This window comes from Phascolarctos cinereus, unplaced genomic scaffold (genome assembly GCF_003287225.1).
Source record: "Phascolarctos cinereus isolate Bilbo 61053 unplaced genomic scaffold, phaCin_HiC Scaffold_3;HRSCAF=262, whole genome shotgun sequence".
Lineage (NCBI taxonomy): Eukaryota > Metazoa > Chordata > Mammalia > Diprotodontia > Phascolarctidae > Phascolarctos > Phascolarctos cinereus.
In genome coordinates this window covers 151063507-151135595 of record NW_027555736.1, presented here as the reverse complement: position 1 = coordinate 151135595, position 72089 = coordinate 151063507, and the positions used below count along the sequence as shown (strand labels likewise).

At 41.6% G+C, this 72089-nt stretch overlaps 1 long non-coding RNA gene across 1 annotated transcript; it reads right to left on the bottom strand.

The window, feature by feature from the left end:
* Positions 1-34502: 34502 nt before the first annotated feature.
* Positions 34503-54864, bottom strand: LOC110208522 (uncharacterized). The gene is made up of 4 exons (XR_002324546.2): positions 54749-54864; positions 36766-36901; positions 36338-36423; positions 34503-36013 (listed from the first exon to the last, which is right to left on the bottom strand). It is a non-coding gene; the product is annotated as an uncharacterized LOC110208522 (long non-coding RNA).
* Positions 54865-72089: the final 17225 nt, after the last annotated feature.

Below are 72089 nucleotides of genomic sequence, written 5' to 3'. Positions count from 1 at the left end.
TCCCTGCCCTCCAGGAGCTTACGTTCTATTAGAAAAAAAATTACTCTGAGGTTTCTTTCCATTATGAATCTATAATCCTGTGATGCTCTAACTGTTGCTATTGCCCCAGGATTGGATGCAAAGAGTACTGGAACAATGAGGGGGGACTCTCCTAAAGTGAGGACAGAAAGGCAGCGAAGACAGTCCCTAAGGCTTGTTATTATACATATGATTGTATGTGGGAGACTGTGAGAGTATGTGTGTGTATGTGTGTGGTGGGAGAAGGGGGAGGAATGATGAATATGAATAGTTCTCATTTACAGAATACAATTTTTTACAAATTATTTCCCTTACTTCAGCCCTTTAAGATAAGCAGCATTTTATTATCCTCATTTTATAGATGGAGAAATTGAAACACAGAGAAACAATGAGGTTAAGTGACTTGTCTATATTTCTACAGCTAATAAGTGTCAAGTCAAAGATTCGAACTAGGGATCCACACTGTAAAATGGAGATAATTTGCACCTACCTCTCAGGGTTATTGTGTGGCTAAAAAGTAAGATAACATTTGTAAAGTGCTTAGCCCAGCCCCTGGCACAAAGCGAGTGCTGTGTAAATGCCAACTCTTATTATTATTGGTTTGGGCATGTCTCATGCTGTACTTGGAGTCTATCACTTCTCAGTCATGAGGTGGTTGGCATGCTTCATCATTAGCCCTCTGAAACCACAGCTGGTCATTGCCTCGATCAGCTTTCTTAAGTCATTCAAAATTTTCTTTACAACATTGCTGTTATTGTACAAGTTGTTCTCTTGGTTCTGCTCGCTTCAATCTGTATTGATTCATACAAATTTTCCCATATTTCTCTGAACCCACCCTTTTCATCATTTCTTACAACACAATAGTATTCCATCACATTCACATAACATAATTTATTCAGCCATTTCCCAATTAATGGACACTCTATTAATTTCCAGATCTTTGCCACCACAAAAAAAAAGAGCTGCTATAAATATTTTTCGTACATATGGATCATTTTCCTTTTTTGATCTCTTTGAGATATAGGTCTAGAAGTGATACCACTGATCCAAAAAATATGCACAATTTGGTAACTTTTGGGTCTTGAATCCAAATTATTTTTCAGAATAAGTGAAGCAATTCATAACTCCATCAAAAATTCATGGGTGTTCCAGACTCCCTATTACCTGTCTAACATTTGTCCTTTCCCTTTTTTGGTCAACCTTGCCAATTTCATAGATATGAGGTAAAACTTCAGAGTTGCTTTAATTTGCATTTCTCTAATTATTAGTGACTTAAGGCATCTTTTCATATGGCAACTGATAGTTCAGATTTCTTCCTTAAAAAAACTGCCTGTTCCCATCTTTTGACATTTTATCATTTGAGGAATAGCTCCTAGTCTTATAAATTTGAATTAGTTTCTTATACATCTTGGAAATAAGATCCTTATCAGAGAAACTTGCTGCAAAGATTTTTTTTAACTCATTAATTGTTTCCCTCCTAATATTAGCTGCATTGGTTTTGTTTGTGTATTTTTTTTTTATTTTATGTAATCGCAAGCATCCAGTTTATCTTCTGTGATTCTCTCTATACCTTGTTTGGTTGTGAACTATTCCCCATCTATAAATCTTACTCTTACCTTTCCAATTTGTTTACGATGCCACCCTTTATATCTAATTCATATTGGACAACCAATTGTTGGAGAGGTTGTAGAGGAAATTATTGGTTTTTTTCTATGACAAATTGAGCTAGATGGCTGGCCTATGCAATCCCCTCCTGCTATGAGACTCTGTGATTCCAAGAAGGCAGTGCTTCTTAGAGAGATTGTTAGGGGCAGACCTGACATTGGAACCCTGTTGATTCAGGTTTGATATCAGGATGAAATGAGGCTCTTGGAGGTGTTTCACCAGTTAACAAAAGGAAGCTTTACTTAGCCCTAACATAGCAAGGATATTCAAAAAGGATACAACAGCATCACTTAGCCTTTGCAGAGGACATTCCTCCCCACCCTTTGTCTCCATACAGAAATTCACTTGGACAAGTCAGAAAATGGTGACTAGTGTGGTCTTAAGACATCTACCAAGTCTAATAGGCTTAACTGGGCCTTTTTATGACTTTAGGTGAGGAGGAAACCACATCAGTATGGCCAGAGGCTACCAGGAAGCCCTACCCCTGTACCAATCAGCCAATCAAGACCCAGCTAGGTTGTCTTTTAGGGAAAATCTAGTCTAAGTCACGTAGGAGGTTGAGAGGAGAGACTCTGGTATGCATTAGTCCTATCTCAGGGACCAAAGAAAGTTCAACAGTACTAAGAAAAAATTTGAAAAGCAGAATCCACTATCTCCCTCCTACAAAGAAATATAACTTCTTTGCATTGAATTACATTTTTTACTGAGTTTGAAGAAGAGAGTTGTTGGGCCTTTAGATTAGAAAGAATAAAAGGGAGTAGTTAAGGAATAGCACTAACACATTATAGTCTGAATTAGGAGGAAGGGCCCCACACTCTAGCCCAAGTGTTCATAAACTGTGGTCCATGAATTTGGTTTTTAAATTTTGTTTTTATAATCATATCACAATATAATTGATTTTCTTTGTAATCCTTTATGATTTATTTTATTCATTAAAAAAATTATTCTGAAAAGGAGCCCACAGGCCTCACCAGACTCCCTAAAGGGTCTATGGCAAAGGAAGAAACATTAAGAATTCTTTCTCCACATCAGGTGGGCTCTCCTTTTTCACCTCCTGAGAAGACAGGGGAAAAAAATCCGATTGTTGGAGAAAGGGCAGAGAACTGGATTCAGTCCACGTGAGTGTGCAGAGGATAGGAAAGGAGTCTAGGAATGTGGGCTCATTCACTGGATCTTAACAAGCACGAAAATTGTCCCTGAGGTCCTCCTCTCTGCTTGTCTTGTGACCAGACCACCAGGTCCTGATCTCCTCCACCAACTGTCCATCTCTGAGGAATCCTTCCTACCCCAAAGATGTGATGTGAATGGTGGAGTCCTTCCCAACTTGTGCCTGTTTCAATGCAGTTCAGACAAGGCCTCAAGGGCCAGAGCAATTGCTCCAGCAGCTCTTGTTCCAAGAAAGTCTGGAAAGGGAGTAAATGAACCTGGAGAGATCCCCAGGTTTGCTAACTTCAGTCCAGCGTTTTCCCTCTCCTACCTTCTTCTAAGCCACCCGGCCAAGCACAGTGCCTTTCTAAAGATTTTAAGGGACTAAGGAGAGATGTCTTGAAAATGCCATAAAGGGGCAGAAGAAAGAAAAGAAAAAAAGAAAATGTCATGAAAATTATAAGGGAACATGGATCTCCTTAGGGTCAGTCTGTGAAGAAGAAAATATCCTTCTGTCTAGGCAGCATGATATTCTAGAAAGGATGTTGGATTTGTTATAAGAAGACACAGATTCTGATTCAGACTCTATTACTTAATACCTATGTTACCTTGGATAAGTCACTTAACCTTGTTAGTCCTCGACTTCCTTATCTTTAAAAGAGGTGGTTGGACTAGATAAATCCTGAGTTCCCTTCCAGATCTGTCTATGATCCCAAGCATGAAACCAAGGTCTTTCTAAAACTCTTAAGATTTCAACTCCCTCATTTTACAGGTGAGAAAGCGGAGACTCATAGAAGTAAAGTGACCTCCCCAAGGTCACATAGGTAGGTAAATATTAGAGCTTGGAGTAGGACCTCACCATTCCTCTCAAAGAGTTCATTGCATCTTTTTTCTTGGTTAACCTTGGAGGCTGGGTCCTCTTCAGATGGAGAGAGTTCCTCACTTTATAATATTGCTACTCATTTAAAATGCAATATACGTACCTTATTTCTTGGTCTGGTTTGGTTTTGGTTTGGAGGCAATGGCAGAAGGGTGGGGGAAAATTCTCTTTTAATAACTTTCCAGAGCTATTTCGAGGAAACCAAGTATATTTTATGTGCTTTAAAAATAAAGGGACAAACAAAAAGCCAAGCCCGCCCAGAAACAATAACAAACAAATTTTCTGGGCCAGCAACACATGCAAGCGCGGTACCTTGAGGCCATCATTTTCCTGGCGTAGGAAGAGAAAAGCTGATTTTCTTCTATTACCCTTATTGCCAATGGGAAGACTCATTACCGGAGTCTATGGCCTCACTCATGTGTCCTTCACCTTGTTAAAGGTGGAAAGCAGATGAGAAAGAAGGATTGTCTTTTTGATAACTACTCTGGCCCCACGAGAGGGAGATGGGGAAGGGGGAGAGGAGGTGAAAGTGGCAGCTTCCTATGGAGAATTTTGCTCAGTGCTGCCTGGCAAGCTCTCTGCTCCTTCATCCCACAATATTACTCTTTACCTAGGAGGAGGTGTCTGTAATCGGCCTCCTGAAAAGCAATAAAACCTTTTCAACACTTCATTGGCTTTGACATTTAAGCCCTGACCCAACTGCAGGCTCAGGTCTAAAAAAAAAATTAGAAAAAAAAATACAGGTTCTCAGGCTTGGATGCTTGCCACAGCTTTTTAATTCAGGAGGGCAACCTCTAAGAGTGGTGGGCAGGTCCCTCCATTTTTCACTAGCTGATTCCCAGCTAGGTCCTTGATGACGAAGGAAAAGATTTGGGGGCAGGTTATCCTTCCACGGTTTTCCACCTTAGGAAAATCACTTAACCTGTCTGGGTCTCAGTTTTCTCAACTAGTGAATGACTAGGTACCTTCTAAAGATCTTTCTAAATCCTGAGATTTTAGGGGATCTATCATCCTAAGAGCATCATGGCACCCAGAATAAGAGCTTCAGTAAGAGGGGCAGGAAGATTATTATCCCTATATCCTTCCTCCCAGCAGGGCCTCTAATACCAATTCCTGGGCTCTTTTCTCCTCCCGTTTCTCCCTGAAAAGGGTCCTCCCCATGGACTTACCCTGAAGAAACCCATCCTCCCTTTTCCCACCGAATAGCTCAGTAACCACTGGAAACCATTTTGTGTGTGTAGAAGAAAGGGGCTAGACTCTCCAGGTGCCAGCAGCTTGTCAAAATCATTTCACAAATCAAATAAAAAGCCTGCCCGAGATCCATTAGCATAAACACAATACAGACTTTTTTTAAAAAAGAGTCCAATCTGGCATTTGAGAATTTTAAGGCTAGTCTCTGCTCATTTGCATGGCCCCTCTCCTCCTCCCACCACCCCTGCCACTCCTGTGCTCTAATACAAATATCATTAATGGTGGGTAAACATCAGCTCCTCCAACTAACACATCCCATCCAAACAGGAAAACACTCAGCATCAGCCCATAAATTATAGAATCACAGAATGTTAGGGTTGGAAGGGACCTTCAGATACATCTAGTCCAACACCTTTTCTTTGCTCATGAGCAAATCTCGGCTATGAAAGGTAATGTTACCAGCCCAGCATAACATCATTAATGGCCAAACCAAGACTTGGCAAGTTCATATCTCCTAAAATCCCAATCAAATGTTGCTTTTCCCCCACTAATCTACCCTACCTAGTACTCTCTAGAGATATTAAGCAGCTGGGGCACCATCATGTCCTGAAAAATGACAAAAAAAGATGTTGTAGAATAGAAATTATATAAATCTAAAGGCCTAGAGTTGGAAATAACCTTAGAGGTCATCTAGTCCTTACTTTTTTTTTTTTGGACCAGATCTGTGATTTATATGACACTCCCAAGATATGAACTCCCTCAGAGGTAGCCTTTCAGCTCCCTACTTTGAAAAAAAATTTTAAGTGTTTTCTATGTGTGAAGCAAATATGTGCCTGCCTCATCCTTCCATTGTTATGCTGCATGGCCTCTCATATCTAGTCACACTTCTGTAGCATCCTTAACAGGCAATCATCCAGCCTTGTCTGACTCTTTCTTCATCAAAGATTGAGGAATGGAGCTCAGTACTTTATAAGGCTTCCCATTCCCTTGTTCGATAGCTCTAGGAGCTTAAAAGTGTTTCATTAGAGTCCTATGATATCATTTTATGGATGGGAAAATGGAGACCCAGTAAGGTTTAATGACTTACTTTAGCAACTCCCACTAGTCAATGGAAAAGCTGGTGCCTGAACCTGTGTCCCATGCCTCTCATTCTTCCTGTCCTGGGACAAAACCCTACCCAGACCATCTTCAAAAAGTCTACCATGCTTCCCTCTCCAACAATGTCTGCATGGTCCTAATAGGAGGAGAATTGAGCAAGGCTCCCTACCCCTTAAAACTCCTATTTGTGATACATACTCAACATTCCCTTTCCTCTGCCATTGGCTATCCTGTCCAGATTTGAAATTGCAAGATTCTCTGATTATAGAAGGAAATGGTAACCTATTACTTGGGGAGCCCTGTACCTAGGGGTTGCTGGGAATTTGCCTTGCCTGGACTGCTGGCAGTGTGGGATCTGGTTCAGTTCCTATACCAGACAGAAATGAGATCGACTTGTTCTGTCCTTACCTGACAATAATGGAAAACCTCTCTTTCAATTGAGCTGTTTCCTTCTTTTTGCCCTAAGCTATGAGAAGTAGATTGGATGAAAATTATCAAGCCTCCCTGTCTAGAATAAATATTCTTGAAATGGAGCAAGTTATAAATAAGCAAGCAGCAATATCCTGTGTTATGAATATATAATTTCCATCTTTAATAGCTGACTAGGCCCCAGGGACTGTCTGAAAATGGCCCTGTCTGGCCCTGATATTTATGTATTTTTTTTAATCTCCCCCCCAAACTTTTGTTTCTTAACCCTCAAATTATAAAGCCTCTGGGGAAATAATGAGAGCTGGAGTGAGCTTTTGTGCTGAGAACAGAAGCTATTCCTTTAAGAAATCTTATCTCCCTTAGAATGAAATGGACCTTCGTATAGAGAACAAGAAAATGTTAGACTCAGAGGGAGCTTAGTGGTCATGTAGTAGTTAATCCAACCCCCTCATTTTACAGATGAGGAAATAGAGGCCCAGAGAGAAAAGTGTTGTCTAAGGGCAAGAACATTGCTTTTGGAGTCAGTGGGTTCTCAGTTTGAAAGTGGGCTCTGCTCCTTCCTACCTGCCATGACGCTTAACCTCTCTGGGCTTCAGTTTACTCACCAATAAAATGGGGAGGTTAGACCAGAGGATCTCTAGGTTCTTGGGCAAATTGTTTAACCTGTCCGGTTCCCTTATCGGTAACAATGAAGAGATTGGGAGGACAATTTCTGGGGTTCCCCCCAGCTCTATGTCTATGATCTGTCTTGCTCTGAAATCTCATAATCCTTGACCAAAGTCATAAGTTTAGTGGAAGAGCCAAAGCTAGAACATAGGCATTCTGTTTCCCTGACCAATGTCCTTTCCACTATAATAATAACCCACTTTCACATGGCACTGTAATGTCTACGAAACATCTTACCTTAATTAGGTGTTATTATCCCCATTTCACAACTCAGGAAACTGAATCCATGAGAGATTATGACTTGTCCAGGGTCACAGTCGCTATCAAGTATCTGAGGCAGAATTAGAACTCAAGCCTTCTTAGCCCCAAATCCAGAATTTAATCCATAGTATCTGCTGTCCCTCCTCCTACCAGGCTAACTCTAGAACCTTCTTACTGTGTAGCCATCAAAAAAGTCAAAGGATTCTTGTCTCTGGAGTTGGTATGGCCCCACTGGGCTGGATATGGTGCAATCTGAAACTGACCACTAAGCCATCTGAAGTAGTGTAATGAAGACTTGGAGTTTCCATTCAACTGGGAGACCAAGTACAGGATTAAGAAACCTTGTTCCTGTCTTCCTATAGTTAATAAGAAACTCTCTGAGAGTCTATTAGCTCACTAAGAGCTACTTTTACTATCAAAGACCATTCAGAATTTAGTCCGAATTCTTTAGCCTGTTATTCAAGGCTCTCCATAATTTGGCCTTAGCCTCTTGAATGTTATGTTCCATTGTTCCTCTTCTCAGACTCTCCAGTCTAGCCAGACTACCCCACTACTCACTGTCCTTTGACAAGAACGGATCCATTTCCCACCTCAACACCTTTGCTCATGCCATCATCCCTGCTTGTAATGACATCCCTTCCTTCACTGCCTATTCAAAGCCTACCTATCCAGGAAGCCCAGCTCAGGTCCCCACTCCTAACCTCTTCCATGTCTTTCCCAACCATCCCCAGTCTCCAACTTTTCCTTCTCTGAATTCCTATAGTCCTTATTTTCTGTATAGACTTGCGTGTTCTGTTAGTCATTTTTTTCATGTATATGTGTGTGTGTGTCTTGTCTTCCTAATTAGACTTCAGGTATTCAGTAAATATTCATTGATTCATTGATAATGAAGACTGCCCTACCTTAAAAACAAATGCTCATTTGGAATTATTTTTTAAATGTAGCTGTCAATCCCTATTTTCCAATGATCAGATTTTATGAGAATAAATATTTTGCCTGAGGCATGATGTAAAATTTAAGGTTCATATCATTGCTGTAAATAGTCCAATTGTATCAGAAAAGTCCAAGTGATGTTACAAATAGGGAGAAGCCAGCCCTCTTGCATAAATCCATTTATTCATCCTTCAAGGCCTGATTCAAGTATGCCTACCTCTGTGAACTCACCCAACTGAGCCTAGGATTCCAGTAATGGGCATTTAGACGTTAGGTTATGCCAAGATCTCTTCCTTTCCTCTGCTATTGCCCTTAGAGCTTGCACTACCCACTTGAACATGATTACATAGGACTTTTTGTCATTTTTCAGCTTTTTCATTTGTGAAACAACTAGATTGTAAGTTCCTTGAGGGAAGGCCTGGCATCTTCTTCTCTGTGTCTCCCACAGGGTCTAGCACAGGGTTGGGTATACAAGTGCATGCTAAGGATATGCTGGTTGATTGATGAGACATTCTTTCTGAAATGACCAGTCTTTCCTAGACTTTAAAACACATGAATGAATAAATGAATGAAATGGGTCCTTTAATGAGAGGGGGAAAGGTGGAATTCTGATGCCTGTGTAGTATGTGTTAAAATGTAAATGGCCTCTCTCCAGCGAATCTCAAGGTATATTCATAATTATGAACTGGAGTCTGAAGTTCTGATTTTGATGGCATTAGCTTTAATGGCGTTATTTTTTTAAGCCCTTTAATTACTAATCAGCTCTTCCTTGCAAGTGAATATGAGATGGTTCAATTTGCATCTGTCAGTGACAGGGGACTCCTCCAATGGGCAGTAGGAATGAGCCTTCAGAGACAAAACTCCCCCTTAGCTCTCTAGCTTTATAACCTCTCTTTCCACCCCACCCCCCATTGCACCCCAGCTTTGTCCAATGTCTGAACTTCCATTCCTAGAATCCTAGGCTCACAGGATCCTAGAACATTCGACCTGGAAGAAGCCTGAGAGACCATCTAGTCCAGCCCCCTCTTTTCCCACATGAGAACACCAATGGCCAGAAAAGGGAAGTTCCTTGTTCAGCTAAGTTAACAGTTCGATTGCATCTCATTTCTTTCAGGTTGCCTGACTTTTCCTGCACGTGTATTGATTTGCATTGCCAATTTAGCTAGTCAGAAAGGTCTCGATGCAAAAGCCTCATTTTAGGAAGTCAAATTTAGCACTAATTTCACTGATATGTTTTCATTAATATCTTAGCATAAAAGGTCAATGGAATGAACTATGATACTAAATACAAGAGACAACTCCCTATCACATCCCCTTCTTACACACCCTTGGAGCAAAATCTTCTTTGGGATGATATTATATTTTTTGCTATTTACCCCAATTCCCCCACTGCCTACCTATCCACACTATTTCTCTGCTGGAAAACTTATTGCCTGCCACATGAAGGCTAAATTTTACTGCTTGCCTTTGGAGACCCTCTACAATGTAACCCTCATTCATTCTTACTTATCTCCTGATGGTCTCCTTACTGCCTCCTGTACTTGCTATGCTCAATCTTGGCTCCAGGCCTTTGATAGTGTTACCCACCCTGTCTAGAAGGCCATCTTTACTACCAATATAAAACCCATCCTTCCTTCAGGGACCAGCCTTTCATTCACATTTCATTTCCTCAATTCAAATTATTTCCTCAAATAATTCAGCCTACACTGATCTTTCCCTCTTAGGGACTCCTATAACATTTATAATCCATACCACATAATTTTGGAACACAGATACAGAGATAGACAGATATGACAATAGATGCAGAAGATATGGATGGCATAGGTTTATAGATAATAAAGTTCAACTCCTTGGGACCACAGTGACTTTGGAGGACCAAAGGTCAAAATCTTGGTGGACTAGTATGCGGGTATATAGGTTCATAAAAATTATCCAGCATTGCTCAGATTTCTGGAGCCTTGAGGCTTGAGGATACACTTCTGCCAAGAAGCTGTCTGGAGAATGGAGGAAAGGAGGAGAACTATGAACCTTTCTGGGTCTTCATGCTTCTTCTGAATGGACACAGAAAGAGAATTGGGTGCTGCTTCCTGTGACTGAAAACAAGGAAATCACGGGGAACTGTGACCTTCCGGAATAGCATGGATAGAAGCTTGGAGAGTGAGGGATGAGAATGGATGTGTGCCTGGGAGTGGCCTGGGGCCAGCTACAGGAGCACCGAGCAGAGTGGGTTCATCCTCATCTGCTGGGGTTGGTGAGGGTGAAGAAGAGTCCATAACTCCTTTCTCACCACTGCTTTGCTGGGACACAGAGCTGGGAAAATTTGTCAGCAGAGTTTAATTCCCAATCCCTTTATTTCCCCTCTCATACAAGGCCATGAATGGTAATTATAACAGTATATGGTTAAGGTCTGAAATCGAGAAGAAAGAAGTCAATCCATGGGAGAAGAGATTTTCCCATTTTCATCCAGGATGGGTTTAGTCACTTAGAGAATTTCAGCACTTGTTTTTCTTTTTTGGTCATATCTAAGTATGTATCAGAATACCCTTGCTAGATTACCTTTGAATGTAGAGAGTAAATGAGGAGATGACCCTTTTAGTATCGCTGCTGGCACCTAGATTTTCCTAGAATTAGATGAGGCCACTGCACACACCCATACCTATTTTATATATGCATATATATATATATATATATATATATATATATATATGTATATATATATATATATATATATAAACATAATATTTAACATACAGATAGAGGGAGAAGTATCAGACTCCTTTGACCTCTGATATAAGCGCGCACACACACACACACACACACACACACACACCCCAAACTGAAATTGGCTCAGGAGTGTTTTCAAGGACACAGCTCATTGCTGACCTTATGACACAGATTCATTATCTATGCTTATGACCTCAGCCAATTTAGCAGTATAGCCTGGCGCACAAGACTTCCCTGGGGAAGCCAAAGACACACAAACTAAACCACTCAGGAAGATTGGACCCCCCAGAGCTCCAGGCTTCACCACAAAGAGGTCTCCATCCCCTGGCTCATTGTCTCTTACTCTTTCCTTGACAAACAGCACAACATCAGTAAAAAGGATTGACCTAATAAACACCATCCTGGAGGTTTTGTCACTTCTGCTACTTACAAACAGCTTCAAAGTAGGACAAAGACTGATACAGTCTGCCTGGCTTCCTTGCTTTTGTAATACATATAATCTTACACTGTATTCTAAGATTTTCCTAAGTCTAATTTCCCAAACTAGATTGTAAGTAACTTGCGACCAGAGTTCCTGATTTTTTTTTGTTTTATACCCCCTATTGCTCCTAGCAAAATACTATATTCTTGTATGCATTCAATAAGGACTTGTAGATTGGTTGCAAGTCACAAACAGAGCTAAGTGTTTGGTTCTTGGTACCCCCAAAATCCCATGTTGTCATGTGTTTAAATTCAGAGCGTGGGAGGTGAGGGTAACATGGGTTTCATTTAAGACGGGGGAAAGCTGCATCCTCTTGCACCTCCTGGTAGATGTTAAGCAAGACATTTTCAGTCTCTAGGTCTTAGTTTATTCAGATATAAAGTGAGGGGTTTGAACTGGGTGATTTCTAAGATCTCTTCCAATTCTAACTCCTTTAATTTCAAATCCTATTGGATTTGGGTCTTTGGAGAGGAAGTGTCAGGGCTTCCAGGGATAGTTTCAATGAGAAATATATTCTGGTTCTTCTATCTCTATGCCCATTGGTCACCTAAATATGAAATTCAATTTTTTGGCTCCCATGAGGCTGAGTGAAGAAAAAACCAAAAGTGTTAATTTTACTAGCCCTATCTGCCCCACCTTACCTTACCTCATAACCCCTCAAAACCCCAAGCAAGGGAATCTAGCCCTGCTATCCAAAAACAACAACCCGAGGCTTTCCACTTCAGGAAGCCTATAGGATCCTTCTGGTCATTCTGGTGAAGATTAAAATTGCACACAATATGGGAAGAGCTATTGAAAATTTCAAAACAGAAAAATTAAATTCATAACACTACAGATTCCGGCTTGCAGCAAATTGGCTTTTCACTGGAGCTAACTGGCAGGGTTTCATTCCTATATGATCTCTGCTTCAGGGACCATGCTGGTGCATCCTCACACTTTTATACCACCTTGTACTTTTAATAAAGATCTTTCTCATACACTGTCTCAATAGATCCTCACAATCCTCATGAGGCAGGCAAGACAAGGACTATTACCCTTATTTTATAATTAATTGAATAAACTGAAATTCAGAGAAGTGAAACCCCTCATCCAGAGCCACACAGCCCTGTGGCAGACCCGAAACTAGAACCCAGGCATCTTGAAGTCCAGCTTAGTGTTATTTCCACTGTACAATACTGAATCCTTCCTCTAGATTAATGACTCCTAAGCAGTTTCTAGGGCAGCTAAGTGGGCCTGAAGTCAGGAAGACCTGAATTCAAATTTGTCCTCACACACTAGCTGTGTGACCCTGATTAAGTCACTTAATCCTGCTTGCCTCAATTTCCTCATTTGTAAAATGAGTTAGAGAAGAAAATGGCAGACCAGTCCAGTATCTTTGCCAAAAAAACCCTAAAAGGGGTCACAAAGAGGAGGATGTGACCAAAATGACCAAACAACAACAAGGAGTTTCTAAGCATCTCACCCTACTTAGGTATCAGCCCTTCCTTGCCACCTTAAAGAAAGGTCATTGCTGCCAGATGACAATAACTGTTTCTTCTCATGCAAAATCAGGCGGTTACATAGGACAGATATTGAGTTCCCTTCTAGGTCTAGATCTGTAACCCTATGAACTTTAATAAAAGAGATGATATGTCCCTTAATCTACCTGTTCTTTTCTGTACCTATCAGTCAATTAATTAATCAACAGTGCCTACCAAGTGCCAGGCATTACCTTGTGCTAGGCAAACAAGATACAAAGACAAAGACAAAGCAGTTCCTGCCTGGAAGGGACTTACAGTTTATCTACAGAGACAACATTTAGACATGTAAGTAAATATAAAATACATATTAAAGGTGGGGTTCCGTTCCCCTACTCCACAGAAAATCTAAATCCTTTGATCGGATTAATCCATCAACAGAATAGGCTAGATAGGAATGAGTCTTTAATCAATTTCAAAGGATTGAAGTGTTTTGATCATTGATGCCACATGGGAAACATCTTGTAATTGGCTGAATGAATCAGACATACCTCTGGGCTTATGCATAAAAATAATAGTCAGCCTAATGGTTAGTGCAATCTGGTGGTGGCCCAGGCTAGTGATGGAAGAGTTCCAGTTTGAAAGGATTCCAGTTCCTGAAAAGGAATCGCTCTTAGGCATTAGAAGAATTTCTCTTTACCTCTCTTATCCCTCTCTCTACTGACCATCTGTATCATTAGGAGAATATAGCACATGAAGTTTGGAGAAATGAGAGCCACACTGATTACAAATATAGATGCAGAAAGATAGCCACCTGAGAAAGCACAACCTTTGTACTGGAGAGCAATGACAATTATGTACTCGTGAATAGACTTGCAGACCATAAAACACCAGAAGTTGTGAGCTATTCCTTTGCCACACATATACTACACATGTGCCTCACACTATTTTAGGGTACTGATTGTACTCTGAGTTTGAGCCCACTTTCCCTACGGACCCGTATGAATTTATGAGAAGCTGAGTTTCAGGATTTTTTTTGAAGGGGAGGGGAGAAGAGTTGTTTTATATATCAATTATTCTCACCAAATCATCTCAGTAAATACCCTTTTCTAAAGGCTAATTAAAGTCTAGACAACCAAACACTAGGGAAACACTAGTAGGGGCTCATAAGCAATATTATTGGAAACTCAGCCCTTCAGGATTACCTCTAAAACCCCAAAGAGAATAGAAGTCAGTCACTCTGAGTACCCATGCCACAAATTTGGGTTTGAATTGAGTGAATGACCTCAACAGGGATGCTACAGATACTAAACAGAGAAAAACGTCATTTCAGAGTGAGGCCAGGGAGGCACCAACAGCAGAGGGAATAGGAAATATTTGAGCTATGCTTTGAATAGAGCTAGGAATTCTAGGAATCAGCAGCAAGGAAGGAGTTGATTACAGGGATCTTTATACAAAAGCATTGAGATGAGCCACAGATACAGAATATCATGGATGAAGAACAGTGAGTAGGTGGAATTGGCTGGAGTTTAGAGAGCGTGAAGGTGAGGAGTAAGGTGTAATAAGCCTGGAAAGGTAGGCTAGAGCCCAATTATTAAGGGCTTTTTGTGTCAAGAGAGGAGTTAGTATTTTATCATATAGGTCTTTGCTAACTTCCCTGCTTGTGTGAATTTGGACAAATCACTTAGCCTCTTGAGCCACTAGAACTTTTGAGCAGGAAACTAACACAGCAGATCTAATTGGAGAGGGAAGAGATTTGAGGCACCTGTGCTAATCCTAGTCATCCTTCAAGACCCAGCTCAAATTCTTCGTCTCTCTCCATCCAGGAAGTCATAGCATTTATTTTCTGTTTAATTCATTTTAATTATAGGCCGCCTTATGACATTTTCTGTACATATTCAACTTTTCATGAATTCATGTCATAAATCCCCAGAGAGACTATAAGCTCTATGATAGTAAGGGATCTGGGATAGGACTGAACCTGAGATTTCATTGGCATAGGGAACATTTCGATAGAGAAAATTCACTCTATATTAATGCCAGTTGCCAGTGTTTCTGTAACGTATAGTCTTAGAGAACTGCATATGAAGTTCAGAAACAAAGTCTTCTTCCTTACATGTATCATAGTCCATCTCCTTGGCTCTTGAATATAATGGGCATTCAAAAAGACTGATTTCATATTCAACTTAATGTTTGATTTTTCTTATTTTTCTCCCCTAAAATCGTTATTTCATTGTGTCTAATTGAATTCTAATTGGTTGATTAAAAAAAAAATCAAAGCAGTATCTTCCCAGCCTGACTCCATAGATACTAACACTGAGCTCTTTCTTGAAAAATTGTATCACTGAATATAATACGAAAAAAAATTCTTCTTGGTCACTTTTCCTGAGAATTGGCACATTGCTTGGAATATAAGTTATGTTATTGTCTTTTCATGTCAACAAATAGCATTTTTTATTTTGAAGCCTACATGGTGATTTACTTTCCCTATCCTCTGTCAGCTCAGTTTGTCAGGAGTCAACTTTATTTCTTATAATAATTATTTGGTTCCCTTCTTCTTTGTACTCTGCCCCATCCCTCCCTCCCCTCCCCCAACCCCAAGCTAATAAGGCCGAAAAGCCCTGAGAGGTTGGACAGGAACAAAGAGAGGTAGAGCTATCTCAATTAAGCCAATTTGGCAGCCATTCTGGAAGGAAGGAAGGAAGGAAGGAAGGAAGGAAGGAAGGAAGGAAGGAAGGAAGGAAGGAAGGAAGGAAGGAAGGAAGGAAGGAAGGAAGGAAGGAAGGAAGGAAGGAAGGAAGGAAGGAAGGAAGGAAGGAAGGAAGGAAGGAAGGAAGGAAGGAGGAAGGAAGGAAGGAAGGAAGGAAGGAAGGAAGGAAGGAAGGAAGGAAGGAAGGAAGCTTTTTCAGGTAAAAAGAAATTTGGGCATTATCTATGGATTTCAAAAAATTGCAGTCATTCTATTCAATTAGCTATCCCTCATTGAGAGTTTCTTCTAGGAAAAAACAATAAAATAATAAATAAGAAGAATTCAGAGAGACTTGGGAAGACTTGTATGAATTAATGCATAGTGAAGTAAACAGAACTCAGGAAATCACGTACATGATGATAGCACAAAGGAAAACAACAATAAAAGGCTTTGGAACTGTGATCCATGCAGTTTCCAATCAGACAACTGACAGAGAGGTAATAGAACATGGGTGCAGAATAAGAACACATTTTCCAACATGACCAATCTGTTAATTTGTTTTTGTTTGACTATGTTATTCACTATAAGGAAAAATTCAGTGTTGGGATGGTTTGGAGAGTGGGAGTCATTGGAAAGTGACAGTGATGGCTAAAAAGAAAAGGATATCAAAGAGAAAAAAGAGGAAACAATGAGATCTGATAGTAATGATAATTAGTATTTATGCAGTATTTTCCCCATAACCATAGGATGAGAATGGCTTTGTAAGTATTATTATCATACCTATTTTACTGATGAAGAAACTGAGGCTTACAATGGTTAAATAATTTGTCACTGTTCACATCACCAATGAGTGTCAGAGCCAGGATTTGAACCCATCACCACTGATATTCTCTCTCTCTCTCTTTCTCTCTCATTTTCTCTCTTGATCTTTCTTTCTCTCATTCTCCCTTTCTCCTTCTCTCTTGTTATGTCTCTATGTCTCTGTCTCCTTCTCCCTGTGCCCCTCCACTTCACTCTCCCTACCCACCCCACAGTCCAATTCCTGTGCATGCATGCTTGAGAGAGGAGGTCATTACCATGAGTCTGTTACTGTGATTATTTAACATTTATTAAGTGTCCACCATGCGTGAGGCCCTGCACGTCCCGCCATGTTCATTTCTGACTGGCATGTTATTAAAACAGAGACGTGACTTGGGCTGTAAATTGCCAGGCATGACACGTCAGGATCAGGGTTGTAGGCATGAGCATCCACTCAGCTATCTTGTACAAGGGAAACTTTGCCTCCCCACCTCCCCCAAGTGCTGGTGTGGACAGGGGTTGCTATGTGGGTGGTGGGCCAAGAGGGCTGGAGGGTGGGGAGGGAGGCAAAGAGGGCTATTGGAGGGGGAACATCTTCCTTGCCATGATTCAATTAAATGTTTTTAGAAAATGACACCATGATCTGTTTCATACCAGTAAATATGTGATTTACATTTAATTCTGAGTAACCTTTCTGTGATCAGTGAGGTGTGAAGGAATCTAATAGCACAAAGCTACGGTTATGAGGAGCCCATTCATATTCATTAGGGCCCACACATTAACAATCCGCAGGGTGACAGCTTCCTAACACATGCTTTATGACTACAGTTTATGGGAGGCCAACAACAATGCAAGCAGTGCCTGTGGGAGGGAGAAGGAAGCAGGTGTGTGCTGGGGAGAGGTGGGGAGAATGGGGAAAAAACCCCAAAGCAACAGGCAATGCTGGCCAAACCACAGAAGGGCCCAAACTGCAGTGGGGGGAGGGGAATTGTTGATTGGAGGAGCTAGGTTACAGGGTTGGGGAGACTACTGATTTAGGAAGGTTACAAACCACAAAGTGGGGAGCGAGCGTTAATCTCGTTTGTGTGTACTCTGCATGCATTTTTTAAAAGGAAGATTTTTTTTTCAAGCCAAAATGGTGCTTTGGAAAAAGAAATAGCTTTGGAGTCCAGGGACCTAGGTTCAAATCCCATCTCTCAATATTTACAGCCTATGTGACCTTGGGTAAGTCATTTCTCCTTGTGCCTCAGTTTCCTCATCTATAAAGTGAGGGGATAGGAGGCAGCATGGTGCAATGGAAAGAATTCTTGATTTGGAATGAGAGGGCTTTAGTCTGATTGCCAGCTCTGCCCAGTTGCTACCTGTGGGCCTCAGTTTCCTCATGAGGCAGATGAGCTAGATGGTCTCTAAGGGACCTTCCGTCTCTAGGTCTATGATCCTATGTTCCTATAATCGTATTATTAAGTGACCTCTAGGGAATAAGAAAATTCTCTCTCTCCCTGTCTCTTTCTCTCTTTCTCTCTAATATGTATGTATATATATATATATATATATATATATATATATATATATATATATATATATGTATATATATATATACATACATACATATAACAAAATTATGATCCTTTAATATCTCTGCATTGCTCACAGGCTGAGATATTAGGGGGGAAATGACAAAAAGACATTTTTGAGTCAAAGTGGGAAAAACTGAGAGAGCAAGGAAGGTGATTATAGTGCCTTGTTGCACTGGTAAATGTTTAACAATCAGCTCTCCAAGAAACACACTTTTAAGTTTCATCTGAATTACTAACATTTTCTCTATCACTGTCTTAGCATTTTCTCTATCACTTTCTTAGAATACTCAACAAAACAATAAATCCAGCCCTAATATACAACATTTGCCAATTTCCAAGACATAAATGCTCACACTGAAAGTTGAGCAATGAGCTCTTCCTTCTGGTCACACTGCGGTATTTGTCCAGAGCTCAGTCATCCCCTGTGCCGCTTCTGCTCCAATTCTGGGACTAGGCATAGGCAAGGTGGGCAGTTGCCAGTAGTGTGACAAAAGGCAGGACACACCGAGGGACATGTTCTAATTTGTCTTTTCATAAATGACATTTTCAATGCCAGAAAATTCTGTTTTCCACGGAAGATAGAATCTACTTTGTAATGAGTTGAGTCACATGCATTTAACAGTGAAGATTCAAAGAGTGGGTAGTTGGAGGGGCTGGTGATGCAGGAGGACATTGTTTCCAAACCTTGAACCTTGCCTAAGGTGCATCGATGTCTTATCTAGATTTTCTCTGGCCTGAATGGGGTCTTTGGATGATCCTTTCAAAATTAGGAGAGAAATGTTCCAGGTCAGGCCCAGGGCAAGTCCCTATGAACTGCTACCTGAACAATGGCCTACCTTATTTTACTTTGGGGTCATTTTGCTCTGGGTTTGTCTCCAGGAGGGAATTTTCCATGACTCCCCATTACTTCAAAATAAAGGCCAAAGTCAATTAATCAGCAAGTATTTATAGAGCACCTACTGTGTGCCAGGCACTATACTAGGTACCTGGGATAACAAAGAGAAAATCAAACCAGGTCCTGCCCTCTAGGAGCTTAGAGTCTAATGAGGGAGCCAGAATGCTCATCAGTAATAATATATAAAATAACCTTGGCAGGTAAGGAACTAGTAACTAGTTAGGTATGGCCCACCACACCTTCAGCACCTGCGACTCCTCCTCTTACCTTCTCCCCATCCTCCATTCTAGGCAAACTGGTCTCCTTCTGGTTTCCCAAATGAAGAATGCTCTTTCTCACCTCTGGCTCATGCTCTCCCCATTTCTAGATGGTGAGAAGGTAATTAAAAACCATCCAAAATAGAATTCCCACCTGCCTTTCTTGTCCTATTTCATTCTACTCCCCCTTCCCAGACTGTTTCTGTCAAACTGGCCTACTGTTCCTCCTACCCAACACTCCACCTCCTTTTCTTTATGATTTTGCAGAGGGTATGGTATGGCTCCCTCATGCCTGGAACACATTCCATCCCAACTTCTGTTGTTTGGAATCCCGAGCTTCCTCCAAGGCACTACTCAGCTGGTAGGAGACCTTTCCTGATTCCCACCAGTTGTTGCTTCTCTTTCTGCCTAATAATTAGTTTGTATGTATTTTGCCTTTGCTTAGCTCTGTACATATGGGATCTTACTAGCAGAATGTAGGCACTTTGAAAGTAGAGATTGTTTTGGTTTATTCATTTGTTTGTTTGGTTATTTTTTTTTGTCTTTGCCTAGCATACCCAAATTGAGGCACGCCACAAGGAGTCGGGTCTAGCACAGAACCCTGCACACAGTAGGAGCTTAATAAATGGATACTGAATTTGTTGGATTGGATTTTCCTCTTCACTTATCCAACCCCTTCTCTTTCAAAGTCCTATTTTGCCTAAGTTACCTGAGGTCATTGCTATGGAAAAAATGGGTCTGATTGGGGAGCTTAGGACAAACAAAGCTTTAACTGTCAAGAACAGAGAGACTTCTAAAGGGACATGTTTATTTATAGTAATACAAATCTTGTACCTCTGGTGCCTAGCATGATGCCTGGCACATAGTAGGTGCTATTAAATGAAATAACATATGTAAAGTGCTTAGTGGAGTGTCTGGCACATTTATACAGGCACTATATAAATGCTTCCATTTCCTACCCTCCCCCCAATAAATGCTTGTTGATTAATTGATTGATGGATTGACTGTTAGGACTGTGATCTAAGGTCTATTGGCCTATCAGACCAACTTAGGGTTCATGGGACTTTGGGTGGAAATAATGAGGCAGGAAGACTTCCTGGAGGAATAATCATGTGGACTCAGATGCCATAGCTGGTATGGGAGATAAAGAAGCCCCTACCACCAATACTGTGTCATACCCTTAGAATGGCATGTGTGATGATGTACACTATTGGTGCTGCCCAGGACCATTGAGAGGTTGACTGGCTGTGGTTCTAAGAGTCTGGGGACATTAGGCACAGACCCCATAAAACCAAATGACATGATACTTGATGGCATGGTACCCGAGGCAGTGCCACCAAAACTCAACTGAAGGAAGTGTTTCTGTTGGGTGGTCTCTTCTGACATAAGTATAGAGGTATTCACCGAATTTCCTAAAGGAAGTGTGTGTGTGTGTGTGTGTGTGTGTGTGTGTGTGTATGTGCATGTGTGTGTACTTTAGACACTCAGCTGAAACTGCCTTTCTTGAGGTAGGCCAGATTTTACCCATATAGGTATACCTCCTACATTTATTAGTATCTCATGTGCTCAGTGAGATCTCGGTGAGAATGAGCAACTACAGAATGGTTAGGCCCCATATCAGTTGTACAGGTGGCTGACATGGTATACTTCTCATCCTAAGAGATGTCCTTTAATTGATTGCTGAGGCCTGGAATGGATAAAATGGAAAAATCAAACCAGCTTTTTATTTTTAATTTCCCAGTTTAATTCTTGTTAAATTTAATTCTATATGAGGTACCTATAAAGAGGTACTTCAGTGATCTGAGTGGACTACTATGGGGCACTAGGTCCCTTCCAAGTGAAGATACTAATCGTGCTTTAATCACCTAAATCCAGGTTTTAAGGGTCACTCTATGAGGCTGTACTTCTAACATTGTAGCTCATAAGCCCCCACTAGTATGTTTTCCCCTTCAACTATCCCCCCATAGACTAAGCTTTTAGCAAAGGCATTTACTAAAATTGTATAATATGAAGTCTGTACAAAACTCTACCTCTCACACAAATTTGCAACATTCCACCAATGACAAAGAGTATTATGCAAATGTGGCATGCTTTAATTCCGGGTTAGAACAGGGAAAAATATTATCTAAAGAGGAGAAATAGAAAAAAACTCAAAAGAAAGAGCCGTCTCAATGGCAAATGCTTCCTAACAAAGGAGACTGAGTCAAAATCCTCTGAGGAAGGTAAAAGCATTACAATTCTACAAGGCTCCACAAAGTGACAGTAGAACAACTCTAAAAAACTCTAGAATGTTTAGGAAAAGCAATCTGAGGGTCTTTCTTTCTCTTCTTCTTTCTTCTTCTTCTCCTTCTTCTTCTTCTTCTTCTTCTTCTTCTTCTTCTTCTTCTTCTTCTTCTTCTTCTTCTTCTTCTTCTTCTTCTTCTTCTTCTTTCCTCAACATAGACATACCCTGGCCCTCTATATTTCTTGTTATCCCAAAGATTGCTCAGCTAGCTTATAATAAGCCCAACATTTCATGGGACTTGAGGGTCATCTATCCTTTCACCTTCTCTTCTAGGGCCCCTACATCCTTTGTAAAGGAAAAAAATAGGAATAAAATAGGAATATAAAACATTGAAGAAGAACCTGTACACCTTAAAGATGACCAACACAAACTGACTTTGGTTGATGTGCTTAGTACATCATGAAGGGGTCACAGTTTTGTTTCTGTCAAGTGGAGCACTATGAAACATTTGTTCAATGGCCCATGATAACAGTGAAACAAAAGGGTTCTTCTATATTGATTCATGGGGTCAGGTCTGGAGGAGGAGGTACATGAATCTATGAAGAGTCTACCATAAACTCCTTGTGGCATGTCTCAACTTGGGTATACTATTTGATGAAACATTGCAACTTCTCTCCCACCAGGGTAACATAGTTCAAGGAGGACTATATTTGGGATCCAAGTGCCTGGGTCCAAATCCTGACTCTGCCATTTAATACTTAATGTGACTTTGAACAAGTCACATCATCTCTCCAAACCTTAGTTTCATCATCTATAGAATGAAGAAGTTGGCTGAAATGACCTCAAATACTGCTATGGAGTAGAGTGTGCTGGTTTCCCCTAGTGACTTTCCTAGTGTGTCTCTGTTATACCATACTGTGTGTTTGTCTTCCAGGAGATCCGAGGCACCAGGATTGTCCTGTGAGCTGCCTAGTCTTGGTCAGAGAGAACTTTGAAGAGCTTTAGTGGTGGTGGTGAATTTATGAAAAATGTGGAGCAACAGATGCATCCTTGATGACACACTCTGGTGACATTCCTTCCTCTGCCAGGCATGGATGTCTATGGCAAAGGTTGTGAGGACCTGGCAGTGCCAATTATTGAAAGTCCTTGATGTTTTCAGTCTTCCTCAAAGTCCTCAAAGTAAATGAAAGGTAAATGACACATGAAAAGCTATCATATCAGAAAGTGGGAATGTTAAGAAGGAGAAGGGACAAGGAAGAAGGTTCAGAGGTACAAGAGTGAAACTGTCCCACACCACACTCTACCTGCTCACTATCCCCTGCTAACAGACTTTAATGGTTTCTTATGGGAACTCCACAAGTCATTCAGTGACCCATTTCACCCTGAATCTGTCAATAACAGGATGGATCCTCTGGCTCCAGAAGGCAAGGGGCTCCATGGAGGAATATTCTACCACCTGTTGGAGAGGAAGGGATGGAAAGAAGGAACCTCAACATCTGCAAGATTTGGACAACAACATCTAGAGTTTGTTGTTATTCAGCCATGTCTGGGTCTTCGTGACCCCATTTGGGGTTTTCTTGTCAGAGATATTGGAATAGTTTGTCATGTCCTTCTCTAGCTCATTTTAGATAAGAAAACTGAAGCAAACAGAGTGAAGTGACTTACCCAGGGTCACACAGCTAGTAAATGTCTGAGGCCAGATTTGAACTCAGGAATATGAGGCTTCCTGATTCCAGGCCCGGCACTACTCAATCTACTGTGAATTTTTACTCAATTCATGACCCTATTTGGAGTTTTCTAGGCAAAGATACTGAAGTAATTTGCCATTTCCTTCTCCAGCTCGTATTAGATGAGGAACCGAGGCAAACAGGGTTAAGCGCCTTGCTCAGGGTCACACATTAGGTAAATGTCTGAGGTCAGATTTGAACTCAGCTCCTCCTGGCTCCAGGTCAGGCACTCTATCCACTGCACCGCCTAGCTGCCTTGGAGTCTGGCCAGTAATAACCTTGCAGATCTGTATAGCTATTAGCTAGGTAGTACGGCACTGGGCCTGGAATTAGGAAGAACTCCATTTAAATCTGGCCTCAGACACTAGCTAGCTGTGTGATCTTGGGCAAGTCACTTAACCTTAGTTACCTCAACCATAAAATGAGGACAACAACAGCACCTACTTCACAGGGTTGTTGGAAGGTTCAAATGAGATCATATTTGGGGGCAGCTAGGTGGCGCAGTGGATAGAGCACCGGCCCTGAAGTCAGGAGGACCTGAGTTCAAATCTGGCCTCAGACCAAACACTTGACACTTCCTAGCTGTGTGACTCTGGGCAAGCCACTTAACCCCAATTGCCTAAAAGCATAAAAAAAAAAAGAGATCATATTTGTAAAGCACTTAGTGCAGTACTTGGCATATAGTTGGTGCTTAATAAATGTTTCCTTCCTTCCATCAACCCCTTAGCCTTGGACCCCTACATAAGCTTTTATGTTCTCCCAAATAACTGGCATGCCAGACATTCCTACAGGCAGCTGATGATATAGTGGATGGAGTGCTAGGTCTGGAATCAGGAAGACCTGAGTTCAAATTTAACCTCAGACACTAGCTGCATGACATTGGGCAAGTCACTTAACCTGTGTTTGTGTTCCCCCCCTTTTTTTAAATTGTAAAATGGAGATAATAATAGCATTTCCTTCCCATGGTTGTGGTGAGGCTCAAAGGAGATAATATTTTTAGAAAAGTGCTTAGCATGATACTGAGCACATAGTAGGCATTACATAAATGCTTATTCTGTGCCCTGCCCTGCACCCACATCATCCATTTGGATCTATCCAAATCCTATTTTCTTTTCTGCCCTGTTCCTACTGCACCTTACCACTCTTCCCTGCTACTAGGCACTAAGTATTCTAGGAAAAGAAAAAGGGTAATGAAGTTATATTGGAGGGTCAGAATACCGGCAAAGTACTGAGACATCCCTACAAGAGTTTTGACTCCTAAGAGTGCCAAAGAGAAAATGAAGAAGGCAGGAATAAGTGGGTGCTGAGTAGACATGGGACCCCATCAGCTAAGTGTGTCTCTGTGGCCTAGGAAGGAAGATATCTGCAATCAGTCAATCCTCAAAGCATAGTTTTCGCCAAGGCCCAGAAGGTTTTGTTCAGTCTGTCCCTTGTACCTGAGCTTTGTCCCTTCGTCAGAGCTGACAACCACTTACTTATGTGATAGGATTCCCAAGAAGGCAATAAGGAAGGCCCCCTATCCAAACATACTTCCAACATCTGCTCACTAATACCTGAAGAGCCTTTACCAGGGGACCTGCTGAACAATGAAAGATCAGGTTGAAAATACAAATGCCCTGAGAGAGAGGGTGCAAAGTGATTTATGTTCATACATAGTGTTAGGCCCTTTCTTCAGGGCAGGTGAGATGTGAGAAGGTGGGGAGAGGACCCAAGCATGCTGCCAGCCTGGAGCTGGAGGCAGGGAGGGCCATAAAGTGGAGGGATAGGAGAAGGGTTAGGAGGCCTTATTTTACCATTTTTCCAATGAGTTGGCAAGGGCCTAAGGCCCTGAGACAGGAGCTGACTTCCCCAGATGGGAGCCTCCTGATAATGACTGAGTAATTAGGGCTAATAATAGCAAGACAGACCGGTTTTTAATCTGTGCCTGACATCTGCTATGAAAAAAAGTCACGGTGGTGGATCGGGTGCGGTGGCATGTCTGTCAGCTGGGTGCCCGGATGGGGTGTCATTAAAATGTGCCCTGCCATCCTGTCCCATTCCCCACAATATCTAGTGAGACACCACTGTCACTCACTCCTAATGGAGCTCTGCTTCTCCCCCACCTTCTCCTCTCCCCCTCCTGGGTCCCTCTGGGCCATCCCCCCACCTTTTCCTCCCTCCTTTCCCTTTGATCAGAACATGGTCTCCAGGGAGTCGTGAGCTCCCTGCAAATGCCTTCCCAGTGATGAGGGCAAATGGGGTGGAACAAATGTCCATTTGCAATTTAGGTGGGGGGAGCACGTGGTCAGAATGCAATGAGCTGGGCTCCTGCAGCCCTTCCCCTTCCTCCTTTCTTTAGTCGCTATGCAGTTGATAGCTCTTGCCTACTAAAACAAACCCATTAGCACCTCAGGCTGCCATTCTCCCCCTACCCCCACCCCACCAGCACCTCCATCACTGCCACCACCAAGGAACGGAAGAAAGAGCTCAGGGAGCCGGCACCCAGGCATCATTCTGGTTTATTTAAGGATTTTCACTTTCACAGCATATGCAACTGGGGGAGTTGTGTTTGTGTATATGTGGGGGGAGGGTTGTGAGGGGGGGAAGGGTAGGAGGCTTTATTTAGGTTTCATGAATGTTTCAAGCTATTAAAGTCAGATGAGAGCTTTGTAGAGGTTTTAGAGGCCATTTCCACCAGGACACAGAAACTCACACCTGCCACGATTTGCACATGGTCAGGCTGTGGTAGCCACTAGAAGGTAATATATTTCTGTTGAGAAAGAGTTTCCTGTCTTTAAACAGGTGATGCAGGTGGGCTCCATCCCTGGAGGTCTAGCTCAAACCCCACCTCCTCCAGGAAACTTTCTTAGACTACCCCAGTCCACACTGATCCCTCTCTCTTCTTAATTCCTCAAAGAATTATTGCTTCATCCACTTTTTTGCACTCAGCATAGAATGAGATTTTTTGTTTTATTTGTTAGGTTTTTTTTTAAAAGAATATTAGAGTCAAAGACTATATCTAGCTGTCTTTTCTTTACAGATGAGGAAAGGGAGGCCCAGAAATGTAAAGTGATTATCCCCAAGTCACACAGCAGCAGAGGGTCTCCTCATCAGAGATGTATTGAGATACATAAAGTCCCCTACTTAAAGTTCACAACTATTTATTTACAATCCACCATGCAACTCAACAGCTTAGATCTCATGTTAAATATTTAACACTTTGCCCAATAATCCTTCTGTTGTCAACTAGATCACAAGTCTTTTGAGGACACAGGCTACATCTTAGATAGATAGACAGATAGATGGACAGATAGATAGATGGTTAGATGGACAGACTGATGAATAGATGGACAGACAGACAAGGATAGATAGACAGATGAATAGATGGACAGACATGGATAGATAGATAGATGATAGATAGATAGATAGATAGATAGATAGATAGATAGATAGATAGACAGACAGAGATGGGTGGACAAACAGACAGATAGATGGATAGATGGATAGACAGATGGAGAGAGGGATAGGTGGATGGATGGATAGATAGATGGATGGATGGATAGATGGACAGACAGACAGATAGATAAATGGACAGATAGACAGATGGATAGAAAGAGATGAACAGAGATAGACAGACAGACAGATAGATAGATAGATGGATAAATAGATGAATAGAGGGATAGGTAGATGGATGGATAGATAGATAGATAGATAGATAGATAGATAGATAGATAGATAGATAGATAGACAGATGGAGGAATGGACAGACAGATGGACAGAAGGATGAATGGATGGATGGATGGATGGATGGATGGATGGATGGATGGATGGATGGATGGATGGACAGATAGATGGATAGATAGATGGATAGACAGACAGAGATGGATGGATAGGTAGATAGATAGATAGATGGATGGATGAAGATGGACAGACAGAAGCCATAGATAAATAAGGATATCCTGCACAGGACAAATTATCCTAGATATATTGACAGGCCACATTTCTAGAGTATCTTGAAGTTTCTAAAGCATACCAAACCTGGAAAGCAGGCATTAGCACCATTTTACAGAGGTACAGATTGCCCATAGTCATATAGCCAGTAAATGCCTGACAATAAAAAGAGAAACAGCTGCCAATGTGTATGTAGCACTTTAGAGTTTGCCCAATGCTTTCCAAACTTTTTCTTATTTGATCCAGAGCAAGTTCTTAAACCCAAGTCCACTTACAGGGCACTGAGTGAGGGTGCTGCTCCTTCCACCTGACCACATAGCCTTTGCCACTCGTGCTCAGTACGTGCCCAGTATTGCTGATCAGTCGGTTTCTTCCTTGACATCCATAGTTCTGCCTCATTGGATGGTATACTTTGTGTGATTGGGGCTCAGATTGCCTACATCTGTAGTTCCCAGAAGACAGATGATTATTATCTGGTAAACATTCACTGCAACTAAAATTTGCTCTTTTGAAAACTAGAGGCAACTGGGTTGGTACAGTGGATAGAGCACTGGCCCTGGAGTCAGAAGGACCCAAGTTCAAATCCAGTCTCAGACATTAGTAGGTGTGTGACCCTGGACAAGTCACTTAATCCTGTTTGCCTCAATTTCCTCATCTGCAAAATGAGCAAGAGAAGGAAATAGCCAACCATTCCCCTACCTTTGCCAAGAAAATTCCAAATGGGGTCACAAAGAGTAGGATATGACTAATCAACAACAACTACAAACATTTTGAAAACTCTCTACAAGGCTCCCCCTAGACTGGACTCTGCCTGCTTTCCATGGGAGCCTAGGGGTGGCAGTGGGGTGAAAGAAAATGAAAGCTGGCTGTCAGTCAACCGTGCTTCCCACTGGGACTGCTTCCCAGCTGTCTCAACTCCTTCCAATGAAGAATTATTTGAGGATGAAGAGAAGACAGGGACAGAGACCAAAACATGACAAAGAGTGTAGTACAGAGAAAATAGCCCTAAACTTGGTGTCAGGACCTAGGTGGAAAGCCCAGTTCTGATGTTGGTCATGTGACAGACATTTGGCAAGTCACAGCATTAAAGAATCTATGAATGGGAAGGGATCTCGGTGGCCATCTGGACCTGAACGAGAATTTCCTCCAGGTCCCATCTGAAAAATAGCCAGTCAGCCTCTGCAGGAAGATTTTCATTGAGGAGAAACCCATTACCCAGTTAGCCTGCTCTTTGGGGGGACAGCTCTGAGGATCACAAGTTTTTGCTTACACTGAGACTAAATCTATCTATCTTCAAAATTAACCCATTGTTCCTGCTTCTGGGGCCAAGAAGAAAATGTCAAATCCTTTTCCCATGTCAAAGCCCTTCAAATACTTAAAGACAGTTATTAAGTTCCCCTAGGTCTTATCTTTTCCATCCTCAACATTCCCTCTTCCTTCAAATGATATGGCATGAATGTGAGGCCCTTCACCATCCTCATTGCTCTCCTCTCTACCTTATCCATTTCCTTTCTAAAATGTGGCTTCAGGGGGCAGCTAGGTGGTGCAGTGGATAGAGCACCAGCCCTGAATTCAGGAGTACCTGAGTTCAAATCCAGCCTCAGACACATAACATTCACTAGCTGTGTGACTCTGGGCAAGTCACTTAACCAAAATTGCCTCACTTAAAAAAAAATGTGGCTTCATTTCTCTGAGTCTCAGTTTCCCCCATCCATTAACTGGGGATAATACTCACTATTCACCTTGAAAGACTGTTATGAGGAGAATAGTGTGTAAAGGTGATCTATTATTAAAAGGGAGTCTTTTGGGGATGCAGTAGTATTTTGACTTACAGCAAACAGTACCAGCCTTACAAGGAAGTGAAATGGCAAGCTGCCTACACGGTATAATTAAAGATCTGTCAGGAAGACCACTAAAACCAAAAATCTCTCTTCCTCTGACGCTTGAAATCCCAACATTGGATATTTCTTCTTTTGGGTGAAGGCATGCTTTTTTCAGGCTCTTCTTTCAAAATGCAAATTGCCTAAAGAGAAAATCACATGTTGAGTCACTCATAGCTTAGCGTAAATATGTTTATCATACTGGTTTCTTCTCGACTGGAGTCAGAGGCCAACATGAGGACAAATGGACACCTGGTACCAAGGATGTCTTTTATGATTGTTATAGACAAAACATTTTGTAGACATTTTGAGAAATGAAAGCACTCACTTGGCCTGAGGCTATCAAGGAAGGCTTCTTGGAAGAGGCAAGATTTTAGCCAGGCCTGATGGTAGGAGAAAGACTTGTAAAAGTAGAAAGGAAATATTCTAGGTGGAAGAAGATTATGAAAAAAAAAAAAACAGCTTTTTTTTTTTTTAAAGTCTGCACTGTCCTTTAAGATATAGAGTAGCCAAGTCAAACCGGAACAATCCAATTCAATTTATCACACATTTAAGCACCTACTATGTACAAGACAGTGTGTTTGACATTGGTACTACAAAAACTTAGAAATGAAACAACTCTTGCCCTCTAGGAGCTTACACTCTACTAGGTTACAATCTGTACACAAATAAGCGTAATACAAGAAAAATGGAAGAGGGAGAGAACGCTACCCCATGGGGAGATCAGGGAAGGCTTCATTGAGAAAGGGCTAAAGGTTGAAGGCAGATAAGGAGTCTGAGAGGCAGAGGTTAGTTAGGAGTACATTCCAGGCATAATGGAGTGCTTAGGCCAATGTCTAGAAGTGGGAAATGAAGTAGAGAGTTCAGGAGTCCAGTTTGGCTAGAATGTGATATTGTTAAGAGGAGTAAAATGAAGTGATGATGTTAGAAAGGTAAATGGAGCCACATTGTAGAGGCCTTGAATTCTAGGCTTAATAATCCCCATTTCATCCTAGAGGCAATGGGGAGCCACTGAAGGCCCTTTGAACAATAAGAGTGGGATGGTTAGGCCTAAATATTGTTTTGGCATTTGAGGGGAGAATTATTAGAAAGGGGAAAGACTAGAAACAAGGATACTCATTAGGATATTAGTATAATATTTTGGGGGGAAAGCCATGAAGGGCTAAATCAAGGTAGTAGCTTTCAAAACAAAGGAAAGGGATCAAATGAAAGACATATTGTAGAGTAGAAGACGAAGAAAAAGAAAGAGAGAAGTAGAAGATGATACAGTCAGGAAAGTAGATTGCTAAGGACCATGAATGCTAGGCTGAAGAGTTTTGTCTTTCTGCTACAGGGAACAAGGGAGCTAGTAAAGCCTTTTGAGCACATGCGTGTCATTAAGAAAGCCACATTTTAGGAGCACTCTGGCATCAGCAATTGCAGTATTAGTGGTAGATGTTGCTATTTCTACAATTTCCTGTCTCAAGGGAAAAAGGTGAGGTGAGCATCTTTTATCTGGGCTATCTGAACCATTTTCCTTACAGTCAGAAGGGACTTTTCCAGCCTGGTGGTTAGGGATGGCAGGTTAGAGGTAGGGGTCAGGGAGTAGAGTGAGGTTGACAGAGATTTAAAGAAATTTCATTTTATGGGAGAAGAGTGAGAGATAGCATAAGGCAGGGGGAAAAGTGCTGGATTTAAGGAAGGCAATATGGGGTAATGGGTAGCATTATGCATCTGGAGTCAAGAAATCCTGAGTGTGAATTCCACCTCTGACTCTTAGCTGTGTTATCCTGGGAAAATCATTTAAACTCTCTGAACCTGTTTCCTTATCTCTAAAATGGGAATAAATAACACTTCTCTCATAGGCTATTGCAAAGTTCAAGTGGGATAATGTATGTAAAACAGTATAGATAGATATATACATCAGTATATATAGCTATACATAGATAGATGTACATAGATACATACAGAGAGAGAGATAGAGAGGCTATTGTTATAATTTGTATTTAAAGGATCAGGGTTCAATTTCAGTTCTGTTATCTTCTTGATCAAATCCCTTCAACTTTCTAGACTTCAGTTGCCTCGTCTGTGAACAAACAACAGTATCAATAAAAAGGAACACGGACTGGATGATTCCTAAGACGCCTTTCATCTTTAAATCCTACGACAGTCCTATGGTCCCAGACGGTGGGAGGGGCCAGGGGAAGACAGAAGAAGAGTCAAGAAGAGTAAGGGCATAGAGACATTTGGGAGGCATCAGTGAGAAAAGCTGAAACAGGTCAGAAATGATTGGATGAGGCCACAAGTCAAATGCCACTGTGCGGTTTGACTTTGTTCAAGGCATTCTCCCTCTGTGAGCCCTATTTGTCAAGCAAGGGGATTAGACTAGGCAATTCCTAAGGTCCCTTGCAACTAGAATATTCTATCCCAAGCAGCCCCCTCCCTTCCCTATCTCCCACTTAAAGGACAGAGAACAAACAATAGAACAAGGGTAGAGGGAGAGATTTCATTTTTGCTAGCCTGGGGTGCTGGGGGATGGGGGTAGGGAAGGGAAGAGTCAGGCAGGAGGAACAAGAAAATTACAGTATCAGCATGGAAATGACAATGCCAGGCGTCTGATTCACAGGGGAGTATGACTAGTTTCTCTTTTTTATTTTTAGCCGCTATTATGTTGAGGAAGGAGGCCTGCACTCATTAACCTGTAATGCCAAAGCTAACAACTGTGTTAAGCAGGGCCTCATGAATAAATCTTCCCCTCTGATTTGGTTATTTATAGCCTTCCCGCTGGTAAATTAATTATGTTTCATTTGTGCTGCTGGTAGGCAGCAGGTTTTGTTATATCAGGGCTCCCTGTCAGTGCCTGTTACATGAAAGTGGGGAAATGGGCCAATTATGAGAATTGGGGGACTGTCATTTCCAAGCCTGAAGAAAGCTGACTTGGGCATTGAGGCCATGAGGCCTGGCAGGTCTGACCATTCTGGGGCACTGGTTCTCAGACACTCACTTCTGGTCATTTCCTGGTGTCCTTGAAGATTACAAAGGAAAGATATTTGAAGGGTAGGTAATATGTAATGGGGACAGCTAGGTGGCTCAGTGGATAGAGTGCCGGACCTGGAATCAGGAAGACTAATCTTCCTAAGTTCAAATCCAACCTAAGATACTGTGACCCTGGACAAGTCACTTAACTTTGTCTACCTCAGTTTCCTCATCTGAAAAAGAGCTGGAGAAAGAAATGGCAAGTCACTCCAATATCTTTGCCAAGAAAACCCTAAATGGGGCCACGGAATGTCAGACCCAACTGAAATGACTGAACAACAACAACAACAACAATAATAACAACATACAAGAGTGGCTTGACACAGAGGCTGCCCATGGGCTGTGACAGGACATGCCCTTGTCCAGACATATCAGCCTCACTACCTGCCATCCCCCTTCACTCTTCTCCTATCAAAGCTTCTTTTTTAAAAATTTTTGAGTTTTAAAGTTTTCTTGGTTTTTAACAACCTATTAATCAAAAGTGCTAATTAAGCATGCTAGACTTAGAGTCAGAACAGGCCTGGCTTCCAATCCTGTCTTGAATTTTTTTTTTATTGTAGCCCTAGCATTTAGCACAGTGCCTGACACGTAGTAAATGCTTAATAAATGTTTGTGGACTGGTTGTTGACAGCCCACAACATTTATTAGCTTTGTGGTCACGGTAAATTCCTTAAATTCCATTAAATTCCTTAACCTCTGTGAACCTCAGTCTTCTGATTTATAAAATGGAGCAACAAAGTCCTGATCTCATAGGATTCTTGAAGGATCAAGTGAGATAATATCTGGAAAATGCTTTGCCAACCTTAAAGCTATTACTGTTTTTTAAATGATGAGATTGCCTTCAGGGAGCTTACAATCTAGTTGAGAAGAGAGAACACAAATGATGGGTGGGGAGGGAAGGGAATAAATGTGTACCTAGCTCCTACAAATTTTTACAAATATTATCTCATTTGGTCCTTACAATGACCCTGCAAGCTAGGTGCTATTATCTCTACTTTACACTAAGTACCTTTTGGGGGTGTATGGATGCCAGGGAAGACTAGCACCCGGTTTTTGAGGGCTGCTGAACCCTTTTCAGGGCTGCTCTCCTTTTTTGGTGTCCACCTGCCACCCAACTCTCACCTGTGGCTCCAAGAAGTCGTAGCATGAGCAGTGGCCACACCCTGAGAAACCATCTTGGCCGAAGGACCAAACCAGGTTGAGAGTAACCGATGGGCCTCGAACTCATTGGTAAGTTAGTGGAGTGTCTACCCCAAGCATGTGAAGACTTCTCCAGTGGAATGAGAAGATTTGAACAATTTGTTCCAATGGGCCATGAAGGTGGCTGAGATAGGCACTGTGGAGCACTTAGAGGTTGGTCAGACATTGAAGATGCCAAGGTTATCCACTGTAGCCCAGACTACTGCCAGTCATCTTGACTTTTGTCCTGCCACTGGACTTTCATGACTCTGGAAGAGAGAGTGAGGCTTATGAATTCACATAATTCTGTCTCACTTAAATCGAAATTGTGCCCAAGTCAAAAGAGATCATCCACACCATTTTACCATTTTTACCTACCTTGAAGTTCTGTGGTGATGGGCAAGTGATGAAGCAGCAGGTGCAGATACACTGGGAGCTATTGTCACAACCCTGCCTGCATACAGGCAGCCCAGACCGTAGGGTCATCTTTTCACTGGGCTGAAGCAGCAGTGGGATTTAGCAGCCTCCCGGGCGTCTGAGCAGCATTTTTAAAGGACTGTACTGCTCACCCCCCGGCAGGAGGAACAGGCTAGAAAAGGTGCCCTAAAAATTGTCTGCTTCACCAAACCTAACCCTTGTCTGCTTACTGCGGCAGGCAGGGAAACTACCCTGTGGTTGAAACACACAAAAAAAGTACAAAAACTTTTGTGAAGATGATTTCACTCTCTACTGGTACATGAAATGTGCACACACTTATAGACAAGAAATCCAGTAAACCTGAAAGACAAATAGCTCTTGTTGTGAGAGAACTCAGTAGATATCACATTCAAATAGCAGCCCTGGGTGAAGCAAGGCTGGAAATTGAAGGTCAACTTATCAAAGCTGGATACACATTTTTCTGGAGGGGCCACAGTGGGAAGGGCAGCGCTGTGAATCTTGCAATCAAAATTAATCTAGTCAACACACTCATATGTCTACCAAAAGGAGTGAACCATGAACTCGTAACAATGCAATTTCCACTTGCAGGAAAATGCCACGCCAGCCACCATCATTAGTGTCTGTGCTCCCAGCACGATGAACCCTGATGATGTCAAAGAAAAATGTTATGAAGCCCTGGAGACCCTCATAATCAGTGTGCCCAAAAAGGACAAGCTTGTAATACGGGGTGATTTTAATGCCGGAGTAGGCAAAGACTATCAGACAAGGGAGTAAATCCTTGAGAGGAATAGAGTCAGAAGCAGCAACAGAGGGAGTCACTTGCTGCTGCAGGCTTGTGCATCCCACAACCTTTTCATTACCAACACTGCCTTCCACTTACTTAAATGCAATAAAATTTCATGGATGCACCCTTGTAGCAAACGTTGGCATTTAATAGACATTTAATAAATGTCATTGTAAGGAGAAGAGACAGGGTGTGAGAGTGATGAAGGCAATGTGTGGCACAGAGTGCTGGACCAATCATAGACTTATCCTCTCCGACAAAAGAAGCAGCTCCCAGTCAAGACGACTACCAGAAGACATAATATCAATATCAAAAATATCAATAGATGAGAAAGCTTCTCCAAGCATGAACATTGCTATCTTGAAGCCGAGCCTATATGTGATTGGCAACAATGAAGCCAAAAAGGAGTGTGTACGGCACCGCATTTACTCATCTGAGCCAAAGCACTCACAAACATGAAAATCAGTTTGATGGGGAAATTCAGAAGCTGCTAAATGAAAAACGAGAACTCCACAGGCTTCACCAGCAGGATAGTTCATCTGTCTTTAAAAAGGTAGCATTTAATTACATAAAAAATAAAGTGAAAGTGAAGCTTAGAGAGATGCAGGATTCTTGGCGCAGTAAGAAGGCAGATGAAATTCACTTGTACACTGATAGTAACAAACCACAGCATTTTTATGATACCCTGAAGGCTATTTATGGGCCAAAGACCTATGGTGCATCTCAACCACTTAGAGCCAATGGAGCTACATTGATTGGTGATAAGGACATGATCCTAGAGAGATGGGCTGAACACTATAGCCCATTATCAACCAGTGCTGAAGCCATTGACCAAATACCTCAGACTGAAATCAATCCATCTCTCTAGCCAAATGGCAAAGTTCCTGGTGCTGATTCTATTCCAGATGAGATTTACAAGACAAGGAGTCCACTGCTTATACAAAAGCTAACTGAAATCTTCCAGGTTAAATGGCAAAAGGAGGTTTCCCCCCAGGAGTTCAAGGATGCCTCCATCGTCCATCTCTAAAAAGGAAAAGAAAATAGGTTGTCCTTTGACAATCATGGGAGGAGGGGGGTATCTCTCTCTTAGTCATTGCTGGCAAGATTCTTGCCAGAGTACTTCTTAACAGGCCATTCCTTCTCCTGGAAAACAGTCACTGGGGGCAGCAAGATGGCAAAGTGGATAGAGTACTGGCCTTGGATTCAGGAGGGTCTGAGTTCAAATTTGGCCTCAGACACATAATACTAGCTGTGTGACCCTGGGCAAGTCACTTAATCCCATTGCCTAACCCCCCCCCCAAAAATGGTTGTCTACATAAGAGCTAGTGTTACTTCAGAAAGGGACAAGTAATAGTCAATATGGCATTTGCTGCCTGACAATTCCAGGAGAAATGCTAGGAGCAGAATGGAGGTCTATACCCAACATTCATTGATCTGACCAAGGTTTTTGATACTGTAAGTTGTGAGGGCTTGTGGAAAATCATGACAAAATTTGGTTGCCTGGAGAAGTCCATCAGTGTTGTACATCAATTTCATGACAGCATGCTTGCATGGGTTCTAGATGGTGGACAATGCTCTCAGTCTCTCCCAGCCACCAATGGAGTGAAGCAGGGCTTTGTGGTTGCTGCCAATGCTTTTTAGCATGATGTTTTCAGCAATGTTGTCAGATACCTTCAAAAAGGACAAAAACAGCATCAAGGTCAGCTACCACACTGAGTATATTATTTAACTTGAAAAGGTTACAAGCCAAGACTAAAGTGGAGGGAGAATTGGGGTGTGATTTTTTTGTTCACAGATGATTGTGCATTCAATACAGCCTCTAAGGCTGAGATACAACAAAGTATAGATAAATCTCTGCTGCTTTTGTTAATTTTGGCCTAACAATTACCACCAAGAAAACAAGTTCTCCACCAAACAGCACCATACCATCCAATCATGGAACTATCAGTTGCAGAAAATGGAGAAATTTTGAATGGTATGGATAAATTCACTTACCTTGGCAGTATACTTTCCAGGGATGCACACATAGATGATGAGGTTGACGTACACATTGCCAGAGCTAGCTCCGTGTTTGAGAGGCTCTGAAGGAAAATATGGGAGAGAAGTATACTGAAGGTCTACAGAGCTTTGTGCTGACCTCATTTTTTGTATGCCTGTGAAACCTGGACAGTTTACTTATGCCGTGCCAGGGAACTAAATTACTTCATTTGAATTGCTTCATTTGAACTTCTGTAGGAAGACTCTGAAGATCACCTGGCAAGATAAGGCACCAGACACTGAGGTCTTTTCAGGAGCTGAACTGTCAAGCATTCAGACTCTAATGCAGAAAGAGCAACTCTGATGGGCTGGCCCCATTATTTGAATGCCAAACATGTTTGCCCTATGACTATTTTATGGAGAACTCACAAAAGGGAAGTGCTTACATGGAGGTCAGAAGAAGAGATGCAAGGACACTCTCAAGGTCTCTCTGAAGGATTTTGGAATCTGTTGCGAAACACAGAAGACACTGGCACAGGCCCATTCAGAATGATATGCTCACATCAAAGAAGGCACCGTGCTCTATGAGCAAAGCAGAATTATAATAGCTCAAAAAACAGAAAAACAAAAACAAAAACAAAAAAACCCGTGAGATGCACAAATTTAGAGACATCTCCTTCCCAAATGGTCATACAGACTGTTTTACCCAACTTGTGGTAGAGACTTCCAAGCTTGTGTTGGTCTTATCAGTCACAACTGGACACCCCACCTTGACTCCAGCATAGTTATGGCACTTTGGTCCTCTTCGAGCATGAAGGACAACACCAAGTGACTTGCCCAGAGACCCACAGCTAGTAATCATCTGAGGACAGATTTGAACTCAGGTCTTCCTGACCGCAGGTCCAGTGCTCTACATACTGCACCATCCAACTGAAATAGCAGTAAATAAATAAGACAGGATATGCTAAATGCCAAATGAGAAGGGAACAGTTAATTTGTTGTTGTTCAGTAATTTTCAATTGTGTCTGACTCATTGTGAACCTATTTGGGATTTTCTTGACAAAGATACTGGAGTCATTTGCTATTTCCTTCTCTAGCTCATTTTCCAGATGAGGAAACTGAGGCAAAAAGGGTTAAGTGACTTGCCCAGGGTCACCCAGCTAGTAAGTTTCTGAGGCCAGATTTTTGTTTTGTTCAGTTTTTTGTTTTTTTGAGGCAATCGGGATTATGTGACTTGCCCAGGGTTACACAGTTAATAAGTGTCAAGTGTCAGAGGCTGGATTTGAACTCAGGTCCTCCAGACTCCAGAGCTGGTACTCTATTCACTGTGCCACCTAGCTGCCCCTCCTCTGAGGCCAGATTTTAACTTAGGAAGAGAAGTCTTCCTGATTGCAGGCCTGACACTCTATTTACTGCACCACCTATACCATGCTGTTAAGAGTCTAGAGGAAGGATAGATTACCAAGGGCTGGGGTGACCCAGGAAGACTTCTCAGAGAAGCTGGGAATTGAGCTAGGACCTGGAATGATAAGCAGGAGTTACATAGCTGTCCAGGAGGGCCTCAGAGTCCAGGAGAGGCTGATGTAGGATGAGGGTGTAGAAGATTGGCAGACTCAGAGTTTGGCACCCACAAGACGATTCAGGGGAAGTTGAGAATGGCCTGGCTAGAGCAGAGGAATATTTAGACGAGTATAAGCATAAAGCTAGAAGACACCTTAGAGATCTTATCCAGCCCTTTCATTTTACTTTTTTTTTTATTTTTTATTTTTGGTGAGGCAATCAGGGTTAAGTGACTTGCCCAGGGTCACACAGCTAGCAAGTGTCAAATGTCTGGTCTGAGACCAGATATCAACTCAGATCTTCCTGACTCCAAGGCTGGAGCTCTATCCATTGTACCACCTAGCTGCCCCCACCCTTCCATTTTACAGGTGAAAATATAGAGTCCAAGAGGAGTGAAATAGTGACTTCTCCTGGGTCAAATGACTAGTAGGAGTCAGGTCCTGGAACAGAAAGACCTGAGTTCAAACCTTGCCTCAGACAGTTACTAACTGTGGGTGGGATGGTACTTAAGGATCTTTTCAGCTCCCACCTCGGTTATTAGTTGGCACTAAGAATATCAGGATGGGGCTGCAGGATATTCCTCTCCTTTATACAGGAGGCAATTCCAGGCCAGTGAATTATTTGTTTTGCTGGGTCTCTGCCCAGTAGGCTGGTGAAATGTGTCAACAGCAAACTCATTTTGAGTTCTTTGCTCTGTGCCCAGCTGAGGGAACTTCTTACTAAGAGCAACCTGTGTCCTCAAATGATAACTGATTTCTAAGGGGGTTCTGCAACGTAAAGGTGAGAAGGAGGCTTTGGCCCTTCTCAACCCTATTGTTTCAAAGAGAGGCTAAACAAAAAAAGATGGTTCAGGGAGAGGAAGAAATGATAGGAAATCATTTGAAATGATTGACCTCCTTCGAAATGCAAGTTACACTGTTGAGATCTGCACAAGTGAAACCCACTCCAAAGACTGGAGGGGTCCCCTAGGTCCATCCTCCTGCCTTGGAACCTCAACATTGGTATGACCAAATAGGTCAGATCTACAGAGAGGGAGATGCTGGACCTTCCCCCAGAAGTGCTGACCACCTCCCCCAATAGATTTTTCTTCTTCATTTGAGTTCCTAGAGCCCCTTATGGTCTACAGCATAGGATGACAGATCAAGAGCTGGAAAGGCCCTCTCATCTAACACTTATTATCCCTCCAATTTTACAAATTAGGAAATGAGGCCCAGAGAGTTTAAATGGCTTCCCCAAAGTCACTCAGATATTAAATAGCATAATCAGGATTTGAACCCATGTCTTTTGACTACATATCCAACATTCATTTCCCTGTCCCGTGCTTCCACTTAATCCAAAAGGTGTCATACATGCAGCTTGCTAGGCCAATCTGGCCCAACACTCCCAAGTGAGGCCAAAACCAGATTAAAACGCTACTAGAAAATATTTAGAAAAAAATGAAAATATAATGAAATATAGAAAACATTACATTTCAAAGCTAAGTTACTAAGCGGCCTATAGGGACCTTGTAAGGGGCAGCTAGGTGGCACCATAGTGTACAGAGTGCCAGACTTAGAGTCAGGAAGACCTGAGTTCAAATCTGCCCTCAGACACTTAACTGTGTGATCCTGTGCAAGTCACTTAACCACCATTTGCCTCAGTTTCCTCATAAAAATGGGGATAATGATAGCATGGACCTCCTAAGTTTGTTGTGAATACCAAATGAGATTATAAAGCACATAACAGTGCTTGGCATGCAATAAGTACTATATGAATATCAGTTGTTATTGACAGAATGGTGGCCCCCTTATTATCTCTGAGTTTGAAACCACTGACTTAGTCCACACTCAGAATCACAGAATTTAAGGTTCTTTTTTTAAATTAATTTATTTTCCATATGCTTTTGAGTTTAAATTTTTTCTCTCCCTTCCTCCCCACCACTCTCCCCAAGACGATGCACAATCTGATATAGGCTATACATATACATTCTTATTAAACATATTTTCACATTAGTGATATTGTAAGTAAAAATTAGAACCAATAGGAGGAACCACCAGAAAGAGGAAACAAAACTCAACAGAAGAGAAAAAAAAATAGCAAACAGTATTCTTCAATCTGCATTCAAATTTCATAGTTCTTTCTTTGGATGTGGATAGCATTTTCCATCACAAGGCCTTTGGAGATCTCTTAGATCCTTGTATTGCTGGGAAGGGTTAAGTTTATCAATATTAGTCATCACATAACATGGCTGTTATTGTGTACAATGTTCTCTTGATTCTGCTCACTTCACTCAGCATCAGACCATACAAGTCTTTCCAGATTTTTCTGAAGTCAGCCTGTTCATCATTTCTTATAGCACAATAGTATTGCATTACATTCATAGAACTTAAGATTCTTAAGGGATCTTTAGATGCCATCTGGTCCAGCCTAGGAAAAGAATTCTTTCTATAATATACCCCGTAAATGGCCTTCAAGGCATTGCTTGAAGACCTTCAATAGAGGCACTGACTCCTGAGGCAGCCAGTTCCATTTTGGAATAGCTTTAATTGTAGGAAAGTTTTAATTCATGTAATGGGTACAATCAAGAATGCCCTAATTTCACTTGTTACACTTACATCAAGTCTGCTCCTTTGAAACTTTTACCCATTTGCTCCCAGTTCTGTCCTCTGGGGCAAAACAAAACATGTCAATTCATTTTCCATACCTGTATATTGCCCATGTGAGTTGTGTTCCCTGCCCATGTGTGTTCCTGGAGTGCACCTTCTCTCATGGCATGGAAATCTTCAGGAGAGGATGTTCCTTATTGCATAGGGGAGATGGGTAGTGTGTGACTCTATCTTGTCCCTTGTTTTGCTAAGCTGTTTAATTTAATATTTTGTTTTGTTTTGTTTTGCTTTGAACTAATGGTAGCTAGCAAAAGAAACCAGTTGGTGGCATCTATGACTTTGAATGGATAACCCACTGAACCTGGGATGGGTTAAAAAAATGACTCATTTGTAATTATACCCACTAAGTGCTGCATTTGTGGGGTTAGTTTTAATAAAATCATGGGATTTTGGAATTGGAAGAGACCTTAAAGTTCACCTAATTCCAGCCTTGCATTTGACAAGTGAGGAAACTGAGGCCCAAAAGGGAAACAGTCTTCCAAGAGGGCACACAGTTAGTGGCAGAACCGGATTTAGAACCCAGATCTCTTGTCCTCCAGTCTGAAACTCTTTCCTGGTCACCAGGACTCATCCTTATCTCTTTTACTCACAAGGATGCTGAGAGCCCCAAAAAGAGTTTCCAAAAATAGCAAGGGAGACGATGAACAATCTATGTAGATCTAAAACCAGAAGTTGCCTGGCTTTCAACTGGATGTATTTTCTACTTCCCTACACTGTCTCTCTTAATAACAAGGAGATGATCACATTTCCAATTTCTGAAAAAGGTGGTGTCAGGCAAGTGAGAAGGTCCCTATCTAAGGGAAATGATAATAATATTAAGGATGCTTATTGTTGGCATTTGCACAATACTTTATAATTATGAAACACTTTCATGCAAACAATGACATTTGACCTTCACTACAACCTGTGGACTAAACCATGTAAGTGTTATTATCTCCATTTAACAGAGATGTTAATGCACTTGCCTATAATCACACCTTTGTTGTTGTTGTTGTTGTCTGTCTTTCCTTCTTGAAAAGGAACATGACGTCAGGAAGATGATGCCACCATTTGCAAGTGAATTGGATTTAAGTGAGGGAGGGCTATGCAAAGTCAGCAGCCTCACTTTCTCCTCCAGAGCAGAAGTAGTGGTAAGAAGGACTCAGGTCCCTATTTCCTGACTCCTACAGAAACACAGGCTGGACATGGGGCAGAGAAGGTGCCTTGGGGCAGTGCCCAAGAAAAGTATGGGAATCCTGCCCAAAGGCATGACCTGAAGCTCCTGGCATGCAAAGAGCTTCCCCACATTGAAGAGTAAGCTGGAGCTTCTGGTCCTTGATGAAAAGGCCTACTGCTGTAGAAGGATATTCACATCCAAAGGGGTTGTCAAATGCCTCCACTATGCACCTTGAACAACCTTGCTAAGTATCAATGATTAGTCCTCATCAGCACTAATGATAATATGAAAATGACTACAATTAAAGCCGCCAAGTTTGGCAAGATATTTGGCAGAGATTATGAGAGTTGCTTGTAGAGAACACACTGCTCCCTCCTCCCCATTGACCCCCACCTCCAACCATTCTTAGATCCTTCAGAACGAAGCGAAGTCATATTCCCCACCTCCTTCTTCACAGGGCTGCCACCCCCCAATCATTTCTAATGCAGAGGCCAAGTTTTCAGCCCAGCCCCCTGGCTGTAGGTAGGAGTTCTGTGCCCACAATTACCTACTTATGCCTGCAATTTGCTATTTGCACCTTCAAAATAGAGTGCAACTGGCTAATTGCCAGTGCAATTAGGTAATTGCGGGTGCAATTAGCATCTCCGGTGAAGAAAGAGAGAGGGAGGGAATGGGAGAGTGACAGGGGAAAGGGGGGGTAGGGAAGAGAAAGACACAGAGGAAAAGGGACAGACTTGGACAAGGAGAGAAAAACAGACATCAGAAAGGCACAGAGACAAGACAGATACAGAGACCAGTGTTATAAAGGAGGAAAGAGAGGAGAGAAAGCAGAAAGGAGGCAGTGACTGAAAAATATAGAAGGGAAGAATAGTCTTGGATAGGAAGGGAGGGAGAGAGAAAGCATATGATGAGAGAGGAGGACTAGAAGAGAATGCCATGCGAGGAAAGGGACAGACTTGGAAACCAGGGAAAGAGGGAGAGAAACAGATTTATAGAGAACTAGACAAGACAGGAGAATGAAAAGGAGGAGGAAAAGTAAGGGGGAAGGAAGGGAGGGAAAGAAAAAAAGAGAGAAATGATGTATTAGGGAAAGAAGAGAGGAAAATAAAAAAGGAAGGAGGGAGACCAAGAGACATTGAAAAAGTGAGAGAGAAGGAATAATTAGAGACTAAAAATCTGGTTCCAAAGCCCTGAAGTTGTGGATTTCCTTTGGAAGATGTCGCTGGTTTGGGAAGAAAGGAAGGAGGTAGACTTGGCAGACAGATGATGGCGTTCACTTCTAAGTTTTGGCAGGCCCTGGGAGCCCATGAGAAGCTCTGACTCCATAGTGCCTGATGTTTCGCATGGAGGATCCACTGGGGAAGGGACTGAAATTGGCAGAAGTCTTGTAATATTTCAACACTGGGTCCTTTTCAAGCAGAGCTAGGAAGGTAATGAGAGGGAAAGGAAGATATCTTCTGCCCCATCCTACCCTATTTCCTACACCCAGGAAAGGGCTTTCTTTCTAAAAGTCCAATGGCCAGAGGAGCATAGTCAGGGGAGGGGAGGGATGGGTGAGGAGAAAAAGAGGCAGTGCTTCCAGGTCAGCAGAGGTCAGTGAAAACTTAATCATTTAGTGGGAGAGACAATAAATTCTATAGCAGAGGTTCTTAACTTCTTCTGTCTCATGGACCCTTTAGTAGTCTGATGCAGCCCAGGAGGCCCTGGGACTCCAATGCCTTGGTTCTGTTTCTTAAGAACGCCAACATCCCAAGAAACTTTCTTTGCCTCAGTCCTTTCCCTCTGTGAAAAATGGGAATAAAATTATTTGACCTCTTTTTTTTCCCTGCCTTCCATATAGGAGTGGCCTATGGTAAAGTTATGACATTGGCAAAGTTCTCTCTTCCACGTGTCTATCACATTTCTACCCTCCCTCACCCAGCTAGCTCCCCAGCACTACCATGCTGTCAATTTATCAGAGGACAGCTCCTTCAGCATTCCTGACAATGCAGTAGCAGACCCTAGGTTGGGAGCAGGGATTGGAGATGAATGAATGTATACATGCATGCATGAATGAAGAGCTTAAGGTAGAATGTCAAGCATCAGTGAGAGATTTTCCGTTAAAATCCTATTCTGATGCTTTACCATGACACAGACATGACCCTGGGTTTTCAAAGGCTATGCCAGCCAAGCAGACACTCTGGCAGGCCCGGGTCAAGCTGAAAAGACTTCAAGTGTGGACCTGCGTATGGATTATGTGTTTATTGTCTAAGGAACAGCCTCACTAAGTGTAGGGAGGTTCATCACCAGGCTGTTGGGTGGAGTTGGATTGTTTCCAGCCACAGGAGCTCATGAAATCTAGCTACTAAGTTCAAAGGACATAGATATAGACGTAGATATAGACATAGACATATAGATATAGATTGGATATAGCTAGATATAGGGGTAGATATATATCAGATATCAATATATAGATTAGATGTAGATATAGTTAGACATAATGGTAGGTATATATACATATGAGTATTAATGTAGAAACAGATATTGATATATAGATTAGATATAGATAAATCTAAGTATAGGGGTAGGTATCTGCATAGGTATATGTAGATATGGGTATGTATATAGACATAGATAAATAGATGTAGACAGATGTAGAGGTAGGGATCAGCGCAGGTATACATAGATCTAAATCTGGATAGAGATATAGAGAGGTGTAGGAGTAGGTATGTATAAATATGGATGTGGGTATGGACACAGAGGATAGGCTTATAGATACAGAGCTGGAAGACACTATAGAAGCTGTCTGCTACAACCTCCTTACTTTATAGCTGAGGAAACTGGGGCCCAGGAAAGTTATGTGACTTGCCCAAAGTATCATACAATAGTAAACTCCACAGGTGAGAAGTGAGCCCAAGTCATAGGATTATAAGATCATAGGTTTAGACCTAGAAAGGACCTTTGTTGTTGATCAGTTGGACCAGTCATGATGGCCTCTTCACAACCCTATGGACCACAGGTGGGGAACCTCTGACCTCAAGGCCACATGTGGCCTTCTAGGTCCTTGGGTATTGCCTTTTGACTGTGTCCAAGTTTTACAGAACAAATCCTTTTACTAAGGGGATTTGTTCTGTGAAGTTTGGATTCAGTCAAAGGGCTACACTTGAAGACCTAGAGGTCTTGGGACCATCACATGACAATGCTGTCCATAGGTTTTCTTGGCAAAGACACTGGAGTGGTTTGCAATTTCCTTCTCCAGTGGATTAGGGCAGACAGAGGTTAAATGACTTGCCCAGGGCCGCATAGCTAGTGTCTGAGGATGGATTTGAAATCAGGTCTTCCTGACTGCAGGCCCAGCACTCTATCCACTGAACCACCTAGCTGTCTCCAATTTTACATTTGAAAATTAAGGTAAACTGAGAGACAAAGGTCCTGCGCATGATAAATTTACTAGTTAGGCTAGCAGTAACCAATAAATTGGATCAACAGCCTCTTTCAATGACCAAAGACCAAAGGGGACCTTAGGAGCCATTTAATTCAACCCCTTAATTTTACAGATAAGGAAACTGAGGCTAAATGATTGCTTACGGTTACCCAAGAAGCAAGTTGCAGAGATAGAATATGAACCTCCAGAGCCAGTAACCCTTCTGCACAGTTACTCACAGCATAACAAAACAATACTAGAAGCAATGATGATAGCAGCAGTCATTCACACAGCACTCTAATGTTAAAAAGCATTTTGCCCACATTACTTTTTTGATTTTCACAATCACCTTGTGACACAGATCCTGCAGATAGTATGATCTCTGTATCATAGAAGCTCAGAGGAAAAATGACTTGCCAGGGTCACATGGCTAGTAAGTATGCGAGTTATGAGCCCAGAGTTTGAATTCCACCTCACATGCTGTGAGACCCTGGGTAAGTCATTTAACCGTCATTTGCCTCAGTTTCCTCACCTGTAAAATGGGGATAATACTAGTGCCTCCTTCCCAGGGTTGTTGTGAGGATGAAATGAATTAATATTTGTGAAGTGCTTAGCACAGTGCTGGCATATAGCATGCACCATAGGAATGCCAGTTATCATCATCATCATCATCATCATCATCATTAATGATCTGTGTTTCCTATCAAATAATAATACTGAATTTTTAAAGAAATAGGGAAGACAATTCTGGGTGGAGAGGCCTTCCTAAGACGAATGGTATCATGTGGGTGGCCACATTCTTCTCCCCTAGATAGAGTCAATTCTCTTCAAAGAGATATCCTAAGGTGACAAAAGGGTCTACCAAAAGGGAATGCAGCAAAACCATGGACTGAGCTTCATCCTCCAGTTCTTCCTCTCCCTGGCTCCCATCAGTGCAGTTCAAGAGAGCTGGGGATGTTCTGCTTGAGGGTACCCTTTCTAATCAGGATTGGGCCAGTGTTCTGACCTCCCTGATGGGCAGTCAATAAGTGACCCAGAGAGACCCTGGAAGAGAATTACCTCCTACTGAAAACTAGGATGTGGCTTTTTCTCCTCCCAGGCTCTGAATTATTCATGCACTGAAAAAACTATTAATAAATAATAGATCACAGGAAAGCAAAAGGTAGGATTGGGCAGTTTGCTTCAGTCTGGGTTTTATTCCCTGCATGTCTGGGCCTTGGTTATTTTCCCTACGAATCCTCAGTGTACGACCTACACCGTTTGCATTTTCATAGAAGCAGCTGGATTCCATTATGGGCAAATCTAAGAAACAGACAGAAGCAAAGATACACACACCTACCCACTCACCCACACAAGCAGGATCAGGACCTCAATCCATCCTTCATCAAGGTAGACAGCATGGTATAGTAGAAAGAACCCTGGACTTACAGATAAGAGATTTCTGCTGAAATCCTGGCTCTAATACTTACTAGCTATAGATAAGGGTATGGCTGTAGTTATAGATATAGATAGATGTAGGTATGGGTGTGAATGTGCTGATCTGCAGTGGTAAAGGGAGTTTCCCCACTGAGAATTCCTTACACCAATTAAATCACATTTCCTGATTCCCTTACCCCTCCCCCCCCAAAAAAAGAATGCAGATGAAAATATTTGTACTGCCAATCTCACTGGGTTATGGAAAAAGTACTTTACACACCTTAAATTAGTATGTAAACATGAGTTATTGTTGCTGTCATTGTAGTTATACAAGGAATTAAAGCATAGTCCTTGTCTTTCAGAAGTTTACCCCTTAGAAATTTTACATGATAACTTTGTTGTATATTTGGAGGGAGTAGCTAGTTGTACATGGGAGATCTGCAGTTTTGTGTGCAATCATCTTTTTATTGTACTGTGTTATGGAAATTCTTGATTTGTTCCTTGAATTGAAAATAAAATTTTTTTTAAAAAAAGAAATCAACTGAATACTAAGCTCTAGAGTTGGAAGGGTCCTTAGAAGTCATCTAGACCAAGCCTCTCAATTTATAAATGAGGAAACTGAGGCCCAGGAAAGGGAAGTGATTTTGCTCAATCATCAAAGGCAATGTTGAACTGGCTCTAAGTAAAATTGAGAGACTGCATGGTGTAGTGGAAACATCCCTAAAATGGGAGATGAAACTGGACATAATTCCAGGTTCTAACATTAATTCACTAGGTGACCTTTGCCAAATTGCTTTCACTTTCTGGGCCTTTTTGTCCTCTTTTAAAAATGGGGATGGGGTTGGGGAGGAAGGCTTGGACTAAGATGGCCCTTTCCAGCTCTAACATTCCATAATCCAGTAAGGAAATTAGAAGAGATAGATTGGGTGAGGGCTTTAGTAGTCAGGAGGAAGGCCTTATGGAAAAAGAAGGTCTTGGACTGGATATTGAAGGATGGGTAAAATTTGAATTGACAAAGAACATAGAAGGTAGGGCATACCAGGGAAGGGAAACAATGTGAGAAAAAGCCCAGAGGTGGAGAGACCAGCATGGCTGGAACTGGAACAGACAAGTCAGGTAGTAATGGGAGGTTGGAAAGTCAGACCATGAAGACCTTTGAATGCCAAGAAGAGGAGATTGGACTCAATGAATACAGAGGTGTGCTGGTGAATGTTTGCCAACTGGATCTCCATGGAAAGTATATATACATATTATATACTTTTCAGTACAATCTGTATTAACATTCTTTTTCATTACTTTTTAAACAATAAACAAAACAATAAATCAAGCCCTAGTTTATAGTATTTCCTGATTTGTGAGATATAAAATGTGAGAATTTAACAATTGATTCTCCCCATGAGAGCTGCTTCCAGCGCATTCCCGGGTCTTATAGTAATTAATAATCTCCCCCGTCCTGTTATATTTTCCACTCTCCTCTCTGCTCTTAATTTTGAGCCTCCCTCCCAGTTTGCTTCAAGAATAATTATTGCATATGAGACTCTTTCTCCAACCCTTCATTGCCCCCTCCCCCACAGCCTCTTCTGGGATATTGAAGAGTGAATAACAATGATAATGATTGTGTTTATTAATAGAGTTACATGGCCTACAATGGGAACACCAATAACCGCCAACAGGCTGGCCCCTTCTCTGCAACTTCTGATCTTAGGGAGCAGTCTAGAGTATCAAGAGGTTGAGTGATCCGTCCAGGAGCATACAATCAATGTGTATTAAAGGCAGAACTTGAACCCAGTTCTTTCTCATTGGTTCTCTATCCATACTTCTCCTATTAAGAGTAAGTAACACAAGTGTTATTAACCATTACTTAGGGGTAGCTAGATGGCACCATGGATACAGCACTGGCCCTGGAGTCAGGAGGACCTGAGTTCAAATCCAGCCTCAGACACATGATACTCACTAGCTCTGTGACCCTGGGCAAGTCACTTAACCCCAGCTGCCTGTCCAAAAATAAATAAAAAAATAAATGAGTAAATCAGTGAGTGAATGAATGAATGAATAAATAAATGAGTGAATGAATGAATGAATGAATGAATGAATGAATGAATGCTCTTTCTGCATATATCACTATCCATGCAGAGTTCAGTTTAATGCAGGATCTACCACCGATTGGCTCTATAATATTGTATGAATTACTTAGCCCTATTTTACATCAAAGGAAATTAATGCCCAGAGAGGTTAGTCATCTCTGCCCTATCTCCTGAGGTCATTATGATGATCTGATGAATGAAAATTACAGAATTATGGAGCAAGAAGAACACTCAGAGCACATCAGGTCCAATTTCTTCACTTTACCGATGAGGAAATTGAAATCCAGGGAGGTTAAATGGCTTGTCCTTGTGGGCAAGATGGGAACATAGGGAATAGATGATAGGGAGATCTTGAACTGAAACTGAAATAGCCCAAACTGGTGGAACCACTGGACTCAATAAGTGATGGACTGATGGAAGTCTGAAGGGAGGTCTCAGAGTATTCTGGGGCTTTATGCCGTTCAACAGAAGAGAATTTAATAAATGATTTGGATGATGGCAGACACGTCACACTTATCTAATTTGTACATACTTTGCACACTACTGGCTATCTAAGAAATTTTTCTAGAATTGAATGGCATAAAGCTGGGAGGAAAGGCTAACAGATCAGATAAAATTCAGATCTAAAAAATCAACGAAGAGTAGAATGATGGGTCAAATTTAATAAGGTTAAATTTAAGAGGGATGAATTCCTAAACCTGGGCTCAACAATCAACTGTACAAATGCAGGATGAAGAAGATACGGCTACAAAGCAATTCATGTGCCCTGGAGATTTTAGTAGACTACAAGGTGAATATGAGCCAGCAATTTTACTTTATGGGCAAAAAAATCTCATAAGACCTTGGACTCCATTAGAAGAAATATCACTATCTAAAAATATAGAGTGTTGCCCGTCCCAAAAATTTCCCTTACCCACTTTTCTGGTTACTGGAAGAGGGAATCGATGTTGGTAGGGGCTGGGAGGAAAATGGGACCAGGGGCCAGTGTGCAAGTGTGAAATAGGCTCAAAACAAGAAAGTGATGGTCCTACTGTACTCCCCCTGGTCAAAGCAAATGTGGAGAACTGTGTTCAGCTGTGAGTACTGCACATACAGACAGTTATTGATTGGAATATGTCCAGAGAAAAATGACCAGGATGGTGAGGGACTCTGCCCTAAAAGGAAATCAATTAGATTTAAAAGAGGGTTATGATCAATATCTTCCAATATCAAAGTGTTTCTTAGTAGAAGAAAGATTTAACAGGCTCTACCTGGCCCCCCCAAAACAAAACTAGAACCAAATGGTGGAAGTCACAGGGAGACAGACCTGAATTCTCTTTAAGGAAAAACTTTCTAACAATTGTTATTGTTGTTATTGCTGAGTCATGTCTGACTCTTTGTAAACCCATTTGGGGTTTTCTTGGCAAAGATATTGGAATGGATTGTCATTTTCTTCTCTGGTTCATTTTACATATGAGGAAACTGAGGCAAATAGGGTTAAGTGACTTGTCCAGGGTCACCAAGCTAATAACTGTCTGAGGCTGGATTTGAACTCAGGTCCTTCTGATTCCAGCATTAGTGCTTTATCCATTTCACCACCTAGCTGCCCTTCTTAACAATTAGAGCTGTTTAAAAGTATAATGATAATTGTAATAATAATGATAATAATAAATTGACCTTAATAGGAAAACATTTAATGGTTTAAAACCATTACCATCTACACCATACCAGTTCTAACACAAACTTTTTGAACTGTAACATGGATCACAATAGGTTTGTAAAATATCCTAACAAAAATCCATACAATATTATCAAATCACAGGGCCTATCACCACAAGGCAACTATGGAAAGAATAATATTCCCTTGTCAAAAATGAGGAAGACAGTGGGGCAGCTAGGTGGTGCAGTGGATAGAGCACTGACCCTGGATTCAGGAGGACCTGAGTTCAAATCCGGCCTCAGATACATAACACTTACTAGCTGTGTGACCCTGGGCAAGTCACTTAACCCCATTGCCTAGCTTAAATTAAAAAAAATGAGGAAGAGGAGCAATAGGTATTCTTAGAGCACATGATAAACAGGTTAAAAATTTATGGAAATACTTTTGGAAAAAGCAGGCATCATTTCACCAAACAATAGTAAAGGGTGACAACAGGGATACATCATTGGATTTGCTGGTTGTAACTGAAAGTGGTTTACCTCCAGATGGCAAGCATGAAATTAAAAAAAAGCAACAACAACCCAAGAGTGGAATCAAAAGGCCCTCCATGAGTGATAGCCACACCAACTCAATCAACAATATGTTGACAATGTTGAACAAATGGTTAAGTTGTACAGATTTGTTTATAGAAACAGAAGCGATTCAGGACCAGGTCATCACTACCCAAAATTACAGACGAATTGTCTTCAAGGGGCCCCAACTTACAGAACAACGTAGATTATTCAAGGAAACAGTAGAAACTACTCAACATGTTTTTATAAGCTGCAAAAATTTAGCCATTACCAAAAGCATAGCAAGACATAATCTGGATGGCTAGAGTTATGGATCATATATTCATTATTTTTCATAAACTAACAGATGGCAAATTTCCATACCGCAAATACATAATTCTTGAAGATTCAACAGATAAACTATACTACAATCAGGCCATTACCACAATTGCCCAGATATGGAATTGATTCGTAAAAATTTAAGAACAACAATTTTAACAGACATTGCCATAACAAATACTGAATCTCCAAATTATGGAATTAAAAGCTTTTGAAATATAGAGACCTAGAAAAAGAAATCAAAATAATGTGGGAGCAGGATAAGACACATACCATCCTCACATTCCAGTCTGCTACTAGAATTGATCTGAAGATACTTTCAGTAAACTTACAATGAGCTAACATTTATTCAGTTACAAGAAGCAGTTATTTTATCAAACTATGTAATAGTCAAAGAGTAATAAATATAAAAGATAATAACTCAGGGGTGGCTAGGTGGTACAGTGGATAGAGCACTGGTCCTGGAGTCAGGAGGAACTGAGTTCCAATCTGACCTCAGACACTTGACACTTCCTAGCTGCATGACCCTGGGCAAGTCATTTAACCCTGATAGTCTCTCTCTCTCACACACACACACACACACACACACACACACACACAAGATAATAACTTGTCCCATGACCATTTCTATCTGACTTGATTAAAAAAATATTAGAATGAGGTGAATATAAATAATAACCATAATAATAATGGGTGGTACAGTAGCATTGAGAATGATGGACCTGGAGTCAGGAAGACCTAAGTTCATATCCTGCTTTAGACACTTATAAGATATGTGACCCTGGATAAGTCACTGAACTTCTCTAAGTCACAATTTCCTCATCTTTAAAATGGAGAAATAATAGTACTTACCTCACATGGTTGTTGTAAAGATGGGGAAGCTAATATAGTTAAAGTGTTTTGGAAACCTTAAAGCATTATATAAATATTAGCCAGAGGCAGCTAGGTGGTGCAGTGGATAGAGCACTGGGGCTGGAGTCAGGAAGACCTGAATTCAAATCCAGCCTCAGACACTTACTAGTTGTATGACCCTGAGCAAGTCACTTAGCCTCTGTTTGCCTTAATCCACTAGAGAAGGAAATGGCAAACCACTCCAGTGTCTTTGCCAAGAAAACCCCATGGACTTTATGGTCCATGGGGACACAACTGAATAACAATAAATATTAGCTATTATCATAAAGAATAATAGTAGGATATCAACTTCTCCTAGGAGTCACTACCTAAACTCCTTAAAAAGCAAGATGAGAAGAATGAGAAGACTTTCTCATCATCATCACAACAACTGACATCTATATAAGAAATAGGGTTTGCTAAGGTTAAAAGGTTGGCAAAGTGTTTCATGTGCTATCTCACTGAAGCTTCACAACAACCTGATAAGATAGAGATTATAATAATAAGTGATTTGCTGGTGGTCACACAGACCACAGACACAGTAAATGTCAGAGGTGGGATCTGAACGCACTTTCAGGCCCTGGCTGCCCCTCTACTCATATTGTAGTAAATTCCTTCAGAGCCTAGATGACTAATTAAGGGACATTCTGTAGAAGGGATTCCTGTTAAATTCCTGGTAAAATTGGACTAGGTAGCTTTTTAGGCACCTAGAATGATCTCTGCTTATTCTAAGATGCTAATGAGAAAACAATACAGTGGCCAAGGTCACAGCGGTATTTAGCATGAGATCCAGGACCCTGACTCAGTCTAAGACTCTATCTACTCTAAAATTGTTCCTGAGGAGAAGTAAAAAAAACTACTGAATACTAAAATAATTATTTATCACAATTTCTTATGTTTGGCTTTTAGTAATTAATTTTGTGGCAGATGATTAAGGATCATAAGATGAAATATTTAAACCTGGAAGAGATCTAAGAGGTCATTGAGTTCAGCCCTCCCCACCCCCCACCCCTTATTTTATGGATGAGAGAAAACTGAGGCCTGGAGAGGTTAGGTAATTTGTTCAGGGTCTCATATAGTGAGCATCTGAGATAGAATTCAAACTCCAGTCTTCCTGACGTCAGGTTCAACTTGTTACACGTTTCGCCTTGTTGCTGACTATCCAGCATCATAGAGGATCACTGGGGGGCCTGCAATGGTCCTCTGAGCCCTCCTCACTGAGCCCAAGTGTCTGCTTTCCGCTCAGTCCCTGCCTTGGCCCTTCCCTCCACAGTCCTTCAGATATCCTGACCAAGAGGAGTGCGGAGCTTCCCAGAACAAATAGTACTGTCCGGGTCAGACGAGGGGGTGATCACCTGACTGGCATTTTCATGCATAATTCATAATTCACCTAATTAATCCCTTAAGCCTCTCTAAAAGGGAAGACAACATGAGAGGCACTGATTAGGGTAGGGAAGATGAAAAGGGAGCTCTGTGGGTTCATCCCAAAAGCCTGAGGTGGTGTGTATTTCCACCTATCCAGCTTGTTGCTTCTGGGCCCTGGCCCCTAATCTCATCATCTCTTTTGGGTTTGATCCACTGTGGGGAGTTTTTCTGACTCTTTCCCTGGATCCCCTGTTGTCTATCCATCCACACTCCAGGAGCGTAGGCCCTGTCGCCTCTCCCTCCCAGCAAAACTAGCAGTAAAAGTTGTTATCTGGGCCAGGAGTAGGCTCACACTCAGAGACAGAAAGAATGAAAGGGAGAGAGATTTTGGCTCCTGTTTCCAGTGTTTACAGAGACACGTGAAGGGGGGGGAAGGGGCGGGGTGGAGAGAGACTGCTGAAGATGTCTGTATTTCCTAAGACACGCAAACTATGTAAGTATTATCTCAGGGCTGACAGTTGCGGGCTAAACAGAAAGAATAAAGCCTGTCAGAATAGCAGAACAGAGATAGCTGCTCTAACCCACAGAAACCAAAACCACACAGGGCGGCTGGGGGGAGGTTGCTAATGCCGCTGCTACAGTCAGATATTTCTAAACTCCAACAGCTCATTAGGAGGGGTTTTTTCCCCTTCCTTTTTTGCTATAATACTTTAAAAGACAGCAGCTCACAAAAGAGCACATTGAACAAAAGGCAAACATTCGGAGAAAGATGGCAAAAAGCAAGACAGCCAAATCCAATGGAAAGAACCCAAATGCTATTTTCTCCCTCTCTCTCTCTCTTCCTCCTGACTTTCTCTGCCCCCCCCCACTTCTCTGGTATCTTTCTCTGTCTTTTTCCCTTCCCATTTCCCCCACTTGCTTCTCGCTTCCTTTCCCATCACTATTTTTTCTACTTCTTGTCTCTCTCTCTTCTCTCCTCTCCCTCTCTCTCCTTTCCTTGCTTTCTCAAACTCTCTCTCCAAATTCTTTCTGTCCCCCTTTCCCTCTTTCTGTCTCTGTTCATGTTCTCTTCTCCCTCCCTCTCCTTCCTCTCCTTTCTTAAACTATCTGTCCAAATTCTTTTTATCCCCCCTTTCTGTCTCTCCTTTTTCTCTGTTGATCTTCTTTTCTTCTCCTCCTACTTTGTCAGACTCTCTTCAGATTCCTTCTATCCCCTTTCTCTGTCTCTCCTTGTCTTTCTCTCTCTGTTCACCATCTTCTCTTCTCCCCTCCCTTCTTTCTCTTCTCACCCCACCCTATTGTTAAATAAGCTATTCTGAGTTACTTTCAAAGCCAACAAAGAATGAAATAAAAAAAAAAGATGGCCTTGCTTTCACGTACAGGGCTCCAAGCAGCACTTCCTTTTTGGTCTTGAAGGGCTGGCCTGCATCCCTGTCAAAGTCATCACCTCCTAATGCGCCAGGCACTGGGTCAGTGAATTGGTCTCTTGGCAGTGGGCCCTCCCTCTTGCCCTCCTGAATGTGCACAGCTCTATCCCAGTCAGAACTTCCCTTAGCAGCCTGTATGAGGAACCATGGTGCTGCCAGTAAGGACTTACTTGTCACTTAGCATACACTAACTACCTTATACAACAGTCCCTGTGTGCGTGCATGTGTGTGTGTGTGTGTGTGTGCGTGCGTGCACGCACATGCCTTCCCTAACCCCTCTTAACTCCAGGGACTTCTTCTTTTAGTTATGTTCTATTTCTCTTGTATCTATTATCTTTGTATATTATATTAACATGTTTTTACCACCCCCCCCCTTAGATTGTAAACTCCTTAGGGGCAGAGACTATCTTTTGACTCTTTTTGTATCCCCAGGGCTTAGCACAGTATCTAACATATAATTAATAAATGTTTATTGAATTGAATTGATTATTTTCATCTCAACCCTACTTGAGGGTAGGGACTCTGATCACTTACAATATTTAATACAAGGCTAGACACATAGCAAGCCCTCAATAAATAAATATGTATTATAGCTGGAAGTGACCTTAAAGGCCATCTATTCCAAACCTATTATTTTACAGGTGAAGAAATGGAGGCTGAGAAAGGTTGACTTGCCCATGTCTGAAGCAGGCTTTAAACTCAGATCTTCCTGAATCCAGGTCTAGCCCTGTTTACTGCCCAGGTGTCTTGGGATTGATTCATCCCAAGAAGTAGCTGAGGCAAAGGGTTTACCTCTCATTGGCTGACTGCTTCCAGAGTGCAGCAGGGTGGGGGCACTGTCCCTAAGCATGGCATATTGAAAGAACCATCAGTATTGCAGGGTGACCAGGGTTTTGCTTCCCAGGGTGCTGGAACTGAGAGGAGATTGGCATCTGCATTCCTTTCACAGGTACAAGCAAGCGAGCTGAGTGACTAGACAGCAAGAATAATTAGATAAAATAGGAATCTACTACGACAAATGCAACAAACATGGAGAAGCAAGGAAAGATCTACGTGAACTGACACAGAGTGAAGTAAGCGAGAGCCAAGAAAACAAGATATACAATGGCTGCAATAATGTAAACGGAAAGAAGAACCACAAAAAAAAAAATCAGAAGTGAGTGTTACAAAATTACGAAGAACCACCATCACTGGAAAGAAGAGATATGAGAAGGCACCTCCCACCCCTTTGTAGAGGTAGGAGGGACACAAGTGTTGTACATTGAACACATTTTCAGATTTTTTTCCATGTGTTTTTTTCCACTTGTGCTGATTCCTCCCCCCCCCCACCTATTTTGTCTTTAAAAATACTATTTGTCATATGGGATGGCTCTCTGGAAAGGGGATGAATACTGGGGGAAATTACAGTGATAAAAAAAACAAAAGACATCAACAAAAACGTATTTATGTAAGAACAAAACAAAACAAAACAAAACAGAAGAGGAAGGTACCATATAGCAGCGTTGTCTTTTTCTGTGGCCTGCCTCGATGTCCAGAGTTTCTGACTCCATCCCACATCTCCCCAATCCCAATTTATTCCATACTAAACCCAAGAGTGTTTTAGGGTCCTCAGTCCAAGAGCCAGACTTGCTGATTAGGGCTCTGATAATCAGCCCTGGGGCTCTGTACTTTGGGGGACCTGTGTTGCTGTGGAAAGTAGGTGGCTGGGCACTGACTCAGAGAGGCAGCTGACATAGGAAAAAGAGGTTACTCTCCCAGGTGGCACCGCAAAGACCTAAGGCTCATAGACCCACAGTCAGCCCATCAATTTCCACCTATTACCAACCAAAGCAGATAAGACTTCCTCTCCTCTCTTTCTTTCCCTCCTACCACAGCAAAAAAAGAGCTGTATAGTCTGGGCCTCTCTTCCTCTTCAAAGCTGTCTTTGATGCTCATTGTAACCTGATTTCATCTGAATGTAATTTTTAAAGGAAGGGGAGAACATATAGTGACTCACTCCAGATCCTTTGCCCTTCTCTCCCTAAATTTCCCTGCCTGGGGAGAATCTGGAGGTGGGAGAACCCTGCCCCACTGGACATTTCCCCGAGGAAAGGAGACTGACCTACCCCCCTCTCCCGGACACTCAGATCTGTGGCCTGGTCTGGGACACTTCTTCCTGTGTCTAAACTCCATTTCCCAATGTCTTTGATCATCAGCCCCAACTCTGAGCTCCAAAATAGAGAAGAGGAGGTTTGGGGCAATAGAAGAAGAATGTTGGATTTGGAGTCAGAGGACCTAGGTTTGAATGATAGCTTGGCTATTTCCTACCTGGGTGACCTTCGACAAGTCTCTTAATCTTAAGCCTCAGTTTCTCACCCAGGGAGGTGAGCTAGATGAGGTCCCTTCCAGCTCTAAAACTATAATCTTATGACCTAAGTTACCTATGAGTTGTTGATTTCCAGAGGATCTGAATTCCTATTCTGCTGTTTGTTGTGACGTTGGGCACGTTAGTTATTTAACCTCTCTGGGCCTCAGTTCTTCAATGTGTAAAATTAAGAAGTTGGGCAGAATGACCTCAAGGGTCCCTTCCAGTCCTAAATCTATAATATGACATCATAGACTGGCCGGCAGCTCTCGGGCCTCTGACCTCTTCTCTCCAGGTGACTCTCATTCAAGGAAGGAAATAATGAAAATCACTCCCATTTGTACAAAGCTTTACAATTTACCAAGTGTTTTCATACATATTGTCTCATTGGATGCCCAAATAACTGCTAGGGTTGGTGGAGCTGGGTGGTATGGTGCTTGGTGGTATGGTGCTTGGTTCCAGTTTCTCCTTCTATCACTCAGGCTCTACATCTCTCAGCTGGTTTCCAAGACTCATTTTGCGAGGGTTGCAGATAAACCACAGGCAGTGCCTTTCCTGTGACATTTGAGGCTTGCACTTCTGCCTTTGACTGAGGTCAGGCACACAGAGAAACTTCAAAACACACACACAGCACCCAACAAACTTCCTTTAAAAAGTGAACATGATCTGTGAAAGCCTCAGAAAAGAGGAAGCAAGGCCTGAGGAGAAAAGAGACCCGGACAAGGCATACCGATGGGGGCTCGACTGTGACGCTACCCCACCATGTGACGTTAGGACAAATCATTTTATTCTCTCTGTTCCCCAATGTTGCTCTCTATACAAAGTGAAATAGCTAGGTAGCACTGTGGGTAGAGCATTGGATTCAAAGTGAGGAAGAGCTGAGTCTGATTCCTGGAACACTCACTTCCTAGTCATGTAACCCTGGGCAAGTCATTGAATTTCCCTCAGTCTGCTTTCTTACATGTAAAATGGGGATAATAATACCACCTCCTTCACAGGGTTGTTGTGGGGATCAAGGGAGACAATGCATGTGTAGTACTTTGCAAACCTTAAAGTGAGAGATAAGTTCTAGCTATTATGATGATGATCATAACTGTGAAATGGAGTGAGTTGGTGGGATTTAGGGTTTATGTGTATGTGTTTTTTAACATTTTGAGATTCCCAGAAGAGAAGTGTTAATATTTCATATTCCTCATCAGTAGAGATTCCATTGTCAGTCAATCAAGACTCTGAGTAACTCCTGGTGCAACTGTTTGGAACCCAAGTTAGGCTAATACTCTTCAGATATTGCCAGAGGTCAGTTATTCATGAACACTGAGTACCCAAATTCTCCAGGGAATTTGTTATTCATCCTCTAGGGAATTTCTTCTTCTCCTCTTCTCTATTCCATTCCCCTCCTCTCCTCTCCTTTTCTTTTCTCTCTTCCCCTCCTCTTCTCTCCCTTCCTCTCATTTCCATTCTCCCCTCTCCTCCCTTCTCTCCTCTCCTTCCTCTTTCCCCTCCTCTCCTCTCTCTCCTCTCTTCTCCATTCTTTTTCTTCCTGTGGAATTTAAATCCACATATTTGATCTAAAAATAGAGCATCAAGGTAAACTTTTGGAGTCTGACAGGAGTTACTTTTGTCTAAGCCGACCTTCCGATAGTATGGCACAGGCATTTTCTGTGTTCTGCTCACTCTGTTGACAAAAGCATTATGTCTTTATTATTAAAAGTAAAAGCTTCTTCTTGCATTTTTATGGCAAATGACATTGTGGATCTCACTGGCTAGGACATTGTTTAGTACCATTAGAAATGTTAAGCTTAGCACTATTGGAGATACTATTGGAGGGCTTCATTACAAAACACACATTCAAGAAAATCCCATGATTTATCATTTAAAAGACTGCCCAGAATGCAGTGTTAGATTCAATGGCAATATAAGTATCAATCTTTTTACCAAACTATTGATTCCACTTGTGAAATTTGAATCTCTGAACAATGACCAATGATTCTAGGAAGAAGTGTGCTTCTAATCATCCCCAGAAGTTCCCAAATTGCTTAGAAGAAGTGTATGTGCTAAGGTATCTTATCCTGGCATGTGGGTCAAGATAGAAGCAAAATATTTTTGCTACCAAGATCCTACCTTGGATGTTAACTAGCTAATCTAAGACGTTTCCACATGCCACAGGATGCCCATTTTTGCCTAAATTATTGTAATACACTCTTAGCTGATTTCCCTGACCCCAATTATTCTTCTCTCCAGCCCTTTCTTTGCATAACTGCCAAGTTAGGCCCTTTCATGCGTAAGTCTGAGCTCATCACTCCCCATCTCAAAAACCTTCAGTCATTCCCCACTGCCTACCAAACAAAATACATGCTCTTTATTCTAGTATTTCAGGCCCTTGACAATCTGGTGCAAGCATAACTTTCTTACTTCACAATGCTCCTTTTCAGACAAGGTATACTCGAGCCAAACTGGACTGTTCATTGTTTCTTACTCTGGTCCCTATCCTGCTCCTACAGTTGGCTCTGTCCACATTGTACTTCACTCGGGTCTTCTTACCAGTTTTCTTAACTCACTCTCAGACAATTTTTCTTGGCTCTATCTCTGAATTCCTTTTCCTTGGTGTTTTTGGAAATCAGGCTTGCCTCTCCAACTGAGATTTTCTTGACTCCCCTCAAACATTCTCCCAGCCTCTTTGGCATTCCTGAAGCCTGTGTAGTGAGTACTTTCTGGTTCTCTCTCCCAGAGCCAGGCTGTTGCATCTGTCCATCAAGATTCCAAGGGGTAACCTTAAGGGATTAGAGCATCTCTCCCACTGTCATCAGTTCCAGACCCCACCAGTTGGGTTCTCCATTGTTAGGTGCCTGTGATCACCACCCTGGTTCCATTCAACTATTTCAATTCATTTCAGTGAACTGCACTGAATAGCTTTTGCAAAGTGATATTTACTTTGAAGATAAAGCAAGAGAAAAGTGCAAATATTTGCACAGGGGTATACTTTTTCCTACAATGGTGTCTGGAAAAGTAATCTCAATTTAGCTTAATTCTTACATAGTATCAGTCCCACCTAGTTCACATCCAAAGGTGGCATCAGTGCTGAATAAGTTCTTGTCTTATCTACAATTGGACTGAGGTTCAAATGATTACTCCAGAAGGTCACTCTTTGATCCTTAAGACACCAAGACTTTAGCTGCAGGCCTGGGATCTGGAACTATGCAAGAATACCCTCAAGATGACCTTTCAAATTCACTAGACTGTGAAGAGGAATGGCCTGGTTGATTAGTTGTTGTCCTTCATTCTCAAAGAGGACCAAAATGTCCTCAGTGTGTTGAGTCAAGGCATAGTGTGTCCAACTGTGGATGATCAGACCAATAGGAACTCAGAAGGCTTTATCACAGGTCAGGCACAAATAGTCCACATGAACATTTGGAGTAGAGATGTCTCTAAATACATGCATCTTATGTCTCTTTTGAGCTACTGCAATTCTACTTACTCATAAAGCACAGCACCTTCTTTGATGCGGGCACATCATGCTGGATGACCTTGTGCCAGTGTCTCCCATATCACTCAATCGATTCCAAAGTTCTTTGGAGAGACCTCAAGAGTGCCCTGGTATCGCTTCCTCTGACCTTCATGTGAGCATTTGCCTTATGTGAGTTCTCCATAAAATAGTCTTTTAGGCAAACACACATTTAGCATTCAAAATTCCCTTCACAGGAAGAGATGGACTTAGTCACTTGGTAGTTACTACGAAGTCACTGAAATCCCCCAAGAGCAACTGAGGGCAAAAGAGATGAAAGCCAAAGTTGACAGGCCTTTTTTTAATGCCTCCACAGACAATCAAAAAGCCTCCTCTTCAACTCAGTTAACAGACAAGAGCTACTTACTGAATATCCACACATGCTGAATGATCTCTCCAAGGTACTCCCCTTATACATTATCATGATTCTGCTGGAAGCAAGCTCCGTAGCATTCTCTGCATAGACAGGAAATATCAGCTGAGCAACCTGATGAGGTCTGTGTATGCGCCAGATCTCCCATTAAACCTGGATGACAGCAGCTCTGTTCTTCCCCTTTACTATTCTGCAGATGACTGGCTGGCTGATTGATTGTAGTTTTCTCAGCTATCATTGCCTCTAATGAGGATCTCCCTAGCAAAGCTTCTCACCTATTCTCATCTTGAAGCTCCCTCTTCTCATCTCTTTCCTCACTTGCCGGGGGAAGGGGGGGGAAGGCGGTCTCTCGCATTCTAACCCAGCATTCTGTCTCTGCCAAAGAAAGGAAAAGATGACTTTGGGGAGCTATCTCTAATGCTACCCTTTGAAGTGGGAGGTATGTCTCAAACTCCCAGAGTTTCATTTAATCTATCAGATCTATGAAGAAAGGTTGTGATCTTATCTTCATGAACTTCTTCATTGTATGGCTAAACATACCATCTACCTGATATTGTCCTTGCCTTTGTTTACACAATTTTCCCTTCAGTAGAATGCATTTTCTGTTCCTATTTGAAATGCACCCTTCTTTCAAGGCCTGACAGTCATCTTTTCTGTAAAGGATGCCTTAATCACCCAGGCCAACAGTGATCTCTCCCCTGTTCTCTGAACTCCCACTGAGTTCTTAACATCTGTAGACTCATCTGGCCCTGAGACTGTATGCTCAGAAAAAACCATACCACAAACAGCCTCTGACAACTCTTACATTCTCATCTTTCATAGTTATTTGACTCTTCTCTTATTGCTTAATTTCAGGTGTATATATAAAATCCCTTCATAACCTAGGCCCTTTCTACCTTTCCACTCTTTTCACAACTTACTCCTCAAAACTTACTTTTCAATCCAGTGACCCTGGCCTCCTGGCTGTTCCACAAACAAGTCACTCCATCTCTGTGCTGTCCCCCAATCCTGGAATTCTCTCCCTCCTCTGCTCTGACTACTGACTACCCTGGCTTCCTTTAAGTCCAGACTAAAATCTCTCCTCATACAGTAAGACTTCCTATATATAAGTTACTCTGTATATATTTGTTTGCATGTTGTCTCCTCCATTAGATTACAAACTCCTTGACGGACTGTCTTTTGCCTCTTTTTGTATCCCTGATACTTAGCACAGTACCCAACACATAGTGGGTGCTTAATAAATGTTTATGGACTGACTTTACTCTCCTCCACATACTCTACAATCCGACAACATTCATACTGGCGTCTCACAGTTCTTCATCCACAGTGAGTGCCCCAACTCTGTCTCTTCACTGGCTTCTCCACGCCTGAAAAGCTTTCCCTTCTTGCCTCTGTCTCCTGGCTTCCCTGGATTCTTCAAGATTCAGTTCAAACCCCACTTTCTGCTGAAGGACTTTTCCAATCTCCCCCACCCCTCTATATCTTTCTTCTGGGATTACCTCCTATTTACACTGTATACATTTTGTATATACATAATTGTTTGCATAATATGATGCTTCCCTCATTAAAATGTGAGCTTCTTATGGGCTGGAACTGTTTTTTTTTTTTACTTTCTTTATAACTCTAGCACTTAGGATAGAGCCTGGCACCAAGAAGTAAGTGCTTAATTAATGTTTATTGATTGATTGATCCATCGATTTTTGTCCCTTATTCATTGTTAGTTCCTCTAGCCTTATGTTTCTGAGGATCTTTTAAAAATATTCCTCTCTCTCCACCTCCCTTGATCTCTACCCCAGCCCCACCCACAGCATTTAGGACAGAACACACAGTCCACTCTCAATAAATGTTTGTGGAATAAATATAAACATTTTGAGGCTATATCAACGAATTCATTTTGCTAGGTCTGAGTTCACAGAGGCAGCAGGAGACCTGAATGAAGAAAACCTTGCTGCTCTATTATCCATCTGTCTGATCCATCTTGGCAGTCACAATTGAGGCTGTTATGCTCCCATTGTCCTTAGCACTTTAAAAGGCCAGCACATCTCAAGGAATCTTTCCATGGAGACAAGCTAAAATAATACATTTAGACCTGCCAAACACAATCACTTCTGTCTGTCAGGCTCCTGCAAATAGCACTTCTTAGCGAAGCTCTCAGAAGATATGGCTCCAAACAGCATGGGTGCAATCATACATCAATAGAAGAGAAACATTTCCCCTCCTCCCCTTCCCAATCCCCATAATTGTGCTTTAAAATTGCTCCTGTGTTCCGGGAAGAGACATCATGATACCTGTTGCTTTCTAACTCAAAGCCGAGTGCTGTGACAAAATGAGGCTAAACACAGCAAAGTTATTTTGATTTATTTCTGAACGTTGGAATTTGAAGCTTGCTGGAGGGATTCAGCCATGAGAATATGATCTGATAAAAATGTTTTCTCACTGTTTTAGCTTTTCTTTCTTTTTCTTTTTTCTTTTTTGAAGGGGAGCATGCAGCACTAAGGCCAGTTTTCTATGGCCCTCGGCCACCTATGTGTCTTTGGGCAAATTATTTAACGTCTCTGAGACTCAGTTTCCTCCTTGTAAAATGAAGTCATTAGGCTAGATGACCTTCAAGGTCCCTTCCAGTTCTAAATTTATGATCTCATAGTCCCTTTATTTGCTTCAGAGTACAAGCCTCCCACCCCTTAACCTTATCACAATATCCCAAATTCCCTGATTGGTGTTTCTTTCCTCTGGCTTTCCACTGCTGTAGGCCTTAAAAAATAAAAGTGAACCCCCTAGGAAGCTCCTGGGGTGGTAGGGTTTCATGGTTTTCACGGTTTCAAAAACATGTTTTTAAGAAGGCTGAGGAAAAGGTCTTTTTTCCAAACCAAATCTCCTGATTAGGGGTTTTAAAAATAGGTAACACATTGGATAGAGTACTGGGCCTGAAGTCAGGAAGACTCATCTTCTGAGTTCAAATTTGGCCTCAGACACTTGCTAGTTATGTGACTCTGGGCAAGTCACTTAACCTTGTTTGCCTTAGTTTCCTCATCTGTAAAATGAGCTGGAGAAGGAAATGGTAAGCCACTGCAGTATCTTTGCCAAGGAAACTGTAAATGGGGTCACAAAGAATCAGACACAAGTAAAAAACAATTGAACAATAGCACATTAAGTCCATAACACATTTATCTTAATGAATTTTCTTAAGAGAATCACACAGTGTTGGACCAGGTAACTTAGTTTTAGTACTTTCATTAAAGAGGTAGAGAAACTGAGGGATAGAGAGAAGAAAAGTATATTGTGGTTGGAGAAGAGACTCTATTAAAATCCAAGTACTATGAGTCTTAGGCCTGTATACTTTCCTTTATAGACCTGTATGTACAGAGCCTTCCACAATGCTTGCCACATAATAGGTGTTTAGCAAATGTTCTCTGATTGATCAATTTACTAGGTTTCTTTGCTCTGTTTCTTTGGAAAAGAGAGCATTGTACTTAGAGTCAAATCTCAGCTCTAATCCTTCAGCTCCTGGGCCCTGGCTTCTGTAATATGTAAAATAATGAATTTGGATTAGATGACCTTTATGCCCCCTTTCAGCTTGAAAGCTATATTCTTCCCCACCCTCCCCACTTAATAGTATTATTTCCCCAATTACATGTAAAGATAGTTTTCAACATTCACTTTTATAAGATTTTGAGTTCCAAATTTTTTTCCCCCTCCCTTCCTTCCCTCTCCCTTCTCTAAGATGGCAAGCAATCTGATATAGGTTATACATGTACAATCATATCAAACACATTTCCACATTAGTCATGTTGTGAAAGAAGAATGAAAACAAAAGGGAAAAGCCATGGGAAAGAAAAAACAAAAAAAGGAAAAAATAGGATTGATCTGCATTCAGACTCCATAGTTCTTTCTTTCTTTCTTTCTTTCTTTCTTTCTTTCTTTCTTTCTTTCTCTTTCTTTCTTTCTTTCTTTCATTTTTCTCCATAGTTCTTTCTCTGGATGCGGATAGCATTTTCCATCATGAGTCTTTTGGAATTGTCTAAGATCATTGTATTACTAAGAAAAGCTAAGTCTATCAAAGTTGATCATTGTACAATGTTGCTGTTACTATGTACAAATGTTCTAGTTCTGCTCACTTCACTCAGCATCAGTTCATGAAAGTCTTTCCAGGTTTTTCTGAAATCCCACTGCTCATCATTTCTTACAGCACAATAGTATTCCATTACAACCATATACCACAACTTGTTCAGCAATTCTCCAATTGATTAGCATCCCTTTAATTTCAATTCTTTGCCACACAAAAAGAGCTACTATAAATATTTTTTATAGGTATGTCCTTTCCCCTTTTTTTATGATCTCTTTGGGATACAACCCTAGAAGTGGTATTGCTGGATCAAGGGGTATGCACAGTTTTATAGCCCTTTGGGTCTAGTTCCAAATTGCTCTCCAGAATGGCTGTATCAGTTCACAACTCTGCCAACAATACATTACTGTTCCAATTTTCCCACATCTTCTGCAACATTTATAATTTTCCTTTGCTGTCATAATGAAAGCTATGTTCTTAAAAAGAAACCAGAGCACCATGAGGAGAGGACACAAAAGAGAGGGAAAGGACAAGAAAAAGACACAGCTCCCTGTGACAAGCTTCACCTACTTTACACTTTTAGCCAATGGGCTATTCCTGATAATGAAAGCAAATGACCTTGGATAACTTGATTCTTAAGTAGCCTCTTACCTTGGTCCTGACCCTGCCACTCAGTCAGATAGCTTCTAGAGAATTCTTGTTGGGCAATGCCCTGAAAGATAGCCCTGTGCCAGGTTCTGATATGCTCTCCCTATCCTATCTTGTCTCAGCTGAAAAGCTCATTTGCTACAAGGGACTAAGCTGGTGAATAGAAAGCTAGAGGCTCCCCTCCCCTCTAAGAGCCATTAGTGAAATAACTTGTGATCTGCAACTATCTATCACTGCTGAAATGTCTCTAATCTAAGAGTACAAAGAGTTTATTTTTTTTAAAAGCCCCCTCTCTGATTGCTTTTAGTGGGTGGGAAGCTTGTTCCTTAGCTTATACTTGCTGGCTTAGCCCCTTCCCACTAAATGCTGGTTACATATAAGACCATTAGCTATGACTAACATGGAGAAGTTTTACATAACTGTCCATGTATAACTTACATGGGATTGTTTACTGTCTCAGGGAGAGGGGAAGGGAGGGAAGGAGGGATAGAATTTGGAATTCGAAACTTTTAAAAAATGTAATTGGGGAAAATTATATTAAAATGTAATTGGGAAATATTTAACAACATAAATAAAGCTACAATAAAACATGAAAAAGAGTTGTTAGTGAATTAACCCATATATCCAAGCAGAATAACAAATGGATATCAGAGAAATTCTATAAATTAGAATCAACCAAGGAATATGCAAGAGTAAATGAATTATTTAACTGGGAGTGAGATAGGTTGTCAGCTCCAAAGAGAACAGAGAGAATGATCTCACCCAGAGAAGGTCAGTCTCAATAGGCTCTGGAGTTGCAAGCCCTAGAAATATGATGGAGTTGGCTTTCTATCTGCACCCATCTCACAGAGGGCTTCAGTCTATCATTCAAAATGTCACTCTCTTTCTCTGTTTCCTCTCTTGGTATCCTCTCTCAAATTATATCTATGACTAATTCAAATAAGTCCCATAGAATAGTTATACAGCATTGCATTCAACATTCTCTGGGCCAGTCAGGTGTCTTCTCCTCCTGTATGGAGCACAGAGCTATCTTTCAGGGCACTGTTCAAGGGAATGTGGCATTCAAGTTACTGAGGAAAATAACAGGCAACTGAGGACAAGTGGGTTTGTGGGGAGAGCCATATTCAAAGCCACAAAGACTTGAGTTCAAGTCTGACCTCTGACGTATATTGGCAGTGTGACCCTGGACAATTCTCTTATCCTCTCAGTGTTCTAGGAAACCCTAAGGCTGTAAGTTGCCAAGAAGATACTGACCCAAATTAGTAGAAGGAGCTTCCTCATCAGGGAGTTCTGTACACTAATGGAATCAAAGGTCCAGTCCCTGACCCCTTTCCAAGGTAGGAATTAGGAGCCCTAATCTCCCCAGGAAGCGATATTCACTGCAGAGAGGTCTTCCTCCTGAAAGATCTGTCTTTCTACAAATTCTAATCTCTTAACCTATCCCCAAATGTATTTCTTTTTCTCCCTCTCTGAAGTTTAAATAGGAGAGAAGGAAAGGAGCTCACTATATCCAGGACTTGTAAAGAAATGAGGGAGAGGTTTCTTATTGCCTCTGACATAAAACATGAAGTTCTTCGGAGTCAGGCTGCAGCCTACCTTTCTAAATTTATTGCACATTATTCCCCTTTATGCAAACTACCTTACTTGTTAGTCCCCCAAATTAGAATTGCATCTCCCACCTCCATGACTTCTTTACATAGGCTGGCCCCCTTGCACTCCTTCCTCAGCTATACCTTTTAGACCAGCTTCCTTCAAGGCTCAACTCAGGTCCCACTGCCTATGGGAAGGCTTTCTTGATCTCCCTAGCTGTTAGTATCCTCTTCCTCAAATTATATTGCATTTATTTCTCTGTCCAAATGTTATATCCCTTGAGTAAAAAGGTAAGGACTTTGAAGGCAGGAACTGTTTGACATTTTGTCTTTGTATCTCCAATACCTAATATGATACCTTCTTCATAGAGTTTTACAAATGCTTGTTAAATAAATGAATAAAAATTGGAGTAAATGAGGGGTCTTTAACTTGGGGTCCATGGACCCTTAGGGGGGGATCTGTGGGTACATTTTAGGAGGTCCATGAACTTGGATGGGAAAAAAATTTTAATCTTTATTTTCACTAGCCTTCCCCCTCCTTTGTAATAATATGAATTGTTTATTATTATTATTTAATTTGAATTTATTATTTCGAGAAGGGCTCCATCAGCTTCACCAGACTGCTAAAGGTGTCCAGGACATGAAAAAAGTTAAGGACCTCCACATTCTATGGTTTCCAAGATCTCTTCCAGTTGTAGTATTCTAGAATCTTATGAAAAGTTAAAAAGGTATTTTTATCTCCATTTTGCCAATGTGGAAACTGAAGCCAAGAGAGGTGATACTCCACCCAGTTCACACAACATAGTTCTGGGCCAAGCCAGGAACAGGATCCAGGCTTCCTGACTCCAAATTCAAAGCTCCAATCTTAGACTGTACTGCCTCTGGCACTCATAGAAAAATTCATAAAGACTGTCATGGCACTAATATGGAAAATGTTTTGCATTATTGCACATATATAACCTATATTAAAGTGTTTAATGTCTCAAGGAAGGTGAAGGTGAGAGAAGGAAAAAAATTTGGAGCTCAAAATTTTTTAAAATAAATGTTAAAATTGTCTTTACATGTAATTGGGAAAATAAAATATTATTTAAATTTTAAATTAATTTTAATATTTTTAAAAAGACTGTCATGGCAAGGAATACCTCAACTGGGTGAATAATAAACGAAGCTCCCACTAATTAGACTCAGCTGAACCTGGTTAAGAGGGAGGGAAGAGAAGTGTTTTCCTCTGCTAACAACTTCTCACCTACGGTACTGAGCAAGGATGTTGTGTTGGTGGTGCTATTGTTAAAGGATGTTAATGCTAATGACAGCTCCATCAACAGGGCATCAGCAAGGTTGTTTGTCTCTGGCACTGGCCAAATCTATTAAAATGTTCCCACTTCTCCCTATGCAACCTCTACTCCAGTCTAACAAATCTATTCATCCTTCCATTTACACACCAAGTCTAAATCCCACTTCTGAACATCCCATTTAGACCTAGAAGGAAGTTCAGAAGTTATTCAATCCAACCCCAACATTTTAGAGATGAGAAAAAGAAAACCTGGAGAGTTGAGGGGACTTAGGTAAGATTGTAGAGATAGCAGAGCCAAGTTTTGTACCCAAACCCTCTGACTCCAAGTGTAGTACCATTGACACTACCGCATGTGGCCCTGATGACTTTGTTGAACCATATGGAAAATATTCTCTTTGCTTTCCTCTACCCTAGTCAAATCTTAACAAGACTTCAAGGCCCAGCTCTAGTCTCACATCCTGGATGAAGCCTTCTCTGCCTGTCCCAACCCATGCTGTCCTCTCTCTTCTCTGACCACACAATTTGATACAATTGTTCTTTAATCATTTCACATGCTTCCCTAGTTAGATTGTAAGTTTCTTGAGAGCTGTGACTGTAGAAAAAGTCATCCCTAAAATATGGGGGCTGTCCACATGATATAGTGGGTAGAATGTTGCACTAATAGTCGGGAAGACTTGGGTTCAAAGCCTACCTCTAACACTTGCTGGCTGGATAGCCTTGGGCTCACCTCTTGGAACCTCAGTTTCTTCATCTGTAAAATGTGGCTGCCAATACCTGTACCTATCTCAAAGAGCTGTTATGAAACATAACCAGATGCTCATTTGGATCAATGATCTCATTGATTTGGGAGGTCCTTCCAATGGAACAGATCACAACCCGTCTATGCCTGTCCATCCCAGGGGACTCTTGTTCTTGTCTTCCCATCAGTGTAGCACAAGAGGGCCATCCAATATGCTGGAGACCTTTCTCCAGCTCACATGAGAAGAAAACCAGCAGAGCACTCTGATTTCCACCTGCCTTCCTTCACCCTTGTTGCATGACCAGCCTATCTTCTCTTCCTCATTTCCCTGATGATATCTATTACTTCTCTCCATTATCCTCTACGCAAAATTCATTTTGACTTCTTCTGAGACTCTAGTATTCCCTATCTCACTGACATACAGCATCACCTGTACATACCTAGAATGCTGATATTTTTAAAATGGGCCTTGGCTTTCATGGGAAACTTGGGATCATTAAAAGAGCTTTGCAATTTCCCAAAGGCAATCCAGCCTGCTTTCTTCCTAGTGGAACACAAATGAGATAATATATGTAAAGTGCTTGGTAAATCTTAAAGCGCTCTGTAAATGTCAGTTGTTATTAGATGATCTCTAAGGTCCCTCCTAGGACTAAATCCTAAGATACTATAACCCTATCTTATGCTTCTTTTCCTGTGTCTCATAGGATCGGGCCCAGTGTTGGGCACCTAGTGGGGTATTCAAAAGTGTTTCAATAAATAGTCAGGAGGCAAGCAAATTTCTTCCACCACCACTTGGCCCTCCTCTCCTCCCATCCCCCCCCCACACTGGCAAAAGCTGTGTTATTTTTTCTGCAGGCTTCTATTTCCCCATCTTTCAATTGGGGATAACATAACAATCCCTGTTCCACCTACCACATGAGGACTTGTGAAGTGCTCAAGAGATAATGGATAGGAAAGTGCTTTGAAAAGTATAAAGTGTTCGGTGAATACAAGGTTACATATTACCACCCAGAGGACCTGGATTCCCAGTGGTCATACAGTAGAGTGTCATTCTGCAAACTACTTCACAGGGATGTTGGAAAATGAGGTCACTCCGGAACAGGCTCACATGCCTTTGCTCCCTCAATTCTTGGCCTGACCATCATCAGAAACATGTTCCAGCTCTGTCTATAACTCTGGAAAATGATTTCTTTTTAACTAGGTATATCCATACATAGGATATTTTTAAATGGCTGCTTTTAGGTTCAAGATCTCACGTGGATTATCATAAAACCATCAAATGCCAGAGCTAAAATGGGGCCACAGAGATAGCAGAGTCTAACACTCTAATTATAGAGAGGAAGGAAGAAAAGGCTAGACAGGTAAAGTGACATAGCCAATGTCTCACATCTATAAAGGCAGGATTGAGGGGAAAGAGTAAAACTGCCCACAGGTACTATATAAAAATCCCAGAGGAACAGAGTACCTACTGGACATTAGAATGAAATGTCCTGTAGGCATCTCAGTCCAATGCAGGAGTCAGTATCTTTCCTCCCAAACCCACTTTTCTTCTGAATTTGTCTTCCTCTGTCAAGGGCACCGCCATCTTCCCAGTCACCCAGGTTCACAGTCCAGTAACCAAGTCTGATCTCTTGCTTTTGTCTCCTCCCAACCCATGCGGCCACCACCCTATTCACACAGGCTTTCAATTACCTATCACCTAGATTATTGTAATAAGCCCCTACTTAGTGCCCCTGCCTTGTCTCTCCTTTCTTCAATTTATCCTTTCCATAGTTTGCCAAAGTGATACTCTGAAAGTACAGGTCTGGTCATGCTACTGCCTGGGTCAATAAATTCCTGTGGCTTCCTAACTACAAATCCCTCTGTTCAGCATTTAAAACTCTTCACAACTTGGCTCCAGCTTAACTTTCCAGGACGTATGTATACTAGCACCCTTCATGAACTATTTGGTCCAGCCAGATTGGCCTTCCTGAATTTCTTCATGTGCAACATTCCATCTTCCATCTCTTCGTCTTACATAGGTTGTCTTCTATTCTGTGAAATGCGCTCTCTCCTCCTCTCTACCTTTTAGAATCCCTAAGGATTCCATGAGACCTGGATTCCTCCCCAGCACAACCACCAGCTGCTACTGCTCACCCTCTAAAACTGTCTTCTAGGTATTTTTGTATCTACTTGTATGTGTTCTTTGGCTACTCAAAAAATGTGTATTCCTTGAAGTCAGGAACTCTATTTAAATTCCTTAAGCAAAGATTTGGGGGGGTGGGAATATAAGGAAACAGGGTGGGGTTGAGTTTAGGAGGAGGTCATGTGTGGTTTTTTTGAGCCAGCAAGGTGGCTCAGTGGATAGAGTGCCAGATCTGGACAGGAAGATCTGTGTGACCCTAGGCAAGTCACTTAACCCTATTTACCTCAGTTCCTCATCTGTAAAATGAGTTGGAGAAGGAAACGGCAAACCACTCCAGTATCTTTGCCAAGAAAACTCCAAATGGGGTCGCAAAGAGTTGGATTGAAATGACTGAACGAGAACAACACGTGGTTTTCTTCTATTTTAATTAACTGCTCTTGCTAATTAGGTACTGAGCTCAATTGCTTCTGCAGTGCTAACGGAATATAAGTGGGGTCAGTGCAGATAAATTTTGGTGCCCTGGAGCAAAGCACCCACTGTCCTGCTCTAGATTTGTCTTGGAGGTATTTATGTAGTTTCACCCTCCCTCTCTTCCAAAGATCTAATTATCTCCATTC